Source organism: Vitis riparia, chromosome 15 (assembly GCF_004353265.1).
Source record: "Vitis riparia cultivar Riparia Gloire de Montpellier isolate 1030 chromosome 15, EGFV_Vit.rip_1.0, whole genome shotgun sequence".
Classification (NCBI taxonomy): Eukaryota; Viridiplantae; Streptophyta; class Magnoliopsida; order Vitales; family Vitaceae; genus Vitis; species Vitis riparia.
In genome coordinates, this window is record NC_048445.1 from 11,354,618 (window position 1) to 11,422,119 (window position 67,502).

General features: G+C 34.6%; 2 protein-coding genes across 3 annotated transcripts; one reads left to right on the forward strand and one right to left on the reverse strand.

The window, feature by feature from the left end:
• The first annotated feature begins 4,494 nt into the window (after positions 1–4,494).
• Positions 4,495–10,193, forward strand: LOC117931586 (ent-kaurenoic acid oxidase 1-like). Of its 2 annotated transcripts, none has more exons than XM_034852570.1 (8): positions 4,495–4,800; positions 6,558–7,035; positions 7,716–7,979; positions 8,392–8,481; positions 8,597–8,675; positions 8,826–8,932; positions 9,027–9,148; positions 9,765–10,193. In XM_034852570.1, exons 1-8 carry the CDS (start codon positions 4,568–4,570, stop codon positions 9,868–9,870), a joined length of 1,479 nt encoding a protein of 492 aa, XP_034708461.1. In that variant the 5' UTR covers positions 4,495–4,567; the 3' UTR covers positions 9,871–10,193. The 2 variants fall into 2 exon arrangements, with proteins under 2 accessions (XP_034708461.1, XP_034708462.1); XM_034852571.1 differs by lacking the exon at positions 4,495–4,800 and adding an exon at positions 5,372–5,648.
• Positions 10,194–17,137: 6,944 nt separating this feature from the next.
• LOC117931591 lies at positions 17,138–43,179 on the reverse strand. Its single transcript, XM_034852576.1, has 4 exons — positions 42,942–43,179; positions 19,061–19,157; positions 17,707–17,761; positions 17,138–17,603 (listed from the first exon to the last, which is right to left on the reverse strand). The coding sequence occupies exons 1-4, from the start codon at positions 43,059–43,061 to the stop codon at positions 17,405–17,407; spliced, it is 471 nt and encodes a 156-aa protein (XP_034708467.1). The 5' UTR covers positions 43,062–43,179; the 3' UTR covers positions 17,138–17,404.
• Positions 43,180–67,502: the final 24,323 nt, after the last annotated feature.

Genomic DNA, 67,502 nt, shown 5'->3' on the forward strand with positions numbered 1-67,502 from the left:
CAATGATATTATGTTTATGAAGACAATGTTGCATCTATTATTCAAATTTTAAAAAAAGGACATATTAAAGGGATTGAAATAAAAACATTTCACAATATTTATGTTCTAAGATAGTCGAGAGTCATGCAACATGTCCTTTATCAAAGACAAACCAACAGTATTATATGAAGACAATGTTATATGTATTACACAAATCAAACAATAATATATTAAAGGTGATTAAACCAAACACATTTTCATTAAATTATTCTATACATGTGAGCTTTAAAAAAGTTGAGAAAATTGTTGTTCAACTAATAAGATTAAATAATAATCTAATAAACTTATTCACAAATAATTAAGGACAAAGGATAATCATACACAATATTAGAATAAGTTGATTTAAGAAACTTCAAAACTAAGCATAATCATGTCTGTAGTAGGGGAGTAGACTGACAAGGATGCCATATATTGTACAATCTTTTTCCCTTTACCCAAGTTTTATCTCACTAAATTTTACTAACAAAGTTTTCAAGAAGATCATAGGAATCAAATAACATTGAAATAATATTATAATTTTTTTTGTCCCTAAGTTTTTTGCCACCAAGTTTTACCTAATAAAGTTTCAAGGTGGCAAATTCTTCTCATGTGATCGTTGAATCATTATGTTTGGTTACCCTTATCCTATAAATAAAAGTTGTTAGATTAATAAAATTCACACAACGATTAACACCTTTTTTTTTTTCTTCTTATTTTCATTTTATTTCAAAGAAGGATTTGGTCCGGAATAGATGAAATGGGATGTACGAAGTGATAACTTATGGTTAAGAATCAAGATTAGTCCGGCTCTATGATGGGTTGGTCCTAGGCACAATAAAAGTCTCTTCTAAATATATCTCTACATTTTCTGACGTGTCACCTTTCATGTATTTAACTAGATAATGCTAGGCTGATAAAAAACAAATGAGTCGAGGAAATGCAAAAATTTTGACGTGGGAAGAAAGTAAGAAAGGACTTATAAAGGAAATTATAAATAACATAAAAATAATAATAAAATAATAAGATCTAGGATGTTCGACTTCCAGATTTTAATTTTCACGAAAATACTATTAAAATAATTTATTAAAAAAAAAAAGAAAAAAAAGATTCATGATGCTGGAAGCTGAAAGAGGCACCTGCAGAAGTTTCTGCAGAGGTAAGCAGGAAAGGTGAAGAAGGAATTCAAAGAAAAGAGGAATAATATAGAATAAGATGGGGGCGAAAAGAGGCCAAGAGGGTGAAAACAGAAGTTGAAAAAAAATAATGGAGTACATTGGCATGGGTCTTAATTACTGTCTTTGGCAGCATCCCTCCCTTTTTTTTTTCTTTTTTCTTTTTATTCATTTGTCTCACCACCACATAATCTCATTTTTCTGTGCACCGGCCGGCACCTTGAGGTCCAATACCTAAAGATATGAAGTCTACTAAATATAAATGCACTTGAAGTCTAATACCTGAAAAGGTAAAACTTATTGGATGCAAATGAGTTCTTCCATGAAAGCAAAAATCATAATAACTCAATCATATATACGATTGATAGTCCTAAAAGACTTGATATATACTTTACAATACAGCTATAATACATTTATATGGACCCATAGTTATATTATAATCCTTGATTAAAATGCCTAATTAAAGCAAATACTTATATGAAGGAGTAAAATATTTGAAACAATGATTGAAAATCTTGTATCATATTCTAGATCAAAACATGATAACAATATACTTAATCAAATTATATTCTTGTATGGAATAATGTGGAAATTGTAATTGTTGTGATCTTGTTGGAACTCCAAAAAAACTCAAAAGGACAACTAATTAACTAAAGAAGAATTTTGAAATAAAGATTTGACCTACGGATCAAACATTTTTCAAATGAGATATTACTCTATCAATCAACACATATAGAGAAAGTGTTGAAATACTTTCATTAAGATAAATCACGTCCACTTAATTCCCCTTACGGTTGTTTGTTCATTTGAAGTAAATAATGATTTACTTCTTCTTAAATAAGAAAATAAAGAATTACTTAATCCAAAAATACAATACCTTAATCTCATTGGTGCACTAATGTGTGTCTTGCAAATTGTATATGACCAAAAATAGCATTCTCTATTAATTTTTAAGTAAGATAGTTTTTCTCTAACTCGAACACATTGAAACAAGATCAAACATATACTGTGATATTTTTTTGAAACAATTAAAATGAACTTGTTCATAAACAAGATATATATTTACTTGTGGTAGAGTTGTGATCTAAGCAAATAATAATATTTACCTCCTCAAATCATTCAAAAAAAATTGTGATTCATAAAACAAGTCATGAATGGATATAGTTAAAATCTATGTTCCAATACATTTAGAGGTCATATCACTTATTCTTTGATCACTTATCCTTTATCTAAGACGTGTGTCGGTGATATTATGTATATGAAGACAATGTTGCATCTATTATACAAATTAAAAAAAATGATATATTATAGGCGATTGAAATAAAAACATTTCACAATATTTATATTCTAAGATAGTCGAGAGTCATGCAACATGTCATTTATCAAAGACAAATCAATAGTACTATATGAAGACAATGTTATATGTATTACACAAATCAAACAATAATATATTAAAGGTGATTAAACCAAACACATTTTCATTAAATTATTCTATATATGTGAGTTTTAAAAAGTTGAGAAAATTATTGTTCGACTAATAAGATTAAATAATAATCTAATAAACTTATTCACAAATAATTAAGGATAAAGGATAATCATACACAATATTAGAATAAGTTGATTTAAGGAACTTCAAAACTAAGCATACTCATGCCCGTAGGAGGGGAGTAGACTAACGAGGATGTCATACATTGTACAATCTTTTTCCCTTTACCCAAGTTTTATCCCACTAAATTTTACTAACAAAGTTTTCAACAAGATAATCATAGGAATCAAATAACATTGAAATAATATTATAATTTTTCTCGTCCCTATGTTTTTTGCCACCAAGTTTTACCTAATAAAGTTTCAAGGTGGCAAATTCTTTTCATGTGACGATCGTGCAATCATTATGTTTGGTTACCCTTATCCTATAAATAAAAGTTGTTAGATTAATAAAATTCACACAACAATTAATATTTTTTTTTCTCCTTATTTTCATTTTATTTCAAAGAAGGAAGTGATTGTTGAAGTCAAGAGAGAATTATTGAGAAACAATGACTTAACTTTTTCATTGATTAAGAATGAATATATATATATATACAAACCTAAAACACAAAAATATGAAACAATTTATTCAAAACACAAAAATAGGAAATAATCCTAAAATTAGCCCAAAACATAAAAATAAGAAATTATAACTAATTAGAAGAATTTAAAAATAAAAAGAAAATTTATTGTAATGAATTCCAGATAACTTATGGTTAAGAATCAAGATTAGTCCGGCTCTATGATGGGTTGGTCCTAGGCACAATAAAAGTATCTTCTAAATATATCTCTACATTTTCTGACGTGTCACCTTTCATGTATTTAACTAGATAATGCTAGGCTGATAAAAACCAAATGAGTCGAGGAAATGTTAGAACAAGAAGGCGCTGCAAAATTTTTGACGTGGGAAGAAAAAGTAAGAAAGGACTTGTAAAGGAAATTATAAATAACATAAAAATAATAATAAAATAATAAGATCTAGGATGTTCGACTTCCAGATTTTAATTTTCAAGAAAATACTATTAAAATAATTTATTAAAAAAAGAAAAGAAAATTCATGATGCTGCAAGCTGAAAGAGGCAACTGCAGAAGTTTCTGCAGAGGTAAGCAGGAAAGGTGAAGAAGGAATTCAAAGAAAAGAGGAATAATATAGAATAAGATGGGGGCGAAAAGGGGCCAAGAGGGTGAAAACAGAAGTTGAAAAAAATAATGGAGTACTTTGGAAAGCACCCATCGGCATGGGTCTTAATTACTGTCTTTGGCAGCATCCCTCCCTTTTTTTTTTTATTCATTTTTCTCACCACCACAATAATCTCATTTTTCTGTGCACCGGCCGGCACCCTTTTGGCCTTTGTTTCCATCACCCCCCTTGTTTGCCACCTTAGAAAATTATTTCTTTGTTAAAAAAATTATCTGCTTTATCATTTTTGTTAACGTTAATTAAGACAAATGATAAGACAACGGGAAGTGTTACAATATGGATGCATAAAAAGATGTCCAATGTTGACATGGATAGATGGAATGAAGATAACCCACATCGACTAAACCAATGATTAACCCAAAAAACTAATAATTAAATAGAAAGGTGGTGACATGACATTTCAAATAATGAAGATTAATATAAATTTCTTTTTCAGTGGGGTACAAGTGGAGGGTACTTAGGCCCAGAGAGGAGGAGTAGGGTGACAGCAGGTGAGGGTAGCAGTTGTCGCCAAATAGTAGTTAAATATTCCATAACAGGAATGGCTGTCGTGGGGGTGATACTCATTGAAGAAATTTTTAAGCTCATCAAGGAAGGAAGAGGAGGAGGAGGAGGAGGAGGAGGAGGAGAGTAAGGGGAGTGAGCTTCAATGGAGTTGGGTATGATCTGGGTGGCCTTTGGGGCCATTTTGGGAGGTGTTTTGGGTGTGAAATGGGTTTTGAGGAGAGCAAATTCATGGGTTTATGAAGTTAAGCTGGGAGAGAAGAGGTATTCTCTTCCACCAGGTGATCTTGGTTGGCCTTTCATTGGTAATATGTGGTCTTTTCTCAGAGCTTTCAAGTCCACTGATCCTGATTCTTTCATCTCCAGCTTTATCACCAGGTGATCACCCTCTTCCTCTCTATACACATATCCACTGCGTTCTCTTCCTCTCTTTACCATTCAAGGACATACTACCATCTAATGGTCTTGTAGGATATGGGTTTTCTTTCTTTAATTTTTGTCTGCTTTTTTTTCTCCCCCTAAATGCATACAGTAGTTTTGAATTTTGGTGTATAAAGATAATAATTTTTAAGAGTTGGCTTTTTTTTTTTTTTTCTATTTTAAATTGGTTATTTTGTTACCTTTCTTGGTGGTAGTGATTATACTTTTTGTTATACTTTCTACTTTTTAGTGGACTTTTTGTATGTTGATGTTTGGTGTGAGTCACTAAATTTTTTTACAATAATTTCTTTATTTGTTTATTGGGTATTCTAGAAGTTGTGAGGATGATCCATGATTTTTTAATGGAAAATGACAAGATTTTGTTGTTATTGGGGTGTTAAGATGCCGATTAGAAAGATGCTGTCCTTTTCTTGTCTGAAGGAATTGGAGATGCTATATGTTTGCTTCCTTCGTCTTCTTCTTCCTCGCTTTTATTATTATTATTATTATTTATTTATTTATTTTGTTTGTTTGTTTGGGCATGGCTTGCTTAACAACTCCTATTGATATAAATTCCTTTTTTTTCTGGTAATAATCCATTGTTTCCAGTTAGAGTTAATTTTACAAAATCTAGAATAGATTTTGATTCCTAAACCATCCAAAAATTCATAAAAAGTCAAGGATTTGTATTTTGGGGATTATGATTTCTAGGACTCCATCTGCCTAACTTAACATTAATCTCCATGTTCTGCTCTGTTCCTGCAATTCTTGAAACTCTTCAATCTTCCCTAATGGATTTTGTGGGGGTAAGCTTGACTTCGAAGAAATCGAGATATTCAAAAGCCTTGATGCATGAAATATTTGAATATTGAGTCTGTCAGCAATGTTTTTCATGGTTAAAATCAATTTTTCTTTGGTTAATTTAGGGGGTGACTCTGCTACTTGAAATCATATCTTAGAGCTAGTTCATGTATGGTTGATACTTTGGTTATTCATTATCAAATAGGATGAAACATTTTTGGGTAGAAGAAAACCATATGAAAGGTGCCCTGAAGAGAGATAGGTTGGAAGATTATGTTTGGTTCCTAGGATTTGAGGGGATCAAACTCATTTTTCATGTTTAACTCTTTTATATAAAGATTAAATAATTTGAAAATATATGAATTTATAAGTATTTTCCAAAATAAAACCAAACATGAAAATATCATTTCCATTAGTATTTGTTTTTTTTTCCTTTCCTTCATATTTTCTAGGAACCAAACATAGCGTAGTAGAACTTATACCTGATGTGGAGCAAGGAAGCAGTTTGCAGACAGCTCAGGTCTGCCTTAGCAAGCATGGAGGTCATAGCCACTTGTCTGCCAAGGCTATTTCACTAAGGTCCTGGTATTCTTGTGAAGTCAGATCGATGCAGAGCCCATTCTGCTCTGCCTCAATGAATACATGAACTTAATATATCATTAGCTTTGATGATTGGATCTTCAAAATTCTAAGAAGGATATTTTATCATCTTAGTGTTCCGAAGTTCTCTGATCATGTTCAACCCTTGGTTATAAGGTCATGGTCTAAGGGCATGCATTGCACAATATGCTTCTATTATTTGTTCCCCATCCAGACCTTTGTCTCTCTGTTTCATGAGGTAAAGGTGGATTGTAGTTTAAGAGAAACATTTCGAATTTAAAATAAATGATTGTGGCTGTTCATTTTTAATCCAGATTTGGACAAACTGGTATGTACAAGGCGTTAATGTTTGGGAACCCTAGCATCATTGTTACTATACCTGAAGCATGCAGAAGAGTCTTAACAGACGATCAAAATTTCAAGCCGGGCTGGCCTACATCCACCATGGAACTGATTGGAAGGAAATCATTTATTGGCATTACTAGTGAGGAGCACAAACGGCTCCGCCGGTTAACAGCAACTCCAGTCAATGGGCATGAAGCATTGTCCATTTACATGCAATATATTGAAGACAACGTTATATCTGCCTTGAACAAATGGGCTGAGATGGGAGAATTTGAATTCTTAACTGCACTCCGAAAGCTTACTTTTAAGATAATTATGTACATATTTCTTAGCTCAGAGAGCGAGCATGTAATGGAAGCTCTGGAGAGGGAATATACTTCACTCAACTATGGAGTTAGGTCCATGGCAATCAATCTCCCGGGTTTTGCTTACCATAAAGCACTCAAGGTAACCCTTAATATTTACTTTTACTTTAGTTTTAGATTCAAACTAAAAACAATATTACTTTCATTGATGCATTTTCCGAGTTTTTTCTTTATTGGTAATTTCTGCTGATAAAATTTACCATGCACACATGGTCACAACTTGATATCATTTAGCTAATTATATGGTTTTATGCCATTCAACAGGGATGAAACCTTCTGATCTTAAAGCCTTGGTAACCCCTAAACCTGATTATTATGGGGACGAAATAACTAGTAATATTAAGATACTAAAACTGATTGTTCTAGGATATTAACCTGAAACTAGCACATTTACTAATTTGATTGACCTAAAATGGATCAGATGGGCATTCAGGCTTCTTGTCCAGAATTTTGAAGCTGTCGAGGGATGGGTAAAAATGTTAAGCTCTTGGTTATCCCTTATGCTTAAGCTTCTTTCACAAGTTAAAAATGTACATAGAGTTATACTGTCCTTCACAGGCGACCTCAACTTGCAGTAGACCTCTAGGAATCAGAATTCGGCAAGTTCTCCATTTTCTTACTGTAATATGTTCAAAATTATGAAGTAAAAAGTAAACAAGTCTTTTCAAAGATATGGCTAAAATGGGAATGTGTCCAGACTTGGTAATTTTTTCTGAATATTTATTCAATTATTGTTTATCATATGGTTTGTCTTGATTTCAGGCTCGGAAAAATCTTGTGAACATTTTTCAATCTATAGTGAATGAGCGAAGGGATAGGAAGAAAGGGAATTCTCAAACAACGAAAAAAGACATGATGGATGCTCTGCTGGACATCGAAGATGAGAATGGAAGAAAATTGAGCGATGAGGAAATCATAGATGTTCTTGTAATGTACTTGAATGCCGGTCATGAATCTTCTGCTCACGTCACGATGTGGGCTACTGTCAAGCTACAAGAAAACCCTGAATTTTTCCAAAGAGCCAAGGCAGAGTATGAATTTGGATAATAAGGCCCATGAATCCATCTAGTATTTTATTTTCCTTGATATGATTGAAAATTTGGTGACTCAAGCCTGTTGATTGACCTGATCTTGGTGCAACTATATAGGAGATCTTTGCTTATGTTACCAGACTATCTGGAAATTTAATAATCAGCCATTAATTTTGTTTGATTGTTAAGAAGAGAAATAAAGAAAACCGAGACTGCTAAAGTAGCAATTCCAACCATAAATGCTTTGTATGTAACCAAACATCTGCGAAGCTCTTTAACATTGAGAAGGAGCTAATCTGACAGGTCCTTACTCTGATTACTACTTGTTTGATACAATAGAACATGAGCCTTAATTCTCTTTGATTTTTCTGAAATATGCTTTCTGATTGCATTTGACCACATTATAGGCAGAGCAAGAGGAGATCATAAGGAAGAGACCACCTAACCAGAAGAGATTGACGCTCAAGGAAATTCGAGAAATGGAGTATCTTCCCAAGGTGATCGATGCATCTTTGATATCAAAATTTGCAGCCACTTGGCTTCCACTGAGTTAGCTTGGTGTTTAGAATGTGACTAAACTGCATTTTTCTTTGTGGGGGAAAAAAATTGAAGGTGATCGATGAAACGCTTCGTTGGATTACATTCTCATTTGTGGTATTCCGAGAGGCAAAAGCAGACATTAATATATGTGGTCAGTTTATGTCATGGATTTTCATCTCTCATAATTCTAGTCATGCATGAGCTCTGGTTGTGTAACTTCTAATGTGTTAACTGAGCTCTGTTATGATGTTTAGACACTCAAAAGAAAAAAACTCATCAGATGAAATCGGTTCTTTTGCAGGTTATACTATTCCCAAGGGATGGAAGGTTCTGGTTTGGTTTAGATCCCTTCACTTTGACCCTGAAACATATCCAGACCCAAAGGAGTTTAATCCTTGCAGATGGGATGTAAGTTGAAAAGCACTTGCATTTTTTTTCATTCCTACCTTAAATTGTTTGAATGAATGGTTTAATATGCTAATATTCTCGACATTGTGTATAGGATTATACAGCAAAACCGGGAACTTTCCTTCCCTTTGGATTAGGCAGCAGGCTGTGCCCTGGCAATGATCTTGCCAAGCTTGAAATTTCTGTTTTCCTACACCACTTTCTCCTTAATTATCAGTAAGTTATCATCTGTCTCTTCAATTTTCTATTCAGTACTATCATATACAAGTTTATGGATGGTTACTTAAAATCACCGAGAAGTAGAAATATTCATTATGAGAAAAAAAAAATGAAAAATGAAAATGCAAATAAAGATTTGTTTTGTCCAAAGTGCTATAACAAATCATCAGGATATTAAATTAGAACATTTGAAGCGCATAATATTCAAAATCCAAAAGCTTTGATTTTATTAGGCCACATTTGGGATGACTTTCTTCATGGCTTTTGAATTGCTCATAAAAGCTCTTTTCATTCAAGTCAGTAGAAAGATGCTTTCAGGGAAAAGGCTTTTAGATTTCTTTTTGGTAGAATTGTTGAGAATGAGATACTTTGCAATCTCTCCTTCTCATGGAGCTATTTGACAAAGCACTTCATTAGAATTGACAACTGCCAAATGGGCTCTAAAGTACCTGAAATTTGGTAATGCTTTTTGTTTGAAAACATATAGGCCTGAGCTGGCTGGTGTAGGAGGTTAAATGTTAAACCAAAACCCTAAACTTCTGATAGTTGTTACTTCGTTATTAGCAGGTCCAAAATTCCATTCTTATTTACTTTTGGTAATTGGGTTTTTCAGGCTGGAACGGCTGAATCCTGGGTGCCCGCGCATGTACTTACCACACTCAAGGCCCAGAGACAATTGCTTGGGAATAGTCCGAAAAGTAGCAGCTGAATCAGAATAATTGAGGAAGAAAAAAATGGCTCCACACCAGCCCAGGCAGGTTCTTCTTCCTTGACAAGAAGGCATAGAATAGCATCAAATATGTCATTGGCGGAGTGTGTTCCTCAATGGCCAGGGAGATTTCGTTGTAAGGTAATACTAGTTATTACTAATCGGATGAGGTTTCCTTGTTTTTGTATATTAATGCTACAGAAGGGTGAAACTTTTGTATAAAGTAGGATAAAGAGTTTGGTAAGCCATTATCAAACTTTTCATAGATGAATATGTTTGTTTACTCTGTGTTTGTAATAATTCTAGGTAAGTTTGGTTGGTTTTTTATGCCTATTTTTTGTAGTTGTGCTAGCCGAAGTTTCGATACAAAAAACATAAAAATCAAACAATTCACATAAAAAAGATATATGAAGTTCTAATGTGGTTCTGCTAATCATGTCTTCATCCATGGATAAAATTTTTTTTTACTAAAATATAGATAATATTATAAAAATTAGATAGAACCACTGGATTCCAATTATATCACATATTTTTTCATTTTTTCCTCCTACATCATGAATTACGAGCCTCTTGTTCCATCGGGTTTTGTACCTGTTCTCACAATTATATTTACCACATAGTCTTCATAAGATCATCATCTCATAAGAGTAATAGTCATGTATTTAGAGATGTTTAATAAATCAATTTATTGATTTAATATGATTTAATAACTTAATTTAAGATATCAATATATTAAGTTTTTATTTAGGAACATAATTTAACATTGTAACTTAAGGCCAAAAATGATTTTGATGAATCAATTTAATGACTTAGTATAACATAATAACTTGAAGTCATTAAATATTAAGTTTTATCAAATGCCCAATTAAGGAGAATCAATAAAAAATCGTCTAGTAACTCACATACAAGGCATTAAAATGAGAGAAATAGTTGGCATTAAGAATCAAGAAAGAGATATTGATTCACTTTATAAGAAGTGAGAATGAGAGTTAAAAATTCATTCCCATCGAAGAAACTAAAATTCTTCAAGAATAATTGAAATTGTATTCTACCACTTGTTGGATACAAAAAGCTTGTTGGGGAAGGACCTCTTCAAGAATGTTCACACAACTTTTAAGTAATAACAAGAGCTATGGAATGGCCTTTTTAGTTGCAAGGCTAGGGTTTTATAGAGTCAATGGGTCAATAGATAGAGTAAGCTTTTCTACATTTCATTGACTTTTCTTTACAAGATGCCAAGGGTAGTTGGTCTCTTCTTTAAAGGATTTGGGTCCATTAATTGGTGAGCCCTCAAGATATGCCTTTTGTAAGGTCCTCATTTGTGAGTGAGGTAAATCTTGGTAGCTTCAATGTCCCCTTAGCCTTGATCTCTATTATCATTAGAAAAGTTTAGGGCTTTTTAGCTACTTTAGGTTGTGTGCCAATAATGGTGTTGGGAGTAATTTTCTACACTAACCGATGATGACATATTCATTTTGTTTTTTCTTTCCCAAAGCAATTACTTCTTGTGCTTGTCCATATCTGATCTTTAAAGTAGTTTATTGTCTTGTCACTAGCCTTCTTTAGCCTTCTGATTTGTACTTGGTTATCTTTTGCTTCACATAGGTGCTAAGTACTTATATGATAAAGATGCCAAAAGAGTTAAGTCGGTGCTAAGGTGGTTCCAAGCTACCAAATTGTAGTCGAAATTGTTTGGGAAGTACATTATGTAGTTGTCATGGGCTTGGCTAGTGATGATGCAACTCTTTTGACATGATGAGGTCAAGTCTTCGAAGGATCACAAGATTCCTTTGGTATTTGATGTGAGCTTATATGTGGAATGCTTAGGTCTTGATTATCTTGGGAATAGTAATACAAAAAAGTCTTTTGCGCTTGATACCATACTTTTACCATAGGTTTGATGTTTGTTGATTAGGCTCGAGTATCTTTCACCTTTTTCTCCTACTTGCAAGCGATGAGGATTGCCAAAGATCAACTTACCATGTTTGAGGATCAGGTCATGGCTAGCACCATGATTAGAGTAGCTTATGAATCTCTCAAGGTGGTAGTCGGGGGGAATCAAATGGTGATGCAAATCTTCTTACCTCACCTATAGGTATGAGGTTGATGTGCTTTCATATCAAGAGTTTTGATATAAACAATGTTGAGCCTTCTGAGGGTAAGGGTAAAGAGCATGACTTTCTTGTGCTTTCCATGGCTCTTTTGCCGAAGTCTCCATGATGATAGTGGTGTCTACCCTATTTTATGCCCACTGCGATGGGATTTTTCTTGTACTAGGTTGGTGTAACTTGTTTTTGGACAACACTTGAAAATTCGAATTTACATTATGTTTTTTTATTTGTCAATATTTCATGTGGTAATTATGTATGTTTAATAAGGTTTGGAAAACAATTGTGTGATGCTACAAGCTTATGGGATGTTGCATGCTCGTGTCCCTTTCCTTTAGCTAGAGGGAGGGGTTGAATTGTGATTGAGACCTCTTTGTAGAGGTGGGTTGTCCTTTGGGTAGGACTTCGCATGTTTTGTAAGAACAATCACAATTCTTTGTTTATAGACCAAGTAGGTTCTAAGGGAACCATCTTCTAGTGTTGGGGCTTAAATGCTAAGCCCATTTCAAGACCTTACCCAGAGGTTTCATGCCTAGTTTTTCCTAATCTCAAAATTGACAAACATAGGGATTTTATTTTACCAAGAGTTCATAAGTAATACTCAAGATAGATAGCTGGGAGTGTAGTAGTTTAAGCATAGTACCTTTTTAGGTGGGCTTGATTCCAAGTTTTGCGAGCTTTGCTACTATCAAGTTTAGATCGGAAACACACCTCCTATGAGGTCATTTTGAATACTTAACTCAATCCTTATAAGAATCTTGACCTTTTGGTAGTAAGTTCATTCTTATTGTTGTTGATAGAACGATATCATGACTAATGCTTCTTTGCTTTTAGTTGAGTAAGCCCATGAGATAGTTGAAGATTCTTTGACCTGTTTGGGGAGGAGATCTATCCATGACTAGCATCTTCACATGGGGATTTGATTATACTCATTGTAAGCACTCGATAAAGATTATGCTCCATGTTATGATATTGAGTCCATAAATTTGTCCATCTTTAGTAAATAAGGGCCTACCTTGGGATAGGCTTTAGTATGGTTGATGTAGTTATCACTCAACCCCTACTCCTTGTTTCTTCTTGGTATTGCCACTATGTTGGCAAGCCAAGTCAGGCGAAACGTACAGAGAGTAAATTTTCTACTTCTTACTATAGGAATTGATTTTTCAATAGTGCAGACCTCTGTTGTTTTTTTCGCTTTGGAGTGTAATGGTTACAAACATTGAGTCAATGACAGAATATCTTAGGGTTTGCTTCGTCTTGCCCTAGGGTTGTCAAGCAAAAACATCAATATTGTTCCTAAAGCATTGGTGGTGGCTTTTTTACAGTTCGACACTAACGACGATTTTCAAGTTGGTCGTTCTTTCCTCTTGATTGTCGACCATGATTCTCAGAGGTATGATGTTCATTCTTTTGCTCAAGTGGAGGATCATTTACGTTTGTCCAACGACATTGTCGAGCTATTAGCCAATCTCCAATGATGTCCAATACCTATTTCCTAGTTCACGTTTTTTACGGTAAGGGGAAGCTACCACACCCACAAAATGTACCAAAGGTTGCTGAAAAATGTTGTTGTAAGGAGAGTGAGACTTTTTCACTAGTGGGCTTTAGTTTAGACTAGTCTAACTTTTACTTCAGGTTGAGTTGATATAAAGCATAGGAAGATTCTGCATAAGAGCCTATAGTTCGGATCGGATTAGAGTCCTAACCTCTTCAGTTGTCAAAAACAATCGTTGTAGAGTATGTTGGGTGAACTTCCTGCATCAACAAGTATCTACCAAACCTAGTGTACCCTGAATTGAAGAGTTATTGCCAATAGGTTACTATAAGGTAAGGAAACGTGTGTCGAGGCATTATCAAAGAATTCAATATTTATGGCAAGCTTTATGTGGTGCCTCACGCATTCTTCTTTTAGTCACATTGTGATCAAGTTGATTTGATCACTACTTAAGTGTTCCCTTAGCCTTGGTTCATTAGGCAAGTTATCCTTTGCTAATGAACTGAGTAGTGAACTTCTTGTAGGTAGGGCTTTTTTAAAGGCCTCCACCATCGTTCTTTGATCATTGCTTTCTACTTGCATTATTTCTAATACGAACCGATAAACAAATTTTCTCAAAGACTCCTAAAGTGTTTACCTTGCATTGAAGAGATAGTTCACACTTTTCCTTGGTCGAGGGTTGTAGGCATACTGTTTTAGGAATAGTTCATAGAGTTAGCGGAACTATGTATTGACTATCCGAGCAATTAGTAGAACCATCTGAGAGTAGGTCATCATAAGTTGATAGGAAAAACTCGGAAAAGTAGTCCTTCACAGTTGTCTTCTACCATCATGAGTTAGTTTATTTCTTTATATATATATAGGTAAACGCATAGAAAATTTTCATATATAAAAAATAGAAAAGGGCGCCCAAAGGCCAACCCAAATCATACAAGAAGAATACAAAGGCGCCTAAAGGCAAGAACAAAAAAAAAAAGAGATACAAAAAATCCCACCAGCCCTTATATAGAACCTAACCAATAAAAAAAGTTGATTAAAGGTAAAAACCCTTTATTTATAAACGACTTAGTCCAAGACTAAAAATTACATACAAATTTTTTTTTCACCATTTAAATCAAAAGCTCCTCATTTTCAAAAGCAATCTTGTTTTTTCCAAACCAACCAAAAGAGACATAAGGGAGTTGTCATCCAAACCTTTATATGCTTCTCACCCACAAAGCAACCAAGCCAACTAAGGAGAGTCTCTCTAATAAAAAAAGAGAGGACCCATATCACACCAAAAAGAGTAAATAATAACTCCCACAAAACCCTAACCTTAATGTAATAGATTAGAATATGATCAATGGATTCTTCTTCAACACAACAAAGGAAACGTCGGTTGGTTATGGACCACACCTTCCTTTTTAATTGATCCAAGGTTAAAACCTTACCCACGAAACTTCCCAAGCAAAAAAGTCCACCTGGGTAGGAACACAAGAGCTCCAAATAATGCTCCTCAGAAACGGAACTGCACTTCTAAGCTCAAGAGCACTATAAAGGACTTAATAAAAAATTTCTCGTCCTTAGTCTCTTTCCATAGCACCTTATCCTCCATATTAACTAACCTTTTTCCTTGTATTGTCAAAAGGAACCTCTCCACCACCTCCACCTCCCAAAGGTAAAGATGTTCGATTGGGTTTTCCATACCATCATGCAGGTTGGACCTTATGGCCACATAGTGAATAGGTAGCTCTTTTTGAAGTAAATGGGGAGTTGTAGGTGATGCACATGCTCGATCCCAATGCTTCGATGGCTCTAGGGTTGAGTTGCTTACAATTTTAATTGATGGACCTTAGTGGATAGTTCTTCATACTTACATCCCAACTTTGTTTGACTCTTAGTTTGGTCATTTAGGGCCAACTAATAATGGGATTGTGGTGTCTTGTAATGTTATTCTTTGAGAGTCCTTCATGTTGCATCTAGTCTGACAGGCTTTTAAGCCTTAAGATGAGCTTCCTATGGAGTTGATGTATATACCTTTATTAAGTCCTGAGTTGGAAGTAATGTTCTTGAGCTTAGAAGTGCAATACCGTTTCTTTATAGTGCCCTATATAAGTAATGTAACTCTTTTATGAGTCATTAACCATGAATTGGAAGTAATGTAGATAGGTAACACACAAATCCCAAGTTGATTGTTGTAAAATTCTAACGTTGTACTTCACCATTAGAGATTTGATTGTGCATTAACCTTCATGGTGGAAAGTTGCAGTATCGGTCATTGACATCAGAGGGTCTCAGGTCATATCAGACTCATTATCTCATATCGATATTGGATGATAGGCAAAATATGTTATATTAAGAACTACAAATTTTTTAAGAAGATTGTTAAAATTATCACAAAAATAAATATAATCACATGGACTAAAAAAATTAATAAATATATAAAGAGAACATTATTCCTATAGTGATACAAGCATACCGAAATATATTTAAAACTTTTTTATTTCTCACCTAAGATAAAACTAGTAAAAAATTATTTTTATAATATATATTTGTTTAAATTCAATATTTTGAAAATTTTTAAAATGACCATGAATCACCTTTAAAAATGTAAATATCATTTTTCCTATCAAATATATTCTAAATAAAACCATTAGAAATTTTTTTTAAAAAAAACAAGATTAATTTTATTTTCATTTAAATAAATATATGTTTTAACACTTTTATCCATTAATTTAGAATTTTTATATTAATATTTATTTCACATAAATCTAAATATTTATAATCATTTTTTGATAATTCCAAATTTTAGATAATCCCAAACCCAATCAAAAACCCCCTCCATCTTTCTTCCATTTCAATCAAAAAAACCTCTCTCTCTCTCTCTCTTGTTTATCTGCAACACACCCAAAATAACTCTTTCATGTCTCATTTCTCTACAACAGCCAACATACCCATTTTTACAAAATACCCATTTCATCTTCTATCCACAATACCGTTCAACTCTTAGACAACTTCTCAAGACATTTTTTTTCACATAACCATTTCTCTGTAACATCATTTCTCTAAAAACTACTCTTTTCACCTCTTTACGATAGCTTCTCGCATCATATTGAGGTTTGTAGGCATTAAATCGGTGAAAAATACTCATACAAGGATGCAAAAGCTTAAGTTTGAAGGATGAAAATGCAAATTGGTTTGGAACTTTCCTTTCAAAGTTCTTCATTTCCTGATTTTTTTTATTTTCTTTACCGATTTTGAATTGGGTATCAATCTGATAATGGCCTTAGCCGAGGTAGATACAACTTGGCCAAGTCATGCCAGTCTCGTCCGAGATTAAGAGGTTGTCATTATATGCTAGTCTGAGATTCCTAATTTATTATTTGAATGATCTTATCACGAGGTAGACTTATTCTACAGTTTGTCTTACCTTGAAATAGTTCCTACGTTATAAGTCAATAAACAGGTTCAATTGTTTAGTTCGCATGCAATTAGTGTAATCTATAATGTTTCCAAAGTAGATAGTAGAAAAAGATTTAGGTTTGAGTTCTTTACACATTAAAACAGCCTCCCTTGTACAGTAATTATTTTTTCTTTTTTTTATAAATCAATAATGGCAAAGAGGTTGCTGAGAATACAGTTATGGTACATTAACATATTAGACTACATTGCAAGGACAATGAAAAGGCTTCTGATAAGTAGAAAATCAAAATAATTATAAGCCAATAACCATTATCATTTCCAACAAGCAAACACAAGATTTCACCCTGATCATGGCTCCTTGAACAAAAACAGAAAATCCACAAGAAAATGCCATTCTAGGGAGAGGCTTAACCATTCTGTGACATGCTAGTTTGTTTTTGATGATGTTAAGTTAAAAAATTTCCATTCTTCCCATGATGTACAGCTAAATTTGCTACTCAGACTATAAAATACCATTTCATGGTTTGAAATAAAATTTGTTATTTCCTTTGTTCTTCATTTATAAGTAAATCAGCTGTACTATGAGGCCTTGGGTTATCACAAACCTGGGAATTTTTGTGATCTGGGGACTGATCAGTGCCTCTCTTCATGAAATGGAAGCCCATTATGTCCCTGTACTCTCCAGTCCCAAGGCATCGGGAGCAGTAGCTGAGGCCACTTCCACCACAAGTCCTGCACCTGCAAGGAAAAACTGGGGCAGTTGATGGAGGAGCCAGGATGGTGAAACCATCACAAAAGTGTGCCTGTTTTTATAAACATGCCTAGGAGTTTGATACCTCACCATTTTGGCCATTCCCCTTTAGGAAGCATTATTAGTTGAACACAGTTTGTTCTGCCTACAGAGAGAAAAATGAGACGAGTGAAAATGCTGAATAAGTACATGAAAATATTTCATCTTTTTCACTTAATTAATATCACATAATGATCCAGTCAAACAGGAATAAAAGTTGTAACCAAGAGACAGGCAAGCAAGAATACAATGGGTGGAAAAGAATGGATCCAGGTTAGGGTCAGGAAGAGAGAGGCATAAACCCAGATTCCACCTGTAAGCCCAAATGGGATCAGAATTTTAAACATGTCACAGGCCTAGCATTCCATTCAAGTAGACATTTAATCATAGAATACAACAGGTTACAGCAAGAAAAATGGATAGGAATATTTTTTTCTAATCCCACTTTTTCTCTAATTAGTTTGCCACCATTATATGAACTGAGTCTATGGTGTTTCAAATAAAGACATATATTCAAATGCAAAATGCAGGGCCTGCTCAGACAGACGTGAAATTTTGTTAAAGAATTTACAATAATATCACCCTAGGGTTTATGAAAATGGATTTATTTCCATTGTTCTGTTATTTTTGCATAAGTGGGTGATTTATTTTCATTAGCAAAATGCTGACAAACAAAATTTAGGTCCAAGTTATTCCATCTTTATGGGCAGCCCAAACACCCTGGTAAAAAAATGATCCTGCCAAATAAAGCAGATAGTGGAATGATAGTATAGGAGGTTGCTAAGTATTATGGCTATAGACAAAATTCAGTATCCAATTATGGGCACAAAAAGTTCTCTCCATAGGAATGTGTCCATACATATCAAGTCTGCAAGGCTAATTTATGTGCTTGCACAAAATAAATTTATGGGGAAGGCTATGGCTCCAATTTCATGGAACAAGGATTACAAACTCACAATCATCAATTGAAGATCACAACAGCACATCTGGCAAGTTTATCAGGGGTTGTACCATAAACTTGAGTTCAAGTCCCAACTAGAGATCCAAAATTGCTGTTACCTCTGAATTCTAACAGTATGTGCTTTTTCCTCCACGAGCATAGCCCCAAACTGAAACCCCTAATGCCCACCCAATCACAAAAAAGCAAAATCTATAAATCAAAAATGCCATTTATAGTCATCCCGAGAGCACTAAGGGAGCCATTTGGCACTTTTCCTATATCAGAATAAAATCATAGGCCAATTGTTGAAAGATGTAAAGAAGTAGTTCAGAATTTCGAAGGGGGAATACAAGACAGGATCTGGCTCCCAGGGAACCAACATGCAGATTTAGAACACTAGGGTAATCCATATTATCCATATTAAGCGCATGTAGGGGTACATAATAGAGAGAGAGAGTGAAGAACCTCTTCCTTGACAATGGTGGCAATCAACTCTTCCACTCCCTTTGCAGACTTCACAAGGTGAATCTGGCATTCTTCTTTGTGTTTTCCGAACATTTGACTGCAACAAACAAGTGATGTTCAACAGATTACTAGGAGACATCAATGGCAAAATCCAAACCCCTTCCAGCTTTTCCTTCATTTAGTAAAATCCGGATTCAAGAAAATAAAATGATCAAGAAAACAGAATCACATAAATTAACATGCAGAATACAAGTCTAAATTAGCGGATAAACTACCTATTTTTCTTCCCCAAAAATTCAAAGTTTCCCTACGTCTGTCTCAAGGAAACATTAGCTCTGTCCATATGTATAACCAAACTGAATTTAATGGCTCAATGTAAACCAACTCAACCCGTCATGTAAACCTATCAACTATGTCCTATTGACACTTCTAAAGCACAACCATGCCTATATCAGACACAATACCCATCCCATGACAAATCACGGAGATAAGAATTTCCTAATTATCTAAATAATTGCCTCTTAATTCACAAAGATAAATACCAAACTTACAGTATCATATTTGGTTGAAGAAAAACTTGATTTATGCAAAATTTATAATGCAAGGCCATCCCTGATTTGCCACCCATAACTTACAAGAAAAATAGTAATTTTTTATTTGGCCACAATTTACCAATTATAACACATGGCGTTTGTGATTTGTCAATATATCAAAATGGTTCAGACATGTAGCAAATTCTGAATGGTTCATATTTTACACATTCCACACATGGATTGCCTACAATTAAAACCTCCACAATGCAAAGTGCATGTTGGAACACATTTGAGTAACAGGAGAATGGACCACCTTACAGCTTCCCAATTTTCTTAAAGAAAACACCAAGAATTAAGCATTGAAAACTTTTTTTAATCAGAGGAGTACCAAAAACAATAGGTCATAAGAAAGAAAAACACCATCTTCCTTGACAAAATCGTTAATAAAGGGCTTTTCTAAATAAATAAATAAAGAAATAAATATAGAAAAAAATATAGAAAAAAAAAAAAAGGCTTGCTAATTTTATAAAAATTTGGTTAATTCAAAGGAGTATGAAAAATAATAAGTACTACTATACTACTAATAATAACAATCTTCAAATCCTGGATATAATAATCATAAACTCTTTAATCTCACAAATAACAATCATATTCAAACCTCAGCTATAATCAAGTATTCATAAACTCTCTAATAACACAAATAATAGAAAATTTAACAGCAGTCATTATCGACATAGTTGTCTAAATATTAACATGAAAAAAAAATAGAAAAAATAAAAGATAAAAACCTAAGAAATAAACACTTAAAAAATTAGGAATATCCAACAAGTAATGGCCTAAAATGGGCCAGGATTTCCAATGCAAAAAAGATTAATTTTCATTCAATAGGAATGTGTTAATCCTTCTATAACATAAAAAGAGTTCATTCTCAAATTTGATTTGATCATCTTCCTTGCTTACATTGTTTAATCAATGTTTCCTAATTCCTTTCCACAAGGGCACATGTCTCCATTCCATTTTGCTTCTCTACCAAGTAAGATATTTGTATGTTATTGTTGATTAACACTAAAATTCCCTGACTTAATTTTAATATCCATCCAATCAATCCAACAAGACTTTACAAACTAATTTATGATCAAAATTTTAATGAGTAGAAGGAAGTGGAATAAAAAGAATTGTTATAATCATAATTAACAATGGAACCAAACCATACTCGGATTTACTTCTCTTTTTGTAACAAACAGCGAAGCAAATATGTGCTTCAATAGTATATGGTGCTTCATGTAAAATCAGTGTTGTGCTCCATCAACTAAAGGTTGTGGACTAATGAGGATTTTTCATATGGTATTGCACCATGATTATCCTTCTCCTTTGCAAATTGCAAATGTGGGCTCCAGTTCTATCATGGACTAACAATTTCCAATTCAGCACATTGCGGTGTCAAAGCTTCAATTTATTTTACAAATCATGTTATGTAATCTCAATTGTACATCCTATCATTAAGAGCCTCCCTCCCACCTGCACTCTTTCTTGTTATGATTCTTACTAGCACTAGAGCTTATTCCACAAAGACTTACTATAGGATCTTATTGATTTTGTCCCTTCTCAAGATCCTGGTTTGCTTCAATTTTGCTATAAGAACTTCATACAGTTCAATTCCAGATATTGATTATAGACATGTATATAACTCACAACTTAGCAAAGAAGAGGAATCAACCACATAATATTGATTCCACCTTCTCGACACATTGCAAGTCTTACACATGACTTAAACAAGTCTCTATAACGGAACAACATTTCTGATACCGAGTGATGCAAACCGAAAATTAGAAGGAACACAATCAGTAAAACCACATAAAAGGACATTGGCCAAATAAAAACAAGGAATAATCACACCAAGAAGGGGTATGAGTGGTTTGAAGTCTACTAATCACATGATTTACAATCATACTGACATAGCACAATTAGCACCAGAAACTGAAATGTCCAGAAGAGGAGGCTAGTTGGGAAGCTCGTTGGGGAAGAGTGCTAACTTTAGATAATCTCCAGAAGAGAGGGCAACCCTTGGCGAATAGATGTTATATGTGTAAGCAGGAGGGGCCATCTATTTGTGGAAATCCTGTATGATTTGAGGGGTGATTTTTAGGAAGATTGAGGCCCCAATTGTGGCAGATATTGTGGTGATTTGTATGATTTTAATTTTTTTTTCCATATTTTGCTCTTTGTGTATATGTTAAATAGGGACTCGATTATGTAAAACACATATGATTGAATATACGATTCTCAGTTTCTTCATGGTATCAAAGCTCGGATTGCTCTAAAACCCTAATCAATCCATGGCTGCCCAAAAAGGAGATAGCCATGAGTCCAGTCAATCGGCAACCCAGGAAAGAGAGTCGGAGATAAACTCCTCCATGCATAGTTCAAAGTCGCGGTATCGGTCATTGACTCGGGAGGTCCTGAGGCACATCAGTCTCGGTATCTCAGATCGGTATCGGGTGATATGCAAAATATTCTAATTTAAGAACTCAAAATAATTTTAAAAAATTATGAAAATTATTAAAAAATTAAATACAAATAAGTAGAGTAAAAAAATTAATAAAATAAACTTCTATTATATTAAAATTATTCAAATTATAATAAAAGCATACTTTTGGGATGATTTATAATAATATTAAAAATCTTTAAAAATATTTTAATTTAATCACTTGATGATAAATGTTTCTTATTGAATTGGGTTTGCTCCCCAATGGTCACCAGTTCGAGTCCCCTCATGGCCACTGGAGATTTACCCGGTTGTTAACTTCAAGGTCCTGGGGGATTAGTCGAGGTGCGCGTAAGCTGGCCCGTACATCCACGGTTATAAAAAAAAAAAAAAAAATGTTTCTTATTGAAGATGAAAATAATAAAAAGTAAATTTTTTTTAATAAAAAATTGTTTAAATTAAATATTTTGATTTTTTTTAAATATTTTCAATTATTACAAAAATAAAACCATGATTCATCTTTAAAAAAATAAATATAATTTTTCTTATAAAATATATTCATTAATTTTAATTTTTATATAAATATTCATTTCCTATTTATTTGATATAAGTCTAATATTTATTATTTATTTTTTATCATTATAATTTTTATCAAATTATTTAAAACCTATATCCCCACCAAATACTCATAATCTAATTAAAAAATAAATACATATTATTTAAAACCTAAATCCTCATCACAGATACCCTAACCCTCCGGTTAAACACCTATCTGTATCAAAGATACCCATTTCTCTGTCGATGATAACAGCGGTGCCGAAGTTCGGCGACTCTGCTCCTCATGTCGCTTAGTTCCATCTCCGGCGGGAACTTAGGCGATCCGAACAAGCAGGCGTGCTTCTTCGACCTCACTAGCGACTCCAAGATGCAGGGTTCTAACTCTGTATTTTTCATTTTCGTGGGTTTTGATCCTCTCATCTGATCTTCTCCACAATTCCTACTCCAACTCAGGTATCGGTCCAATACCGGCCATGGTCGAGACGAATACAACTCGGCCGAGTCATACTGGTCTCGACCGAGATTTTGAACCCTGCCTCCATGGGCTCGACCAGTGCATTCAACGACTCCCCACTCCATCTTACCGTTGAAAAATTGAACGGTAAGAATTACAGAGAGTGGGCACAGGCAATCAAGCTTGTTATTAACGAAAAGGGAAAACTAGGGTTTCTTACCAGCGAGACTCGGCGACCACCTCCGACCGATGCAGCAACATCCTAGAAATGGCGGTCCGAAAATTCCTTCATCACCTCATTGATCAAGTCCATGAAGGTAGCCATTGGCAAAACATATATGTTCCTCCCAACAGCAAAGGATGCGTGGGATGCGATACGAGAAACATACTCCAATGCCGAGAATGCTTCCCAAATCTTCGAACTAAAGACACGGCTCTAGTAGATGAAGCAAGGAGATCGGGAAGTTACAGAATACTACACCGAGATGCTGGGTTTGTGGCAAGATCTCGATCTCAGTAGCGAAGAAAAATAGGAGTGCACGGGTGACAATGTGTGCCTCAAGAAGAAGATGGAGAACGAGAGAGTCTTCGAGTTTCTAGCAGGGCTGAACAACGAGCTTGATGACGTTAGGAGCAGAGTTCTCAGTCATCGGCCGCCGCCTTCCATCCGATAGGTCTTCTCTAAGGTGCGACGTGAGGAGAGTAAAAGGAAAGTGATGTTGCGGGAACATCTCACTTCTGGGTCGGAGGCTTCAGCACTTGTAACCCGTTGGCCTCACGCTGGATTTGGCCCACAACAATCTAAGAGGACTTATTGTGAGCATTATAAGAAAATGGGCCACACCAAAGACACTTGTTGGACTTTACATGGCAAGCCCGCGGATTGGAAGCCTAGACAGCCCAATAAAGCCCATAGTCATCAGGCCTCCACTGAAACTTGAGCAGACAAAACACTCACAGAAAATCATCAGTTAGCTTCTAGTGTGGGGTTTAATTCCGACCAGCTTGCGAAATTATATGAGTTTTTTTTCTAATTTCCAAGCCTCTAGTCAGTCTTCTACTACTATGTCCTCTAGTTCTTTAGCCCACAAAGGTACCTTTCTGACAGCACTTAGCATCGCGTCTCATATTACTCCCTGGATTATTGACTCTGGTGCATTTGATCATATGACTAATGTTCATCATTTATTTTCTACATACTCTTTTTGTGCCGGTAATTTAAAAGTAAAAATTGCAGATGGTATTTTATCCCCAGTTGTTAGCAAAGGGAGTATTCATATTTCTGAGTCTATTACTCTCAACCCTGTTCTACATGTTCCTAATTTATCTTGCAATTTGTTGTCTATTAGCCAGTTAACCAAGCAGCCTAATTGCTCAGCTAAATTCCTACCCTCTCATTGTGTTTTTTAGGACCTATCATCGGAGAAGACGATTGGCAGTGCTAAGGAACGTGAGGGGCTATATTACTTCGACGAAGCTAATGTGCGTGGACAGTGTCCTCCTATTGTTTGTAATTCTGCATCTAGTCCTAGGGAAAGTGAACTTTTGTTATGGCACAAAAGGATGGGTCATCCTAATTTTCAATACTTGCAACATTTATTTCCTTCACTATGTTCAAATAAAGCTTCATGGGATTTTCAGTGTGAAGTGTGTGAACTTGCCAAACACCATCATGCATCTTTTCCTAGATCTAAGTATAACCATCCATGCCATTTACTCTAATTCATAGTGATCTATGGGGACCCTCATGTACCCCTAATAGAACCCATAAAAAATGGTTTATTACTTTTATTGATGATCACACTCACTTGTGTTAGGTATATTTGTTGACTGATAAAACTGAGGTTCGATCAGTCTTCATGAACTTTCACTCTATGATTAAAACTTAGTTTCACACCAAAATTCAAATCCTTCGTACTGATAATGGTACTGAGTATTTCAATCACTCCTTGAGCACTTATCTACAAGAAAATGGTATTATCTATCAAAGTTCTTGCGTTGACACCCCTCAACAAAATGGGGTTGCAGAACGGAAAAATAGACATATTCTTGAAGTTGCTCGTGCCTTGTTGTTTACCTCTCACATGCCCTCACAATTTTGGGGTGACTCCATTTTGACAGCCACATACCTTATTAACCGAATGCCTAGTCGGGTCCTATCTTTTGTCACACCTCTCCAAAAATTCCAAGAGTTTTTTCTCCATTCTAGACTCAGTGCACATCTTCCACTTCATGTCTTTGGGTCCACTGTGTTTGTCCATGCTCACGCATCTAAGCGGAACAAATTGGATCCCAAAGCACTTAAATGTGTCTTTCTTGGCTACTCTTCCACACAAAAGGGCTACAAATGTTATGACCCAATTTCACAGAAGCTATATGTTAGCCTAGATGTCACATTCTTTGAGCATACTCCCTACTACTCGCTTCAAGGGAGTCTGTGAGTGAAGCTAGACCACCCTTAACCTTAGACTACCTTGATGTTGTTGTGTTCAAATCCACTCTGTGCCTTATATCTACCCCTTCGCCTAATATAGAAGGACACTTCAACTCAGGGGGGGATACGGAAATACAAACAAATAGGGAAACACTCGTCTACTTGAGGAGGCCAAAATCGAAGTCCAATGAGACACTCACCTCCGAAGCACTGAAAGAGTCAGAACCGGTGATAGTCCAACTCCTCGGGAGTCTGGCTTCAATCCTGATCAAGTAACAGATGACTTACTCATTGCTCTTAGGAAGCAACCTCGTTCATATACTTTCCATCCTATCTCGAAATTTGTGTCTTATAATGCTCTTTCTGCAAAGTGTCGTGCTTTTATGACTAACCTTGATAGAATACAAATTCCTAAAAACATTCAAGAAGCCTTGGAGATTCCAGAATGGAAAGAGGCAGTGATGGAAGAAATAAGGGCATTGAAAAAAAATGGGACTTGGGAAGTGATGACTTTGCCAAGAGGGAAGAAACCGATGGGCTGTAAATGGGTATTCACAATGAAATATAAGGCGGATGGCACAGTAGAACGATACAAAGCCCGCCTGGTTGCAAAGGGGTTCACTCAGACCTACGACATCGACTATACCGAGACATTTGCACAAGTGGCAAAGCTGAACACTATATGAGTTCTCTTGTACTTGGTAGCAAACCTAGACTGGTCACTCCATCAGTTTGATATCAAGAATGTCTTTCTAAATGGTGAGCTAGAAGAAGAAGTGTTTATGACACTACCACCAGGGTTTTGTAAGGAAGAAGAAGAAACCAGGGTATGCAAATTGAAGAAATCTCTATATGGTCTCATGCAATCTCCGAGAGCATGGTTTGATAGATTTGCAAAGGTGATTAAGAACCAAGGATACCAACAGGGACAATCGGATCATACTATGTTCTTTAAACAGTCCAACGATGGAAGGTTGACCATCCTAATCATGTATGTCAATGACATCATTCTCACTGGAGATAACACAGGAGAAGTGGAGAGGTTGAAGAAGGTCTTAACCACAAAGTTTGAGGTAAAAGATTTGGGTCAAATGCAGTATTTCCTAGGAATGGAGGTCGCCAGATTAAGGAAGGGAATTAGTATCTCCCAGAGAACGTATGTACTTGACTTGCTGGGTGAGACTGGCATGCTTGGTTACAAGCCAAGCGATACCCTTATCAAGGCAAGAAAAAGGAAGGAAAGTGACGGAAAACCTGTGGATAGAGAGAGATATCAGCGACTAGTAGGTAAACTGATCTATCTTTCTCATACTAAACCAAATATTGCTTTCGTCGTAAGCGTGGTTAGCTAGTACATGCATTCACCAAAGGAAAGTCACTTGGAAGCAGTGTATAAGATTTTTAGATATCTAAAGGGTTCTCCAGGGAGAGGACTTTTCTTTAAGAAGGGTGACAGTAAAAAAGTAGAGATCTATACAGATGCAGATTGGATGGAATCAGTAGAAGACATTAGGTCTAATACCGACTACTGTACCTATGTCTAGGGGAATCTAGTAACATGGAGAAGTAAGAAGCAGAGTGTGCCAAAAGCAATGTTGAGACTGAATTCAGAGCAGTTGCACAAGGTATGTGTGAAGGACTATGGTTGCAGAAACTATTGGGAGAACTACACATTACAGTAGAGCTCCCCATCAAACTCTATTGCAACAACAATGCCACCATTAGTATTTCTCATAATCCAGTTCAGCACGACAGGATCAAACATATAGAAGTGGATGACACTTTATAAAGGAGAAAATTGAGAAGGGGACTATTTGCATGACTTATATCCCTACAAGGGAACAATTGGCAGATATATTCACCAAGGGTTACAGAAATCATGCTTTGAAGATTTTATTTTCAAGTTGGACATGATTAATATCTATGATCCAACTTGAGGAGGAGTGTGGAAATCCCGTATGATTTGAGGGGTGATTTATAGGAAGATTGAGGCCCCAATTGTGGCAGATATTGTGGTGATTTGCATGATTTTATTTTTTTTTTTCCATATTTTGCTCTCTGTGTATATATTAAATAGGGACCCGATTAGGTAAAACACATATGATTGAATATACGATTCTCAGTTTCTTCACTATTGATCATTTATTTCTTCATTGCTCCAAAGCAAGGCTTCTATGCACCTATTGTTTTCCTTATTTAGGCCGGCTTGGGTGATCCTTTCGTCAATGAGGGTGCTGTTCTTAAGTTGGCAAGACTCCTTTGTTGGGAAGAAAAGGAAAAAGGTGTGGAACACTGCTCCTCTTTGCATATTTGGACAATTTGGAGGGAACGAAATCAAAGAACTTTTGAAAATAAGGAACAAAATGACCAATGGTTAAAACTTTTGTTCCTTTATAATCTTTCTTCTTGGGTTAGCATGTACATAATGGAAGACTCAATGCCCTTGCTTGATTTTGAAGAGTGGGTGGGGTCTTGTTGAGGGCTTGAGTGTTTTTTGTGCTCATTTTGGAGGGCTTGCTTTAGGTGCTCCTCCTTGTATATGTCTTGTATACATTGATGTACTTGGCTTCTTTTTCTAATTTTAATATACATTCCTTTACCAATCAAAAAATAAAAAAGCACCAGAGACTGAAATGCTACCTAGCAAGTTGCACTGTTAGTAGTTGAGACTTAATGACAAAATTAGACCTTAAATTTGCACTTTAGAATAAGGAAATTATGCTTAAAGGTAGATTTACATTCAGATTTATTATTTTACAACTATTAGTTAGTAAAAGTAAACCGCCTACTTTTTATGGAAGACCATTCATTATTGAAGAAAAGGTTTTCTTCACCAATTTCCTACATAAGGAAAAGAAAATCAAAGTACTCTTTCCTTGTTTCATTTATCACCAATATTATGATCCTTTTGACTCCCATTTGCATCAACTCATGTCTCTTTCAATTCACTAAAAAGCTTATCATAGATCAAAAGCAAAATATAATTAGGAGACATGTATATTTATGGACTTCCTTTTAATCTCAAAGAGACTGATGCAGTCCTACTGCAAAAAGATTTATTTTATACAGCATTGAGAATATACATTCAATTTAGATTGTTTCTTTTTGGATAATTTCTATTTTTTCTATTTCTGATTTTTTTGGGAGGGTTTCTAGGATCTTAGGCAACTGTTTTTTAAAACAATTTTTTATTCTCCAAAACAAAAAAAAAAAAAAATATATATATATATATAGATATATATATTTGACAATCAAAAAACAAAAAACATGCGTTTTCAAATAACATCTTTTAATTAAATTTCACTTGTTTTATGATGACTGTTTTAAAAAATAATTATATAAATATGGAGAATGAAGATTTTTGAGAAGTGAATTTTTATTGATTCTCATGTATTTTCTATAGAATACAACATGGTATATATACAAGAGAATGGTGCAATCAGCCACCATAAGGACCAGACTCAATCTTAACTAATTAGAGAACAAAATCTCCACTAAACAAGGAAAGGCATTAAACTAGGAACTAATAACAAAATACCTAAAATGTCCTTAACAAATCCTTAGAATTCCTCACTAACTTTAAGCTAGAATTCCACACTCCCCCTCAAGCTAGGGCATAAATATTGTACATGCACAGCTTGTGACTCAGTTCTTCAAAGTTAGTTCTTGAAAGAGCTTTAGTGAGTATGTCTGTCGTTTGGGATCTTGTAGGAGTATAGATCTTGTAGTGAGCTTTAGCGAAGGAATCTATCTCGATGTGTTTCGTCCTATCATGATGCACAAGATTCTTTGCAATGCTTATGGCAACTTGGTTGTCACAGAACATCTTAATAGGCTTCTCAGTAGATATTCCCAACTCATTCAGTAATCTCTGTATCCAAATTCCTTTGCAAATACCAAGAGCCAGAGATCTAAATTCAACTTCTACACTACTTCTTGAGACTACGGATTGTTTCTTGCTTCTCCAAGTCACAAGTTTTCCCCATACATAGGAACAATATCCAGATGTCGATCGCCTGTCTAACACATCACCTACCCAGTCTGCATCTGAGAAAACTTCAACATCTCCAGTATCATTCTTTTTGTACAATAGTCCTCTTCCTAGGGTCATCTTCAGATACCTCAAAATTCTATTCACAGTTTCCATGTGTTCGTTTGTTGTGTTGTTCATAAATTGACTCACAACACTAACAGAGAATCCAATGTCAGGTCGAGTATGTGAAAGGTAGATGAGACGTCCTATAAGTCTCTAGTATCTCCCCCTGTCGACCGGTGCACTGTCCTTCTCAGTTCCTATCTTCTTCATTGAGTCCATTGGAGTGTCTGCAGGTTTACATCCAATCATACCTGTCTCTTTTAGTAAGTCTAGAACATACTTACGTTGGGAGAAAAATATGCCTTTCTTAGATCTTGCCACCTCCATGTCGAGAAAGCATCTGAGATAGCTGAGGCTTTTGATTTCAAATTCTTTGGCTAAGTGCTTCTTCATTCCCGATAGTTCCTCTTCATAATCACCTGTTAAGATGATATCGTCAACATACACTATCAGAACTGCTATTTTCTTTTCTGAAGAGAACTTCACGAATATTTTATGATCTGCTTGACATTGAGTATATCCTTGCTTTGTAACCAACTTTGCAAACCTGTCAAACCATGCTCGAGGTGATTGTTTGAGTCCATATAGGGATTGCTTAAGCTTGCACACCCTGTTGTTGTTGAAAGAAGTTTCCAGCCCTATTGGTATCTCCATATACACTTTTTCCTCTAAGTTACCATTCAAAAAAGCATTTTTGACATCCAGTTGATGTAATGGCCAATCTTAGTTCGCTACAAGAGAAAAAAGAACTCGAATAGTGTTGAGTTTGGCCACTGGAGCAAATGTTTCTCGACGGTCTATTCCATAAGACTGAGTAAAGCCTTTGGAAACAAGGCGAGCTTTCAATCTCTCAATACTTCCATTAGCCTTATGCTTAATGGTAAAAATCCACTTACACCCGACTGGTTTCTTTCCATGAGGAATGTCAGAGATTACCCATGTGCCATTCTTCTCCAAAGCTCTGATTTCTTCGTTGACTGCCTTTCTCCACTCTGGATTCTTAAGAGCCTCTTGAATAGAATTAGCAATTTGCACACTATCAAGAATCGAAACAAAATCTTGGTAAGAGGGAGACACTCCATCATATGAAATAAATTTGCAGATAGGATGGCCTGTGCAAGTTCTAACACCCTTTCTCAAAGCAATCGGAACGTTTGAATCATCTACAAATGGTACTGGCTTCTCAAGATCAGTAGTTCCCTTACCTGAGTGAATTTGAGTAGGACTTGGAATCAATTGAGATTCTTGGTCATATGTGAGAAGAGTTGGTTGCTCTATTGTTCTCTTGGGCCTTTTCCTCCTAATGTAGATACGAAACTCATTATTTGTAGTTTGTGGTGATTTAAAGTAATTATGGACCGGAATTTGAGGTAAGGTAGTTGGACGATGACTCTCAGGTTCAGGTTGTTCAAGCACTAAAATTTGAACTAGAATGTGATTAATGACCTCTGGTTGTTGGCTGACAATTGGCTAAGAAGTAAGAGGAGGTAATGGTACAGTGTCCCCAAGATCAAGTGTCTCCCAAAACTAAAATGCTTTCATGTTCTCCCCTTGCATGTCAGTTTTGTGGTAGTAAGCTTGATGTTCAAAAAATGTCACATCCATAGAGTTGTATACCCTTTTGGTGATGGGAGAATAGCACTTATAACCCTTTTGGTGTGAAGAGTACCCTATAAAGATACATTTGATGGATTTAGGGTCTATTTTTCTACGGTGTTGCTGATGTATATGGACAAATGCTGAACACCCGAATATTTTTGGATCTAATGAAGAGATGATTTTTGTATGTGGAAAGATCTGGAGAAGGGATTGACAAGGGGTTTTAAATTTAAGAATTCTGGATGGCATTCTATTGATGAGATACGTGGTTGTAAGTACTGCCTCTCCCCAAAAATGTTTAGGAATGTGAGTGGAAAACATGAGGGACCTAGCTACCTCTAACAAATGTTGGTTTTTTCTTTCTGCAATCCCGTTTTGTTGAGGGGTGTCAACACAAGAACTTAGGTGGACTATTCCTTGACTCATGAGGTAACTACCCAAAACAAACTTGAAGTACTCTTTGGCATTATTAGTTTTTAAAACTTGGATTTTGGTATGGAATTGAGTTTGGATCATGGGATTGAAATTTTTAAAATTTTGGCCAACTTCAGATTTTTCTTTCATAAGGAATACCCAGGTCAATCTAGTGTGATCATCAACAAACAAGACAAACCACCGTGCTCCTGTTATAGTGTTTTTTCTTGAGGGACCCCACACATCACTATGAATCATGGAAAATGGGTGAGATGGTGTATATGAAAGACTGGGGTAACCACTACGAGTATGTTTTGAGTTGGCAGATTTCACAACTGAAAAATTTTGGACTTTTATTGATGAATAAAAATGGAAACAATTTTTCAAGATACATAAAATTTGGATGACCAAGACGATAATGCCATAACATGACCTTATTTTCTTTATTGACACAAGAATCTAAAATTGACTGACTCTTAAACGACACACAACTTTCATTGAGTTTGTCTTCTAAGAGGAGTATCGCCCTTGAGAACATAGAGTACAGAGCACATCTCAGCACTGCCAATCATCCTCCCCAAATCCAATTCCTGAAATTTACACAAGTTTGAGAAAAATTTAGCTGAGCAATGAAGATCACGAGTTAATTTGCTGATTAAGAGCAAATTACAGTCCAAATTAGGGACATGGAGAACAAAGTTTAGATTCAAGTCGTTTGTAACCCTGATTGAACCTATTCCAGCAACTTTGGATAGAGATCCATCAGCAATTCGAACTGTATAGGTTGTACTCATGAAATATGGTTCCATCTTCCATCATGTGATCTGATGCTCCAGAGTCAATAATCCATGGATTCGAGTGTTGTTTATTTACTATAAAGGCATTTGAAAAATTACCTTTTTGTGCCAACATGCCTGTAGCAGAGGCTGAGTTATTGGACTGAGATAGAGAGTTTTGACTCATGAGTTGTTGAAGCATCTCAAGTTGCTCTTTGGTGGAAGGACTGGTCTTGGTTGAGGTTGGCTTGTCTTCTAAGACAACAATACTATGGGCACTGCCTTCTCTGTCATTGAATGGTTTGGATGGCTTCCAAGCAGCTGGTTTGCCATGAATCTTCCAACAATTTTCTCTGGAATGTCCCAGTTTTCGACAGCGGTCACACCAAGGTCTCCCCTTTTTCTTTCGATTTTCGCTATTGGTGTTTGATGGAGGTCCTCGTGCTGCAAGGGCAGATCCTTCGATTGATAGGGCAGAATTCTGAGATCCCATCATAACCTTTTTTCTGCTTTCCTCACGGCAAACTTCTGAGAATGCCTCTCTAATACTTGGAAGAGGTTTGGTCCCCATCACTCTCCCCCTAACCTCATCCAAATTCTTGTTGAGGCCAAGGAGAAACTTGAATGTTCGCTTCTACTCCATGATTTTCCGGTACAGTGCAGTGTCTTCAGGGCACTTCCAGGTGTGAATTTCAAACATGTCTAGGTACTGCCAATGACGAGAAAGAATGTTGAAGTATTGGGTAACAGAGACATCTCCCTACCGAAGGTCGTGTAAGGTGGCTTCAATCTCAAATATTTCTGAAGTGTTTTCAGAATTTGAGTATGTCTCCCTTGCTGCATCCCATATTTCTTTGGCAGTTCCATAGAGGAGAAAATTCTCTCCTATGTTGGTATTTATCGAATTAATCAACCAAGACATCACCATGTGATTCTTGGTCTTCCACACTCTTAATTTGGGATTGGTCTTCTCAGGGATAGCTACTTCACTGGTGAGATATTCATCCTTGCCCTTTCCACAGACATACATCATCACTAACTGAGACCACTGGAGAAAATTATGCCCGTCGAGTTTGTGGCCTGTGATGAGCAGAGATGGGTTCTCGGCTCCTCCATGGTTGTTCATCATTGGCATCATTTATGCATTGGAGGTCACTTTAGATGTTGAGATTTGTCTCTCAGTAGCCATGATGAATTTTATGATGTGGGAAATTACGGTTTTAGAGGGAAAGCTTTGATACCATGAAGATTTCTGAGAAGTGAATTTTTATTGATTCTCATGTATTTTCTATAGAATACAACATGGTATATATACAAGAGAATGGTGCAATCAACCACCATAAGGACCGGACTCAATCTTAACTAATTAGAGAACAAAATCTCCACTAAACAAGGAAAGGCATTAAACTAGGAACTAATAACAAAATACCTAAAATGGCCTTAACAAATCCTTAGAATTCCTCACTAACTTTAAGCTAGAATTCCATAGAGAATGATTAAAAAATAAGTACTATAGATAAAAGTTATTCTTAAAACATATTTAAAAACATAGAAAACAGGTTAAGAACATTGCAAATTCTAGATGCAGCTTTGATTGCAAATGAGGTTGTGGATTCTAGGTTGAAAAACAACCAAGGGGGGGTGTTGTGCAAGTTGGATATAGAGAAGGCATATGATCATGTCAGCTGGAAGTTCTTGTTGGCAGTGCTTAAAAAAATGGGCTTTGGGGAGAGATGGATTAAGTGGATTGAGTGGTGAATCTCTACTGTGAGATTCTCTGTTCTTATAAATGGCTCTCCCTCCGGTTTTTTCCAAAGTTCAAGGGGTTTGAGACAAGGAGACCCTCTCTCCCCTTATCTGTTTGTGATAGCTATGGAGGTGTTTAGTTGCTTATTGAGAAGGGCTATTAGTGAGGGCTTTTTATCAGGGTGGAGGGTGAGAGGCAGGGGAGGTGAGGGGATTCTAATCTCACACTTGCTATTTGCGGATGACACTTAGGTGTTTTGTGAGGAGTCTCATGATCAGTTGACGTATCTAAGCTGGCTTCTCATGTGGTTTGACGCTTGCTCAGGGTTGAGAGTTAATTTGGAAAAGAGCGAGCTTATCCCGATGGGGAGGGTGCATGATATAGAGGATTTGGCCTGGAGTTGGGTTGTAAAGTGGGTGGTCTGCCTTCCTGTTATTTGGGTTTGCCTTTGGGGGCACCCTTCAAATCAGAGGTGGTTTGGGATGGAGTTGAAGAGAAGTTTCGAAAAAGGCTTGCAATGTGGAAGAGACAGTATATATCAAAAGAAGGAAGACTCACCCTAATTCGGAGCACTCTCTCTAGCATGCCTATTTACTTCATGTCTCTCTTTTATTTGCTTAGAAAAGTAAGGTTGAGGTTGGAGAAGTTTCAGAGGGATTTTCTGTGGGGTGGAGGAGCTCTGGTGCAGAAGCCACATCTTGTTAGGTGAAACTTGGTTTGTTTAGAAAGAAAGAAAGGTGGTCTGGGTGTGAGAAATTTAGTCTTGATGAATAAAGCTCTCTTGAGTAAGTGGAATTGGCGCTTTGCTAGTGAAAGTGAGGCTTTGTGGAAGCAAGTTATCAGTCAAAAATATGGTGTAGCGGAGGGGGGATGGTGTACTCGGGCCGTAAGCGGGAGGTATGGTGTCGAGCTTTGGAAAACAATTAGAAAGGAGTGGTTGTGTATGAATAGCAGTTTAGCCTACCGCGTGGGTTGTGGCAGGAGAGTGAGTTTCTGGAAAGACAAGTGGTGTGGAGATGTGCCTCTTTGCGAGTCTTTCCCTTCATTATTTGCCATCTCCTTGGCTAAAGACGCTTGGGTATCGGATGTTTGGAACCCAGACGGTGTAAGGGATGGTTGGACCCCTCTTTTTTCAAGGGCGTTTAATGATTGGGAGATTAGGATGGTGGAGAGTTTTATGCTTAAAATCCAAGCCTTTAGGGTGCAGAGGGAGGACGAGGATAAAGTGGTGTGGACAGCATCTAAGAGTGGAGTTTTCTCAGTCAAGTCGCTTTATTCTATTCTGTAGCCCGGAGTTTCTTCTTTGTTCCCTTGTGGTAGTATTTAGAGGGCGAGCGTGCCTCCTAAGGTAGCTTTCTTTGCTTGGGAGGCTTCTTGGGGTAAAATCTTAACTTTGGAGCAACTCCAGAGGAGGGGGTACTCTTTGGCAAATAGGTGTTTTCTATGCCTTTATGAAGTAGAAACGGTGGATCACCTTTTACTTCATTGTGTAAAGACGCAGGCCTTGTGGAATCTCCTTTTCTCCCTTTTTGGTGTGGCTTGGGTTCTCTCGGGTTCAATTAAGGAAACTCTCCTTGGGTGGCATGGTGCATTTGTAGGGAAGACCCATAAAAAAACTCGGCAAATGGCCCCCTTATGTATGTTTTGGTTAGTCTGGAAGGAAATAAATTTGCTAGCTTTTGGGAATGAGGAGCTTTCGCTTCAAAGGCTAAAATATTTTTTTGTATGTAATCTTTGGTCTTAGGTTAGGGCGTTTATAGTTTTGAGCCCTTCTTCTCTTGTTAGCTTTTTTGAGTGGTTAGGCTCTAAGTAAGGGTAGGAGTTGTTGTTTATATCCTCCTCCTTTGGTTTCAAGCCTTTGGGCTGCTTTTGTATACTCCTTGTATACTTAGAGGGCACTTTTTGGTATTTCCTCTTTTCATTTAATATTATTCTCTTTATCTATCAAAAAAAAAAAATTCCCAAATGGACTTTTATTTTACAAAACATCAAAGAACAATTTTCAAAAATTGTTTTCTCATGTTTGTGTTCATGCAACATAGCTACGATGATGGGAATTGATTTGTTTCTCCACCAACTACTCTCATACTAGTTACGGCTCAACCATACAGGTTGATTATATCAATGTATCTAATGGATAACCTTTTTTCTAAAGGCTAAGAAATGATCAACAAATATGAAATGTCCCACCTTTTCATTGAACCTTTTCCATCACCTATGTAAATAGCTTCAACAGTCAATTTACCTCATGCACAAAACTGAACTGGTTTTCTGATAAACTTGTTCTATGTCTTAGCATTTGCTCAGTTTCTTTCTCCTAAAATCCCAATGTATGACTTATAAATATGATTTTTGGTTGAGGAAGGGGGTTGTTGTTGGGGTTCTTTTCTTTTTGTGCTATTAGGCGCTTTTTGTATACATTCTGTATACTTTGGAGCGTCCTTGTGGCGTTTTTACTTTTTAATGCATTTGGTTTTAATTATCAAAAAATTAAATAAATATGATTTCTTGGTACTTCGTGCAACTTTAGATAACTTCATTGTTCTTATATGTAGTTGCCGTTAAACAACCAATTTTCCTAAAAGCTTAAACTTGTAGGATTTGGGTCATCTACAATGTATAGCAAGCTATTTAACACTCTCTCTTACTTGCAACTCCATACCTGTAGATGGAGAGACATAGGCCCGTAGACAAATAACCACAATTGGCCTCTTTTAAGCTCAATAAATCGAGGAAATAAATATGCGGCGAGGCCCAAACCCATAACCTCGCCAAACGATGTTTTGATATCATGTTAGACAACAATTTTCCTAAAAGCTTAAACTTGCAAAATTTAGGTTCACAATGTATATCATGCTCTTTAACAAATTACAAAAGTATATTTTTTCCACTTGTCTGATGCCATAATATTGTCAAATAAGTTGGTGAACCACAAAAGCATATTATCTCTAGCCCTGTTAAGCCTAAGCCTACCACATTTTCAACCAGATAAAACTTTTAACAGTGTAATATCAATCCTTAACTTAAAGAGTTTAGTTTTCCAAAAAAAAAAAAAAATACATTATGCACACACAAGAGTTTGGGTACAGAATTGGGTTTTGGTGACCCATCCTGCCCTGAAAAAAGTAACTCTAAATCTAATTATAAATTTAGGGCTTAGACCCATAGCTTGGGGTTCTTAGGAAATAACATTGTAGGCAGACCCTTTTGCAACCCTTGACCATCTCACAACAACACAACATGATAAAGTGCACTCAGTTTCAACAAATTTGCATTGTGGATCAGAAGTCCTAGATTCTGTTAAATGCTTTGTTTTTGGTTTACTGGAATGGTAAATGACATCAATTGTAAAATGAAACCAACACCAACAAGTAGCACTCTCACATCAAAAATTCATATAGAAGATGAGGACCCTTCGCCGAGAGCGCTTTTTGTGTTCTCTAACAACTTTTACAACCTGAGTAAGATTGAAAATTAGATTTAAGACACATGCTTTGTTTTCCATTTGTGAAGTAATAAAATTCAAAATTTTCAAATACAGCCTGATGAGCCTTTGCTTCACCCTATGAAAATTAAGTTGTCTGATGCCACACAGTACAACTGAAGCTCCCAATAGGTTTGGAGAGGAGATTCATTTATGCCATGGAAGGGTCTAAAATGAGGCATTAATTCTGAACCTACTTCATTGACATGACTAATATGACCCTAAAAAGGTGGCATAAACAGCAATATCATGCTCCTAAGAATTTTGTTGCAAGCTTTCCTAAGGAAAGATAGATGTTCCGAAACATTATTTGTCACACACATATAAGTGTTTTGTGCTGATAGGCCAATAATAGAATGATATATCACATGATAATTTGTTGCTTCAAAACAAAATGTGGCAATGGCTAAGTGACAGATGGGAAGATGGAAAATATTGTGTGACATTAAGATAAATCAGAAATGAATTCTTAACAAGGGGCATTCAGGAAACCCCAAGCCATCTAGAACTTGGTATGGTTTTCTCAATTAAGGTGATGTAACATCATCACAACTAAAGGTGGGATGATTTGAGAATCAAGGCTCGACAACTGGAACAAAGGCTAGTGAAATCAGTTGTGTATTTCATCCCATGGTAAGATGAGAATGTCCTTTAGTAGTTGAATATTCTAAGGTTCTGTACTTTTAATTCAAAATCTAAATCAATCTCCATTTATTGAAGTCCTATTCATGCAATAATTCCAAAACACAAGCAACTGAGCAACTAAAGATTAGACCAAACATGTGTTGACATGGAAACCACATATAACAAGCTATTTGGGGGGAAACCACAAGAAAAATACTGATTGAAACCAATCCACTATAATGATCAAGTAGTCTATTAAATCCAACCTAGACCTGCAAATCTCAATCTTCTTGAATCCTTCCTCCATGCAGCGCATCTGTGCAGCACCACAAATTCTCCTAGTTTGACTTCTAATAGATCCAGCAGGCAATCTAGAAGTCTGCCTGATATAATGACTCCTCACAAATCTCAATTGATGAAAACAGTATAGGTTTGAGGCATCTAGTATTTTAAAAAGTGAGAGAATGAATACTTTATGAAAATGACTTGCCTTTGAAAAAATATTCTCTAATATTTTTGGAATTTTTATGCAGAGAAAGAGATAAAAAGTCCTACACATAGAGAAAGTTGATCTCCAGGCTAATTCATCTCCAAACAAAGTTTGAAACAAAATAAGCCCCTTCGCTAATATGGCCAAATTTGCACTCTTAATTGATCAAAATGCAAATTACCACCTTGATGAATCAAACCACTCCTTGGATTGATCAATAGCTAAGCTACTCATCCATTAGCCCTATTTTGCCGAAAAGGGCGAAAAAGTATAATGTTAAACAATTCTAAAAAAATGCAAAATCAATTTTGATTTTCATAAATCAAAAGCATAGTCTCTAGGTCATTCACCATCCTTAAGGCATGTGCTCGAATACAAATTTGTATCAATCTTCTTTCTTCAACCACAAGCTCTTCAAGCTATTGATGAAGTAGTACACACTTTACAACTCTATTTGAATCAAATAGCTAGCATTAAAATTTCCATGGCACAAAATCCTGCCAATTAGCAACTTGACCAATCAAGGTGAAAATTTGCACTATAATCCATCAAGGGGCACACTCAACAAGTCAGGAGTGCAAATCAAGCATATTAATAAAGTGGTTTATTTCAATTCCAACTAAAATCAGCGAAATTTACTTCAAAAGTCTTCTGCATTTATATATTAAGGATTTAAAGAAACAACTCAGGTAACTTTTATCTAATGCCAAAGTTTCAAAAACCTTTGGAGAACCTTTTTCTAAATATCAATCTTTTTTTGAATCATTTATTATCTGATCTTTGAAAATACCAAAACTTTCATACCTTTACCTGGTCTCATCAAATTAGATGAGACACACCAGAAGTCAATGGATTGGGTAAACTTCTAGGTTACTCATTAGATTTACTAGAACCAAACTAGGAGAACTTGAGGATCACATGGATGAATAGCATGGTGTAAGAATTCATGAAGATCGAGTGTCCTGAACCTATGTTGGATGCAGTGGACAACTTTATCATTGTTCCCATCTTGCTTCATTTCTAGTGGTTAGCTTAGCATTGGATCTGTCCCAAAGTCTTCCACCCATAAGACAAACAATAAATCCAGCTTAATTACTCTATTGTTATCTCCAATCATATCCCTAGTAGTGGGGATGGGCCTAGAGACGGAGTTGAGTATCAATTACAACTATATGCTTACATTAAAATGTTGATCAAACCAGTTTTCCAAAGATTAAATCCTACTCATATAAGAGTTTCCCATCAGACAATTGAACCAAATTAGTATTTGGAAAAGTAAATTAGAAACAACACAGGTTATTTTACATGGAAACCTCAAATACACATTCAAAGGGAAAACCATAGGAGTATTGTTGCATGAAAACCATCCACTAATGTGAAACAGGAGCACAATAATACCAAATAATGTCCTTCACTTTCAAGCCCAGGTTCATAACTATTGTTTTTCATGAATCCTAACTCTTTCCAATCATGAGACCCTCATGTTGTCACATAAAGATGCCATGTATGGTCTCTAGCAGGAAGCTTTCATTCAATGGAGTTTTAGTGAAAAAATGATCTCCTCCTGAACATTCATCATAAGCAATAGCACAACAAGGAAGAAGGGTTATAGCTCTCTAGAAAGAGCTTTAACCCCAACAAGAAGTCATGTGACTATGAATCGCAAACCCATAAGTATTGTCTACTTCATTAAATTGAGAAAAGTTGCTTAGAGAATTTTCTCTCAAAATTGAGTGCTACATGAAATATCATTGTCATTGATTTTTAAAATTCAAAAAACCCTTAAAAATTTTATCCTTCGTCATTGTTAGGTTGTGGCTTATGAGGAGTGTTCGACTCATGGGATCTAGGGGGATTCCAAATGCTTAGGGGAGCAATTCTTCCTATTGAACATTTATTATCAAGTAAAGATTCATGTTAAATACCACAAATAAAGTTCACATGTGCACAAGGGAAGAACAAGAATTTGGGAAAAACAATTATGTGGAAATAGGACTAGACAAGAGGGACATAGTTCAGTACCCCTGTATCCTATTTCCCATTTAGTGCATTGTTTTTTATTTTTGGTATTCCATGGTTCTCCCCCACAATCAAGTGTATTTGGGGTTTCCCATACAAAAACTCCAATCTCATCTATGATTTAATTTTCCAAGTATTGGTTTGATTAATGTCTAAGGGAAATATCTTGCATGAGTAGGAATTAATCTTTAGGGAAATTGGTTTATTCATAATGAAACTTAAAATAACCTAATCTTAATTGTCACTCAACAACAAACCAAAAACTCCCTCCCTCAATCTATCTGTACCACCAAGAATACAAATGTCCTCCACAAGCTTGAAAAGGTTGGACAAAAATCCTTCTTTGAGCCACCCTAGGTACAGCAAGAGACCAAGATATCATGTCTTTTAAGGAAAAACAAAAAACATTTAAAAAAAAAACTATTTTTTTTTATAGATAAAAAAATATGTATATAAAGAAAAGAGGAGACACCAAAAGCAATGCCCTCAGAGTATACAGGGAGTATACAAAAGAAGCCAAAAGGCTCAAACCATAGGGGGAGAGATAGAAACAAAAACATCACCTGCCCTTACTTAAAGCCTAACCAATCAATGAAGCTTACAAGCGAAAAAGGGCTCAAATCTATAAACACCCTAACCCAAGACCAAAGGTTACATACAAAAGAATTTTTCAATCTTTGGAGTGAAAGCTCCTCATTACCAAACGCTAACATATTCCTTTCCTTCCATATTATCCAAAATAAACATGAGGGGGTCATTTGTCAAGCCTTTTTACGAGCTTTACCCACAAAAGCCCCATGCCACCCAAGAAGAGTTTCTTTCACTGAACAAGAAAGAATCCAAGCCACACCAACGAGGGAGAAGAGAAGATTCCAAAGAACCCGAGTCTTTGCACAATGAAGAGGAAGGTGATCCACTATCTCTACTTCAGAAAGGCATAGAAAACACCTATTAGCCAAAAAGTGCCCCCTTCTTTGAAGTTGGTCCAAAGTTAAGACTTTCCTCCAAGAAGCCTCCCAAGCAAAGAAAGTCACCTTAGGAGGCACACTCGCCCTCCAAATACTACCACTAGGGAACAAAGGAGAATCTCTAGGCTCCAAGATAGAATAAAGAGACTTGACCGAAAAGGTATCACATCTTGAAGCTGTCCAAATTACTCTATCTTCCACCTCCCAATCACTCTATGTAAAAAATAAAAAAATAAAATAAACAAAATAAATAAAAAAATAAAAAAAACTATTTAATTGAATTGAAATTCAGTTATGGAAAAATCTGGGTCAAGGAAAAATTATTTTAGGTCACGCACACTAATAATCACCAAACTAGTACCCCATCAACCAAGCCAAAAACCTCATGCATCATGTGTGAGGTACTCTGCCAGTCTACCTGAGGCACATTCTGCCTAGTTGCCTAGAAGTTGGGATATTCAGACTCTGTAAGTCCGACAGCGAGAATAAAAGCTCAACAGACGTGTAAATATGGTATCACTGCCTTTATCAGTTTAAGTTTATCATAGGTTCTGCAGGATCCCATGAATTTTAAAGTAACACCAATAGAGTACCAAACTACCTGTGTATTAGATTTTCTACAACATAGTAGATGAAGCTAAATCAACAAGGGGTTTCCCCAATAGCTGAGGTGGGTTATCCTAATAGGGCCACAAAGAAAGCACCAACCAAATAACGATTAGAAAATAACAAATATGTCAGACTTGAGTTTCCTAACAAGATAGTACTTTGTAGATCCCAAAGTGTTCAGGGAGAAACCCCAGTTTGGTTGTTGGAAAAGGGAAAAGAAAAATCAAACAGCTACACCAAATAATCTTATTATTCTTAACCTATTGTTAGTCTTTTTCCTTTTTTTTTTCCCCTGCTTCCAATGGTCCTAAAAAATCAATATCAAAATAAAATATAAAATTCAAAGTTGAGAAGTTCTTTATTTTCCTTCATTTTCCTAGAAACCAAACAAAATTCAAGCCTAATATTCATAACGAGCAAAGCACCTCCTATGCTCCATTTATCGTAATAGTAATACCAAAGTAGTACCAGACAAAACCTACTTCAAATCCCAGCTGTTAAACTTGTTTCATTCGCTTTTTTCTTTGTTGGCTTTCTTGGTTTTCTCGGCAACTAAACAGGATGTAAGAGAAGGGAAATTAGGAAACACACCTCAGTTCTGACCACCCAAGATGGCTTTGAGATAGATAAATGGGGCAAAGAGTTTGAACTCCGGTGAGGAACGCCGTCGCATCGGACAGCCGATACCAGACTGAGAGTTCTTAGTGCCATATGGGTGAATCTGCAACGTCCACTCCAACTTCGCTGCCGTTGAAACCGAGAACCTCACAAAATGTGATTACGGGGAATCTATGACACTTCAATAATAATATTTTTACGCTTCTGAAAAATAGAATATGAAAATGCTATCAATGATAGTTTTTCATCTTTTGCCTCCGATGCTTTCCCAAATAGAATTTAAATTGTTGTTTTTTAAGGTTATTGTTTCCGAAAAGTTTTAATCCACTAATATAAAAATATATATAAAAAAGAATAATCCAAAGTTTTTTAAATAATATTGTCTTAATCTATTTAAAATTAATTTGAAATACATGTATTTTTTAATCAATCATATAATCATTCCTTGAAAGGCCCTTTTTACTTTCCATAAAATACCTATTTTTCTTGTGATGTCATTAACACCAATTGACAACTAAAATCTTCCACGTAAAATATTTATCTTCCTTTTAGATATGTTTATTATTATTATTATTATTATTATTATTATTATTTGGTATTTTTTCCCTTAAAAACAAACACTCTTAGAAAAAGTTGAAACCTTTTTTTTTTCCTCCATGAACAAAAACATTTCATAGCAAAAGTAAAGTAGTTTGAAGAGTGTGGACATTAGAAATAGTGAAACCCTAATGGACTATAGATGAGTTTGGGTTTTGATGACAGTAAAGTTTAGGATTTTTTTTTTTTCATTAAGGCAAATTGAGGTTAATTTCAAATATTCTAGTTATTTGGACATTTTCTTTGTTTTTGACTTCACCCTCAATTCAAGAGATAGAGATAAAAATAAAAATAGAAGGTAATATATTATTGTTTAAAAAAAATCATGTAAAATTCTTGATGTGATCATTGGTAACCAAGAATATCTGACAAAAAAAAAAAAAAAATTGAATCCTAGCATGCTCTGTAACTTTCTCATTTGTTTATAACCCTAATAATTTATAGTCACTCTAGCAATTTGTGCAAATTGTTTCTAATTCTTGTTTTGTATTTGCACTTTTTCTATGTTGACATTTTCTCATGGTTAATAAAAAATAAAAACTAAGATATTTAGAGTCATCGTATAATTCTATATTGATGAAAAATGAAGGTAAGATCATAACTAATACTATTACTAATAATAATAATAAACATACAAGAAGACAAATATTTATGTGAATGAATTTAGTTGTCAATTAGTATTGATGACATGACAAGTAAAAGGGATATTTTAAGAAATAATTATAGTACATGTATTTCAAATTATTTTTAAATTGACGAAGATAATACTAATTTTAAAAAATTTGGATTCTTTTTTCCATATATTTTCAAGAGTCAAATTCACTTTTCCTTTGTTTTTTTTTATACTATTTATTTTGGGGGTACTATCCGCATTTGACTCCAATAATAAAATGACATGTGTAAAGAACATGTAATTAAAAAATTATTATTTAATGAACTATCTAACATTTATGGAAAATTCTACTGTCAGTACTTTACCAAAAAAAAAATTTAAGCCATTGGATGTCCAAGATTACATCATGGTCACCCATTTTAAATTTGAAAAAAAAATCCATTTAATCGATTAAGGGAAGAACCAGTTGTGACCTTCCACTTTTTTATCCTTTTACCTCTTCTTCCTCCATTCTTAACAATTTTGAATTTATATAAAATAAATATGAGATAAAAATCAAAATGACACTGATATAAAATTTGTAAAACATATTTATTAAAAAAAATTCATCACATACCATAATTACATTGTTTTATTTTTAACAAATTATTAAACATTTAAATTCAACATAAAAATGAATGTGGTAATATTTTAATATAAAATGGGTATTTGCATTAAAATTCAATATTTTGATAATCATATGTAAAGCTTAAGTAATTGGACCCATTCAAATATTTTTCGCACTTACCAAATTTTACATTTTTTGGATATGAGGTTTTTAAATTAAAATTACAATAAAATAAATTACTAATACTCTTTTGAGTTAGTGATGATAGTATTTTCAAAAATAAATTTGTAATTTCAAAAAATTAAAAACTAAAGTCGATATGAAAAATGTGATGAAGGTACAAAGCATGTATTTATCACATTCTTCGTACCCTTCTCACATTTTTCGTACCCTAAATTATTTACATTTTTTAATTTCAGATTTACTTTTTAACTCGAAATGACAACAATTTAATAATATTATTTTGAGTTATTGTTAATAGATTATTTTTAAAAATGGTAATTTGAAAAACTAAAAATTGAAAAAGGGTACAAAAAATGATACTTTATATTCTTCGTACCCTTTACACATTGTCCTACCCTCGAAATTTTACCATTTTTCAAATTTTTCGATTTTTTTCACTTAGAAGTGCAATAATATTGTTTATTGATAATAATTAAGCTTATAAATAATGAAAATTATCTTCAAAAAAAAATTAAAATTTAAAACATTAAATAATTGTAAAGGGTACGAACAATGTAAGGAATCTTTACATTCTTCCTCATATTTTTCATACCCCTTAAAATTTTACAATTTCAAGAATTGCAATAATATCATTTATTGATAGTAGTTAATCTTATAAACGATATAAATTATCCTTAGAAAAATTAAAATTTTAAAAATTTAAAATACTAAATAATTTTTGAAGGTACAAAGAATAAGAAGAAAATGTATGAACAATGTGAGGTCCTCATCAATCTTATAGACTTCTAAGTAACATAGTGAATATCAAACTCAATCTAGAGTACTAACCATCTCATCAATCTACCAGGTAAAGCGAGCCTATCAAACAAATATCTCAATACTCTTTCATGTAATGTCTTAGTCTCCTAATAGCCCATACCAATGCCAAGCATAGACACTTTATCAAAACATATCTCATCTCATACTCTAGCACCCTCTTATTCAAATAATAAATGACTCATTCTTTGCCCAAATCATCAAGCTAAGCTAGCATGAATCCCAAAGCTATCCATGAGATGAACAAATACAAAATGAAAAGTCGACCTAAAATAGGGGTGCTAGATCTGGAGAAGACAACAAATACTCTCTAGTCCTCTAAAAGGCACGTTGGCAATGATCATTCCAAACAATAGGGTGGTTCTTCCTCAAGAGTTGGAAGATGTGCTCACAAATGTTTATCAATCGAGCTATGAATCTGTTGATGTACTGTAGTCTGATGAGAAATCCTCTAATCTCCTTCTCTGTTCTTGGTGTAGAGATCTCAAGAATAACTCTAATTTTTTTCGGGTTTGCCTCTATGACTTTCTCACTAACCATATATCTCAATAATTTCCCAGAAGTCACTCCAAAGGTGCACTTCTTGGGATTCAGTGTCAACCTAAATTGTCCGATCCTCTTAAAGAATCTCTCCAGGGCTGCTAGATGATCCGCTCTATCCTAGGATTTCACTATTATGTCATCCACATAAACCTCAATGTCTCGGTGCATCATGTCACAAAAAAGAGTGGTTGTCACTCTCTGATATGTAACTCTTATGTTCTTCAACCCAAATCGCATCACCCTATAATAGTACGTGCCTAACTCTATGATGAAAGCAGTTTTCTCCATGTTCTTTGGAGCCATCAAGATCTAGTTATACCCTGAAAACCCATCCATGAAGGACAACTATGAATGACCGATTGTGTTACCGACCAACATATCAATGTGAGGTAAGAGAAAGTCGTCCTTAGGCTTAGCCTTATTAAGATCTTTAAAATCCATATAAACTCTAACTTTGTTGTTCTTCTTAGGAACATGGACGACATTGGCTAACCACTCAGGATACTCCACTACTAATATAAATCCAACACTGAGTTGCTTCTAGATCTCCTCTTTTACCTTCAAACTCTACTAAGGGTGTAATTGCCTCAACCTCTGCTTAACTAGTTTAGCATGTGGCAGAAGTGGTAATTGATGCTAAACAATAGAAGAATGAAGGCTTAGCATGTCCTCATAAGACCATGCAAAGACATCTAAGTAAGTCCTGAGTAGCTACACAAGTCTATCTCTCTCATCAATTAACGGACTCAATCCAATCTTTAGCTCTCTTGGCTGATTTGATGTGCCAAAAATCAACAGTCTTAGTGTCTCTTATGGTAGGTAAGACCCTCTGATCTATGGGAATGGAATCAGGAGCTGAAAGAGAACCCTCATATGAATCATATGGTATGGACTCATCATCTAAATCACATACATGGGATGTAAATGAGCAAGTGCATGTACGGTAACATCATCATGAGAAGTAGGCAAATACTCAAAAATACTCATGTCTATATATGAAGAATCAGTAGGTACGTCATCAACATGGCAAATAAATCCTAAAAATACATCAAAAGAATGGGGTGAGCTCACAAAGTCGGACACTACCACCATTGGGCTAGTAGTGCCCTAAAGTACAACATCATCATTAAGAGAAACATCTACATCAAATAAATCTGAAATGGGTCCAATCTAGACAATGTCGGAAATCCCAATAGTAGATGTCTCAGATGTGGTAGTTGGAGTAGAAGAATCCAGTTGAATGGTATCAACTGTCTGGCTCAGACTCATCATAACTATATCTTCCTAGTAGTCATTTGGTAAGTCAACTCCATCAGATATGTCTACATGCTAAAGCAATGGCTCTTGGCTACCTATCTCCTTAGGAAAATAAAATGACATCATGATGGCACAATTTGGGGACAGAGGAGCCACCAATACTAAGGTGAAAGTACTAGGAGATCTATCTATCAACTAAAGTTGCTGGAAACGTTCCTCAATTTGTTGATCACCATCAAATCCACCAATAATACCCTCCAATGTCAAAGACATCTCAGAAGCTTTCACAAAATAATCTGTCATAGCTATCGTGTATGGTTGAAGTGGGTAATCAAATGGTATGTGAAGTAACTGGGCTCTAAGCCTTTGTCTGTGTAGATATGCTATGTATCGATAGTCTGCATTTGTAAGTGTATATCCCAAGACAAATGGTGTATCATGACTCAAAGTAGCTATAAACTCATTGATACCATGTTATCATCGTCCCAATCCCAAACCAGGAAGATAAAACATGTCTCTCATCATACTCAAGACAATAGTGCCGCTATGGCGATCAAAAGGCAAAAGTGCATGATCTCTATGAGACTCCTCAACAGTCACAATCTGAACCTCATCAAATGTGAAACTAGTAAAAAACAAGTCATTCTCACTATGATTGATTTCTAAAACTGGCTCAGATAATAAAGGAATATCTCCACTAGACTGTATGGTAATGACTTTATCCTCATGTATGAACCTCACCTTTTGATGAAAGGAAGATGGTATGGCTCCGACTCGGTGAATCCAGGGTCTACCTAATAATAGGTTAAAAGATGTAGGCATCCTTAAAACCTGAAATACTGTGGAGAATACAATTGTACCAATCTATAGCTCAAGTGTCATTATGCCAAGGTCCTCTCTCCGTGTGCTATCATAAGCTTTGACAGACTGTGTAGATGACTCAAAATTTGATGGCCCAAACCCAAGTGTCACAGTAGTAGCCAAAGGACTCACATTTAAGGCAAAGCCATTGTCCAATAGGATAGATGGAACTCGATGCCCTAAGCAACCAACATTGATATATAAAGGCAAGGTATGATCTAGGACTCCAAAAGGTAAGTCATTAGTAGAGAATACAATGCATGTAGCTCTATCAGCAGTTAACATGTGAATCAAACTGTTTGGAAATATAACAGACTCAACTCTAATCTGACTCAAAGCCCTAATCATTACGTTTCTATGAGCAGTACAGGAAGCTAGCAAACTCCAGATAGAGATGCGAGCCTGTGTACTCTATAACTGCCTCATGATCTCATCATCCTCTCGTATCATGACATCTCTAGACCCTGTACCCTCAAATGGTCTAACCTCTACTAATGGAGGTTCACTCACTCTCCTACTACAAGTGACTATGTGAACATCTCAATCAACAATCTCATTAGTATCCTTGGGCATCAAAACAAAAGAAACCAAAGCACCGTGGCTGGCAACTAAGTCATGAACTAGGGTCAACTAAAATGGAAGTCTATCTGAGATCAAACTGAAAGGTATGATAGACGATGTACCCAAAGTAACTCTATCAATCTCTAATCTCACATCTAGTACTATGGGCTCTAGTGTATGATCCTCCCAACTCATCATGTGAATAAAGTCATCTCCATCAAGATCAATAAAGTGGACATCTCCGGTTGGTAGTGGTACTGCATGAGTGGAATGAGTCAGTAATAGGTTCGCATGACACTTGGTTGCCCCAAGTTCACTAAACCCCGATCTATCAAATCATGTATGGCGTGTCTCAAAGCTGTGCACCTATCTATGTTATGCCTTGGACTCTAATGGTATAGACAATGAAGATCCAATTTATAGTTCGAGAGAATCAGCTAAGGTACTGGGCATGGAGCTAGTGCTATCAATAATCCAACATCAACAAACTTTATAAAAGCCTGACTGAATGGAATCCTTAGCTGGGAAAACTGTCTTTGTGGTCTAAGAGCAAAAGTAACAAAAGTTCGAGATGCTTGGGGCTTAGAGTATGCGACAGGTGGCCTATCCATAGCTTGAGCAGCATAGCAAGGCTGAGGGAGAGCGGAATACATATAAGTCTGATCATAAGCCTGTTGAGGAATCAACGACCTATACTGATGCTCAAAATATGACGTGTAAGGGAAATGAGCCTTGAAATTCAATGGAAATGCCTACTGATGTCTAGGTTGTCTCAATATAAAAGTGGATATAACACCCACATTTGAATGTTGACCTCTTAATGGCTTCTTCCCTTTATGATCAGTATGGGAAGACTCTAGCCATAACCCTCGAGAAATACACTCCTCAACATCATAAAGAGCTTGAACTAAAGATCTAAAATCTGCATGTGTAGACCCTATCAAATGTCTGGTAAACCTAGGCTGTAAACTACTCATGATCATGCAAATCTAATATCTCTCTAAAGGATGATCAACAATCAATGCTACATTTTCCCTCTAGTAGGAGATAGACGAAGTCACTAACTCATCTGGCATTTGCCTCAGGGCCTCCAACTCTCTCCTAGAGATATCAACAACAGTGTTGAAAGTGAACTATCTTAAGAACTCTTGAGCCAAGTCATCATAGGTCCTACTATGAAAAACATCTAATGAAGCAAACCACCTTTGGGCAGCACCACTCAGGGGCATAGTGAACAACATAATCATCTGGCTCTCATCCAACCCATGAGTCCTCATGACAATACTATAAAGTCTCAAATGAATACGAGGACAACCTATTCCAGTATATCTATCAATATCTGGCATCCTAAACTTGGTCGGGAAGCTGGCCATTGGCGATCCATCAAAGTCATCCCACGTAACCCCTCCGTCCGAAACTCTCATTTGTCTCAGCCACTACTCAAGGTCTGATTGACTTATAGGGAGATGTGGCGATGGCGGTGGCACATGATCAAACTAAGTATCCTCCTGAATCTATGTCTGTCGAATTTGCTGCCTATCTATCTTCTACTCGAGGCTCACAATAACCTCTTGGATAGAAGCCATAATTAAGGCAAGCTCATCAACCATAATTACTTGTGAGTTCATATCTCCCTGATCTCCTGTGCGAACAAGTCTACTGTCAACTCTAACCCGCGTCAATGGACCTAGACTAGAAAGGATGACTACTCCTACAAGGTGTACAAAGACTAGATAAGGCACGACTCAAGAGGAAAACACATATTGCACTAAGGAACAATAACCAAGCATGACATATCCAAGCTTCTTATTGTAACTCAAACTCATACAAGTCTCTAATTATTCCCAATAGGAAGCTAAGTGGAGGAAGTATCAGATCTTTAATGTGATTACAATGACCTTTGAAGCCCCTTAAATGCACCCACATGTAGGATTTAGGATTCCTAATAAAAAAGTCTAAGTTTATCTTGTAAGGACAAGGAAGTGGGTTAAGGGAATCCCTAGCAAAGGCGATCGTACTCTTTGGAGGCACGCAACCCTCTGCACGCCTCCAAAAAGATGGAGTGCTTCCATGTAAGGTGATCATTAATTCCACACATGCACTTCCTCACATCCTAGGGGGGTTTCCTATTAGTAAAAGTTTTACATCTCTCAACATTTAGGGTTAATCTAAGTGTACATTAGAATAATGTAGGTGCATCTGAAAAGCCTATGTGACTAAAATAGTAAAGGAAACAAACCGGCCACACGAGTATCCATAATTTCTAGTTCTAGGCCATATAGGTCTTTAATGATCAGACTCTTGTTGGCATTAATATGCTTAACTCCATAGCGCTCCCAAACATCAATATAACCCATCACTGGACCCTACTTCTAGTCTCTAGCTTGGTCGAAAGCATACATGAATTAACAAGTCCCATATATAATACAAGATATAGGGAAACAAAACCGACCAAGACTAAAGAATCAGAGTTAAGGGGATACAAGTGTGTCCCACACAAACATGCAACAAACAATCACACAAGAGAAGAATAGTCGTGCAACAATCAGTCATGCAATATAAGTATAAATCATCCATCACTATATTCAAATTAAACAAAGACAAAATAATCTAATAAAACATACAACTAGATCAACCATCATGCTAAAATATAATAATCATGTGATGAGAATACAATCAATCATGTTAAGAAAAACATAATAGACAAGAGAAGCAATCATAAATAAACATCATCATCTAATAGGCATCTATCATAGATATTTATAGTATCAAAAAATCTTCAATGTGTCATTAATCACTCAATCATACAAAGGCACAAAGAAGGGGTATCCATTAATTGACCAATTAAACCCCACATTTACTTCAACTTTAGTTCAAGCTTGACCCTCTACTATCCCTAATGGAGTCGCCACTTTGTGATCCCACATTTTTACATGTGTTCCTACTCGATGGCGAAACTCGCTTTTTGTTTGTGAAAAACTAATTTTTTTAAATAATGGAGTCACCACTTACTTTTGTTTTATTTTTTAAAGGGGAAAAAAAATAAGAAAGAAAAACCCTAAATGTGACTCTTGAAAGAAAAGACAGGTCTGTGAAAATCAATTTGGGTTTGGGGGTCAGGTTACTTATTAGGAAGGTACGACAAAGAATTGTGGCACCCCTCTAAGCCCTAAAAACTAGGTCTCTACTAAGTAAGTTGAGATAATTGCGAGAATTAATTGATTAATTCATGGATACCATGAACTAAATGAACACATCAACATAATTCATATTAATAAAGAAAGGCGTACCTAATTTACATTCCAAGCGCTTGTAAAAAACATAAAAGTTAAATAACAAGCAATAACATCACATTGCATTCTAAGCAGTCATATAATCCATAAAAAGTTGAATTTAATGTCATACAATTTCAACACAACCAACAAATACTAATAGACAATGTTCAATCACAAGCTTTAATTTAAATAAATGGTGAAGAAAATGTTTGCGTACTTGGTTTGGCATTTTAAAGCACTTTCATAAAAATGAGATTAATTTACAAGTAATAATAATGAGTTCAAAAAGGAATCAAAAACTAAACTTATATATAATCGATGTCAAATTTATTCACAAGTGGGTTTCTTTATAGAAAAAAATCAACAAATGATCAAAATAGAGGACTTTACAAAATAAATTATTACTACTCAAAACATGTTATTTTGTAGCTTGTAATTAGCTCTTTTAAACACCCTTGAGTATTAATTATTACTCTTTAACTCAATTGGCATGTTAAGGACCCTCACAATCGTTTCTAATCAAATTGTGTTAAGTTTTGGTGTTTTTGATAGCTTTTTGCTCACCAAAGCAATTTAAGAATGAGGGAGAGTTGTATATAGTTCATGGCAAAGCTTTTGGAAGCTCAAATTCATGAAGAAACCAAGCTTTTGAGCCTCATATTCCTTTGCCTTAGTCGTTCAAAGTATGCAAGGAAAAAGCAATGGAGAGAGGAAAACAGAGTAAGGAAAACAGAGAACAGCAGTTGCAGTCTTCCTTCACACTTTTGGAGCACTTCCCGAAGTCCATTTTCTACATGCTATATACCATTTCAAATCTCAGGAAGTCAAGAATCCAACGCTTCAAACCGTGTACGATTTGGAGCTGAAATGAGGAAGATATGGCCTTCGGAAGACAACTGCATCAAGTTGAGGGACAATTTCGCACCTTGCAAAATTGGAACTTCAACGTGCGAAATTTAAAGTGGATGGCAGCTGTGTAGTCGCAGTGAAGCCCAGCATTCGAAGTTGATTTTGAAACTTGTGAACTTGGATCTCAACGTGCGAAAGTGGATTCTAAGTTGCGAAATCAACTTGCGAAATTTTCGCAAATCACCATGCAACGTGCGAAACTGGGATATTTGTGCCGACTCTTTTTCTTCTGATATTTTTGTGTCTAAATTTCCATTTTCTCCTTGTATTCAGCCACTCATGTAATTCCTTAGCTAGGAAGTATCCAAGGAAGAGTAAATTACCTTCCTATATAAACTCTCTTGTAAACACTAAAAAAGTGGACTCTCGGGGAGCTTTTTCCAGGATACCAACTTATGTATATTTTACACTTAGTGAAACACAGAGATCTCTTTTGCTTTCTTTTTCTCTCTACTATTTTCTTTTTCTTGGAAGCCAAACAACCTCTAAGGATGTTTTCCCAGAGGATGAGAGGCTAAACTTTTGGTTTCTTGGAGTGAAGGAAGCTAGGTGAAAAGTCCATATGCAAAGGTAGAAAACTCTCGTGCATTAAATACAGGTAGTTGGAGTTCATAAATGGCTTTTAAATGTAAAGTTTTGCTTTAAATCCCTTAGAATCACTTTGAATAGCCAATACATGGTAAGCTTTAGGTCTCTATGGATACTTATTGCTAGATCCACATTAGACCATTAGTTATCATGTACGAGCCATTGGAAAGTGGCTCAAGGTGAAGACCCTTAATGTCTAAAGCCATTAATGGAACTTGACTACCACTTCTATTGACTTTTTATGGATTAAATCTTCATTGTTAAACCTATACCGGTTCGGGAAACAACCATCCTTTATGTTGTTGTCCCCAATGCGAGAAGAAAAATCCGGAATTTCCCACTTTGCATCCTGAACTTGATCCTAGCAACCTCTAGCTCCGGGAGACTTTCTTTCTTTCATTTCTACCTAGTTCTATATTAGTTTAGTTCTAAACACCACTTTCAAAACAAATGTTATTTTCTTTTAAATTTTAAGTTTATGACAAAGGAAATCATCAGACTCAATTTCTAATCTAGAGTCTATCACTGGTAGAGTGAAAACCCATCCTTGAGTTCGACCCTAGAGCTGCTATACTATAGTAGCTTTGCTACGCCAGTATAAGGTCATAGGATTTATAACTATTTTTTATTAAAATACTCAATTGGGCATGAATCAATAAATCTAAAAAAATATATCTAGAAATGAAATTTCACCATGAAATTTTTCAGAGAATATCTCCTATATGTCTAGTTTATCATCCAAGTGATCAAATTAATTAACTAGTCCTTATTTAATAATAGATTTCGTAATGATGTTAATAGGTCCAGAACATGACATTTTTTTTAAAGTATTCAAAAATTTATTTTTTTATAATTAGCTTAGAGATGTCCTAAAATCATACAAAAATTCATACAACTAGCCTAATATGTATATTTTGAATGAAAAATAATAGCAAGACAATATCACATTCATAACATATTTAAAAATAAGTAAACATCTTTCAACTCTAGAAAAACACCTATGCAATGGGTGCAAGAAGAAAAATCACATCTCTCATTCCCGAAATCATTTCTTAATATTTTATGTGTCAAATATTAAATTAGAGAAGTCCAAAATTAAGGAAAAAATATTGAAAGANAGTATGGGAAGACTCTAGCCATAACCCTCGAGAAATACACTCCTCAACATCATAAAGAGCTTGAACTAAAGATCTAAAATCTGCATGTGTAGACCCTATCAAATGTCTGGTAAACCTAGGCTGTAAACTACTCATGATCATGCAAATCTAATATCTCTCTAAAGGATGATCAACAATCAATGCTACATTTTCCCTCTAGTAGGAGATAGACGAAGTCACTAACTCATCTGGCATTTGCCTCAGGGCCTCCAACTCTCTCCTAAAGATATCAACAACAGTGTTGAAAGTGAACTATATCAAGAACTCTTGAGCCAAGTCATCATAGGTCCTACTATGAAAAACATCTAATGAAGCAAACCACCTTTGGGCAGCACCACTCAGGGGCATAGTGAACAACATAATCATCTGGCTCTCATCCAACCCATGAGTCCTCATGACAATACTTTAAAGTCTCAAATGAATACGGGGACAACCTATTCCAGTATATCTATCAATATCTGGCATCCTAAACTTGGTCGGGAAGCTGGCCATTGGCGATCCATCAAAGTCATCCCACGTAACCCCTCCGTCCGAAACTCTCATTTGTCTCAGCCACTACTCAAGGTCTGATTGACTTATGGGAGATGTGGCAATGGCGGTGGCACAGGATCAAACTAAGTATCCTCTTGAATCTATGTCTGTCGAATTTGTTGCCTATCTATCTTCTACTCGAGGCTCACAATAACCTCTTGGATAGAAGCCATAATTGAGGCAAGCTCATCAACCATAATTACTTGTGAGTTCATATCTCCCTGATCTCCTGTGCGAACAAGTCTACTGTCAACTCTAACCCGCGTCAATGGACCTAGACTAGAAAGGATGACTACTCCTACAAGGTGTACAAAGACTAGATAAGGCACGACTCAAGAGGAAAACACATATTGCACTAAGGAACAATAACCAAGCATGACATATCCAAGCTTCTTATTCTAACTCAAACTCATACAAGTCTCTAATTATTCCCAACAGGAAGCTAAGTGGAGGAAGTATCAGATCTTTAATGTGATTACAATGACCTCTGAAGCCCCTTAAATGCACCCACATGTAGGATTTAGGATTCCTAATAAAAAAGTCTAAGTTTATCTTATAGGGACAAGGAGGTGGGTTAAGGGAATCCCCGGCAAAGGCGATCGTACTCTTTGGAGGCACGCAACCCTCTGCACGCCTCCAAAAAGATGGAGTGCTTCCATGTAAGGTGATCATTAATTCCACACATGCACTTCCTCACATCCTAGGGGGGTTTCCTATTAGTAAAAGTTTTACATCTCTCAACATTTAGGGTTAATCTAAGTGTACATTAGAATAATGTAGGTGCATCTGAAAAGCCTATGTGACTAAAATAGTAAAGAAAACAAACCGGCCACACGAGTATCCATAATTTCTAGTTCTAAGCCATATAGGTCTTTAATGATCAGACTCTTGTTGGCATTAATATGCTTAACTCCATAGCGCTCCCAAACATCAATATAACCCATCACTGGACCCTACTTCTAGTCTCTAGCTTGGTCGAAAGCATACATGAATTAACAAGTCCCATATATAATACAAGATATAGGGAAACAAACCGACCAAGACTAAAGAATCAGAGTTAAGGGGATACAAGTGTGTCCCACACAAACATGCAACAAACAATCACACAAGAGAAGAATAGTCGTGCAACAATCAGTCATGCAATATAAGTATAAATCATCCATCACTATATTCAAATTAAACAAAGACAAGATAATCTAATAGAACATACAACTAGATCAACCATCATGCTAAAATATAATAATCATGTGATGAGAATACAATCAATCATGTTAAGAAAAACATAATAGACAAGAGAAGCAATCATAAATAAACATCATCATCTAATATGCATCTATCATAGATATTTATAGTATCAAAAAATCTTCAATGTGTCATTAATCACTCAATCATACAAAGGCACAAAGAAGGGGTATCCATTAATTGACCAATTAAACCCCACATTTACTTCAACTTTAGTTCAAGCTTGACCCTCTACTATCCCTAATGGAGTCGCCACTTTGTGATCCCACATTTTTACATGTGTTCCTACTCGATGGCGAAACTCGCTTTTTGTTTGTGAAAAACTAATTTTTTTAAATAATGGAGTCACCACTTACTTTTGTTTTATTTTTTAAAAGGGAAAAAAAATAAGAAAGAAAAACCCTAAATGTGACTCTTGAAAGAAAAAACAGGTTTGTGAAAATCAATTTGGGTTTGGGGGTCAGGTTACTTATTAGGAAGGTACGACAAAGAATCGTGGCACCCCTCTAAGCCCTAAAAATTAGGTCTCTACTAAGTAAGTTGAGATAATTGCGAGAATTAATTGATTAATTCATGGATACCATGAACTAAATGAACACATCAACATAATTCATATTATTAAAGAAAGGCGTACCTAATTTACATTCCAAGCGCTTGTAAAAAACATAAAAGTTAAATAACAAGCAATAACATCACATTGCATTCTAAGCAGTCATATAATCCATAAAAAGTTGAATTTAATGTCATACATTTCAACACAACCAACAAATACTAATAGACAATGTTCAATCACAAGCTTTAATTTAAATAAATGGTGAAGAAAATGTTTGCGTACTTGGTTTGGCATTTTAAAGCACTTTCATAAAATGAGATTAATTTACAAGTAATAATAATGAGTTCAAAAAGGAATCAAAAACTAAACTTATATATAATCGATGTCAAATTTATTCATAAGTGGGTTTCTTTATAGAAAAAAATCAACAAATGATCAAAATAGAGGACTTTACAAAATAAATTATTACTACTCAAAACATGTTATTTTGTAGCTTGTAATTAGCTCTTTTAAACACCCTTGAGTATTAATTATTACTCTTTAACTCAATTGGCATGTTAAGGACCCTTGCAATCGTTTCTAATCAAATTGTGTTAAGTTTTGGTGTTTTTGATAGCTTTTTGCTCACCAAAGCAATTTAAGAATGAGGGAGAGTTGTATATAGTTCATGGCAAAGCTTTTGGAAGCACAAATTCATGAAGAAACCAAGCTTTTGATCCTCATATTCCTTTGCCTTAGTCGTTCAAAGTATGCAAGGAAAAAGCAATGGAGAGAGGAAAACAGAGTAAGGAAAACAGAGAACAACTGCATTTTCTACATGCTATATACCATTTCAAATCTTAGGAAGTCAAGAATCCAACGCTTCAAACCGTGTACGATTTGGAGCTGAAATGAGGAAGATATGGCCTTCGGAAGACAACTGCATCAAGCTGAGGGACAATTTCGCACCTTGCGAAATTGGAACTTCAACGTGCGAAATTTAAAGTGGATGGCAGCTGTGTAGTCGCGGTGAAGCCCAGCATTCGAAGTTGATTTTGAAACTTTTGAACTTGGATCTCAACGTGCGAAAGTGGATTCTAAGTTGCGAAATCAACTTGCGAAATTTTCGCAAATCACCATGCAAAGTGCGAAACTGGGATATTTGTACCGACTCTTTTTCTTCTAATATTTTTGTGTCTAAATTTCCATTTTCTCCTTGTATTCAGCCACTCATGTAATTCCTTAGCTAGGAAGTATCCAAGGAAGGGTAAATTACCTTCCTATATAAACTCTCTTGTAAACACTAAAAAAGTGGACTCTCGGGGAGCTTTTTCCAGGAGACCAACTTATGTATATTTTACACTTAGTGAAATACAGAGATCTCTTTTGCTTTCTTTTCTCTCTACTATTTTCTTTTCTTGGAAGCCAAACAACCTCTAAGGATGTTTTCCCAGAGGATGAGAGGCTAAACTTTTGGTTTCTTGGAGTGAAGGAAGCTAGGTGAAAAGTCCATATGCAAAGGTAGAAAACTCTCGTGCATTAAATACAGGTAGTTGGAGTTCATAAATGGCTTTTAAATCTAAAGTTTTGCTTTAAATCCCTTAGAATCACTTTGAATAGCCAATACATGGTAAGCTTTAGGTCTCTATGGATACTTATTGCTAGATCCACATCAGACCATTAGTTATCATGTACGAGCCATTGGAAAGTGGCTCAAGGTGAAGACCCTTAGTGTCTAAAGCCATTAATGGAACTTGACTACCACTTCTATTGACTTTTTATGGATTAAATCTTCATTGTTAAACCTATACCGGTTCGGGAAACAACCATCCTTTATGTTGTTGTCCCCAATGCGAGAAGAAAAATCCGGAATTTCCCACTTTGCATCCTGAACTTGATCCTAGCAACCTCTAGCTCCGGGAGACTTTCTTTCTTTCATTTCTACCTAGTTCTATATTAGTTTAGTTCTAAACACCACTTTCAAAACAAATGTTATTTTCTTTTAAATTTTAAGTTTATGACAAAGGAAATCATCATACTCAATTTCTAATCTAGAGTCTATCACTGGTAGAGTGAAAACCCATCCTTGAGTTCGACCCTAGAGCTGCTATACTATAGTAGCTTTGCTACGCTAGTATAAGGTCATAGGATTTATAACTATTTTTTATTAAAATACTCAATTGGGCATGAATCAATAAATCTAAAAAAAATATATCTAGAAATGAAATTTCACCATGAAATTTTTCAGAGAATATCTCCTATATGTCTAGTTTATCATCCAAATGATCAAATTAATTAACTAGTCCTTATTTAATAATAGATTTCGTAATGATGTTAATAGGTCCAGAACATGACATTTTTTTTAAAGTATTCAAAAATTTATTTTTTTATAATTAGCTTAGAGATGTCCTAAAATCATACAAAAATTCATACAACTAGCCTAATATGTATATTTTGAATGAAAAATAATAGCAAGACAATATCACATTCATAACATATTTAAAAATAAGTAAACATCTTTCAACTCTAGAAAAACACCTATGCAATGGGTGCAAGAAGAAAAATCACATCTCTCATTCCAAAAATCATTTCTTAATATTTTATGTGTCAAATATTAAATTAGAGAAGTCCAAAATTAAGGAAAAAATATTGAAAGAAATTAAAGAGGTCTTTTAGTAATTTACTTTTGTAAAACAAGACTGAGTGGTGAAAACAAAGTGAAAACTGAATCTTCTAAAAGATTGATTTATATCTTCTAATTGGAAAATTATTTTTAACTTTAAAAATCCAAAAATAAAATTCAAGAAGTTCACAGCATCATGGAATAATTGAGAAAATTTTAAAGAGTTTCTAAATGGTTGGATTCTAATTTACAATTTCAAATATACAGTGAGCTATTAATAGCATAAACAAAAAAAAAAAACTTATTTTTGGAAAATTTTGTATGTAGGGATCTATTAAACCCGTTTTAATTTCCATGAATTCATCCCTAAAGACTCCATGGATTGAAGCTATGGATTTTAATTCATGCATATTCCAAACCAAAATTCATTTCAAAACTTTTGAAAGTTGCATACCGAATAAAAGAGGTAGCATTGCCTTTTAGAAAATTGGAATTTCATACTTAAATGGACTAAGGTGAATTTAAAATATAAATTTAAGGATTTACTTTGCTATGAAAGAGATATAAAAATGATTTTATAAAAATATTAATTCATATATATTTTTAAACTTGGATCATAAAGGAAAATTGTGAGTATGTGTGTGTGAAATTACATGAAAAAAAGAATTAAGTCAAATCACATTTTCATGAATCAACATTAAAAGAATTTATCCAAAGCCAATTATCATGTAATTCTCCAATGGCTTATATTGATAAAAAAGAAATTTTGAAAAAAAAAAAAAACTTAATCTCAATCATAATTCATCAGGCAATCCACATTTAATCACTTAATTTCCTAAATATCAAATTCTAACAACACTTATGTGTGGCCCAAATTGTCCACACCCAATCTAAAATAACATGTATTCAAAAAATTATAAAGTGAGAAGAGACCTAAATAAAGAAGAAAATGCAAAGTATAAATTTACTGATAAAAAAAATAATTTACTTACATCCAACTAAAATGCAAACTAAACATAAAATATCCATTTCACCATTACATGAACAAAACACTAATTTTCTCAATAACCTTCATATTATTAATTCAAAATTCATATAGGCACTTACAGTAAGATCATTGAAATTTTCTATTTGATATAAGCATGTCCACTAACTTCATTAGTACATTTTCATGGCTGGTTTGTACAATCCTCAAATCTACTATTCATTTTTCAATTTTTTTCTTTTATTTATTTAACATATGCATATCATTAAGATTTTGTTCCTATGTTTTATTTTTTTCATTCAATAGATCACACTCTATTACTTTTAGCATGCATTTTCATTAAAATAATAATAATAATCTCCCTATTCTATTTTCTATTGAATTACAATAAGCATACGTAAAAAAATCAGTCACGATATCTCATTTTCTATTGGATTTCCAACACCCATTTCCATTAAAAAAAAAAAAAAAATCAATCTCTACATCTCATTTTCCACCACATTCCAACATGCATTTCCATATCAAAAAATTCAATCAATATATTCCATTTCAATTGAATTTCAAAACGCCTTTTCCATAAAATAAAATAATAATAAAAACTAAAAAATCGACTTCTGCATTTTAATTTTCATTGAATTTCAACATTTATACACAACCACATTAAATCTCTATCTACTTTAAATGAAAGAAAAAACATAAACTGTTTTCAGGATCACAATCAACTATATTAATTTAATCCATATATATCTCATTAAAGAAAATTCCCAATTGAAGACCATTAACAATGATTCCCTAAAACTAGTTGATCATATGCATCATCCACTACACTGATTTTTAATTCTTACATTTAAAACTTAAGTCCTTAAAGAATCTCACGGCAAACATGATTGCATACTATAAGATGTTCACATGCTAATTTCAAACTAAAAAAAAGTCAAGGATAACTAACACGTGTGTCGATTACAAAGATGGAGAAAAACTGATGCACATATAATATGAATGATATATAGGAGTTGGTATGATGAATATCATTTTGTGATGGCCCTTTCTGATCAATGGTGATGAAGCGTACCGAAACTTTGAAGGTCTTGTACTACCGATCTAGAGATGAAGACATTGATAATGAGATTCAAGAAAGGTTCAAAATAACTAGTGATAGTCTACTGGTCTAATCCAGATGTTAACGAGGCATTTCCATGGAGATCTTTGCTTCAAAACTACAAGTGTGTTGGTATGATATAGGTGCAATGCCGGTGGAAACGAGCTATGGAGATGAATTATTGTTGGCGTAAGAATGATGGTCTATAAGTATGATGATTATGATTGTAGTTCATCTATAAATGATCACCCTCTAATGATGGCGATGATGATAAATGTGGATCTCCTGCGTGGTGGAAATGGCAAGTTTCGATGGCGGTGGTGACTTGTAGCAGCGTCAATCTCCGATGGCAAAAATGGCAAGCTTTAATGGTGTGGTGACTTGCAGTGGCGTCGATCTCCAATGACTATGATGATAAACTCTAATGGTCATAAACTATGTCGATAGGGACAATCTAGTGTTGCAGAAGATGAAGTCAACTCCTCTAAGAATACCAAAAAAGCTCCTCCATCGGTGATCTCTGTTGGAATTTAAGGGTATGGAAACAAATAACTAACCCAAAAGACACAAAGAACATAATTAATAAAAAGAAAAACTTATCGGTTGAGGCGTGACAAGCACTGTCCTTGAAATAGATCCACCATCCTCGAAGACTAACTCGGTGCACTAGGGTACCAATGGTCTACCTCCAAGATTCAATAGCCAAATATCACATTGGGTGCACTTTGAAAGCGAGATGTGTACAAGTCGAGTTTTTTAATAAATTCTTCCAAATAGATGTATGAAAATACTCCCTAAAAACTCTCTGAAAAATTGGTATTTTATGTAGAGAGGGGTGACCTGCTTTTATAGGTCACTAACATAGTCCCAATAGAAATTTACTTGTAATTAGAAGATGACACAAAGTGGAAGGTGATTCTACTTATAAAAGGAATGAGACTCCACTAACACAATCCCAATAGGACTCTTCCCAAAAATATAACACTAATAGAATAAAATAACATATAATAAAATAAAAAATAATTCCCAATAGGACACTTCCAAAAAATATAAGATTAATAGAATAGAATAAAATAAAATAAAATAAATTAAAAATAATTCCCAAAAATAAAAATAGAAATTATTTACACTCTTCCTACAATCTCTCTCATCTCTCAACCTTAAAAGTCTTTCGAACTCTTGTTGTCCTCCTTACCGGTGTGCTATGTATGCTCATTCAATCAAAAATATTCCTCTTCTGGAGGCTTCCCTCTCTTCAAAAACTACCTCACAGAATGCATGGCAATTGAAAAAACTGACTAGCAAGCTTCCTTGCATGACCTATGGTGATGCTTCTTCACATAAGACTTCTCCTGAATGTAAAACCAAAATCGTTTCCTCTTTTCTCAGCCAAACGAGGCCTTACAAAACCAACTTTCTCGCCCCTTTTATATCTACCCAGTTTAAAATATTTTATATTCATATAACTTAAAGACATATAATAAAGATAAAACTAAAACAACAAAAAGCGAAATAATCAAAATAAATACAAAACAAGCATGACCATACATGGCTTTCATGGTACATATCTCGGGTCCAAACACAACAAGAAAACAAATCCACAATAGTAAGTTATCTAGACTTCAAGCTTGACGAGGCATGATGAGCAATCACTGGTGGTGTCATATGAACATCTTCTTCGTCGAAAAGCCCGACATTCTTCTTCATGGCAACCAGGGTTCAAAAAATCGGCCGAGTCCAATACGACTCGACCGAGTTGTATCCGCCTCGACGCCGACTATAACGAGTTTGATACTAGATACTTAGACTCGGCCTTGAATCGGTTGGACTCGGATGACCCGACCGATATTCCGAGTTAACTCGAAAAAAAAAAAAAAAAACAATCAACAAATTCCCTACAAAAGAAACCCATCGCAACAAGAATCAATGTTTCAGAGAAATTAGAGATTCCTCTACAAAAGAAGACCCATGAAAATTTGAAACAAACCCGTGACCCTTTCAAAAGCCTTTAAAAAGAGCCTCGGTTGAAGAATAACTTGCCTAGCCCTAAATCCACCATTGCTGGAGTGTAGAATCTTTGTCTTTGGTGCGGTGCCTGGTGGGAAGGTAGCAGATCGTAGTTGTATGGTAGCAGTGGGAAGGTCCGATAGTCTGAGAGGCTGTAAATCATGGTCTTCGTGGTGTGTTAGGGAAGAAGATACCAAGGCTACGTCTTCGTGATGTTAGGGAAGAAGATAGAGGGTAAGAGTTTCAAACCAACGGGTAATAACTAATAAAAGCAGCTATATAGTTGTGCTTAATGAAGCATATGAGTATATATATACTCTCTGTATATGGTTTAACACTTTATTGTTGCTATATATAATCTATCATTCTTTTTCAAATATTAGATGGTTATAACATTTTTGGTTTAGGTGCCAATTCATTTGATTGACTTTCATCTATCACATAAATGTGAAAACATAAATGAATATCTTTAATATTTTAAAATTATTATCACCATTAAATTATACATTTTATCAATTTCTCAATACTCTTAATAAAACCAGTCATCATTTTTTATTTTATACAATGACAAATGACATTAAATTCCTTATTTATTTATTAAAATTCATCTTAGCCTAGTTGGGTGATTGACCATCCTTGAGATGTGATCTATTAGTCTTTGGTTGAATGGTTTTTTATTTTTGTTTTATATTCTTCAACTATGGTATAATCTAATTTTGAATTTATGTATATAAATTATAAACTAAATAAGACATAATTAGTAATTTTAAATTATTTCATGAATTTTTTTAATTTTTAAAAATAATTTTGAATTCAAAAAACCAATCTAATTAATTACATATAAAATCAAAACATTTTATAATATTATGTTCATAATTCAATTCTAAATGAGTACATGGAATGAAAATTTTGACTCATTTTTAAAAAGTTAAACTTTATTAATTATTCCATTTAAATAAAATATTATTAAAAATTATTACTTTAAATATTTATTATTAATTTTTAACCCAAAAAATGAGGAAGATGTTAATATTTTTATGTTTCTAACATATACTAAAATAGTATTTTTTTTATTAAAATAAAATAAAATAAACCTATGATTTTATTATAATATCATATATAAGTAAAAAATTATAACTACTCGTGTGTAATAGATTCTAAACCTTCGTTTAGGTTATATTTGATTCCCAAAAAATTGTTAAGAAAATTTATTTATTTTTTCACTATTTTTATCATAAGAAAATATAAAAGAGAATCAACTACAATTAAAAATTAGCTAAACATTTATATATTTTTAAATTATATAATCTTTATATAGAAAAATAAATAAATAAAATGAATTAAAAGAACCATAAAAAATAATTTATTAACCTTAAATTTGTTTAGTTTTCTTTTCTTTTTCCTCTAATATTCATAAACCAAATATAGCATTAGTAAATGACTCATTTAATTAAAAAGGCTATTGAAAACCCAATTTTGTAAATCTAACCCTTCATTATTTTTTTGGCATCATTTAAAAAAAAACACTCTCATTTTTTTCTTATAAAAATAATTATTTCTTTTAAAGCATTCATGTAAATACTTAAAATAATCAAGGGTATATATATATATATAAATGAGTTACTCTTCAAATATATTTTCATCATTTTTAACTAATTAGGTTTTAATAAATTGAGTTACTCTTACAATATAGGGATTATATAAAATTTTGTATAATGCTACAAAATATAATGTACAAGAAATTGTATTGAATACTTTAAAAATATCACTCAATTTTATATTAGTATAAATAAATTTACATTATATTAGTGACAAAAAATTTCCCTATTACTCAATTACATTAGAAAATTAATAATTTTTTTTTCAAATAATCATAAATGATTTAATAATACGGAATGAAGGGTATACATTTACATGGTAAATTACATTTATATTTGAATCAATCTTACTTCATTATATCATGTAGATTTTTTATTTTATAATATTCTACAATTAAATTACAATAGGAAATCAATAATTATCAAAACAATAAATTAATTGACTAAATTATTTTTGTATGGTATAGAAATATAAAGTACATTTATATGGTAAACTTTATATGGTATAGATATTGTATTTTTAATTTATGTTTTTATCTTATAATATTGCAAAATTAAATTACATTAGAAAATTAATAATTATTTAATTTTTTTTCAAATAATCATAAATGATTTAATAATACGGAATGAAATGTATGCATTTACACGGTCAATTACATTTATATTTGAATCAATCTTACTTCATTATATCATGTAGATTTTTTATTTTATAATATTCTATAATTAAATTACAATAGGAAATCAATAATTATCAAAACAAACTTTTTTAAAAGAATTTTTTTTATAAAAATATTCATTTATTTAACTATTATTTATTTTAATTAAAAAAACATATAAATAAGTGGAAAACAAAATATGATGAACTTAGGTGAGATTGTGTTTATTGCTTTTTTAGTACAATTTATTTTTATATGGTAACAATATGAAACATATAAGTGAGTGGGAAATTGAATTTTATAATTCTTATATCAATGTGTTTATATATATTTAATTTGAAAAGTAAGTTGTTTTCCTTTTATACATGGTTAGGTTAAAATTTCAAAATGGCTTCAAAACATGATATTGGTTGGGAGCATGCAGAACCTATTGGTAGTAGTAGAAGAACCACAAAGTGTAAATATTGTGGGAAAGTTATACATGACGGTATAACAAGATTAAAGCAACACATCGCACATATATCTGGACAAGTGGAAGGATGTCCACGTGTACCGGTAGAAGTGTCACATAGTGTTAGACAACATATGTCTGATACTTCAAAAGAAAAAGCATAGTTAAAGAAAAAAAAAAAAAGAACGACTTTTGAATTCCTTAAATAGAGAAAATTTCTATGAAACTGATGAAGGTGATTCTGATGATGAAATTGAGGAAGTTGCTATGGATGATTTTAAAAGAAGACAAATGAAACAAGCAATGAAAGAAAGTTGTCGAATTTTTGAAGAATGTGGACAAGAGCATCAAAAGGGTAGTAGTTCCTCACAACCTTCTAATGCTAGGATTAAGCGTGGACTGACACGTAGCTTCGGTGTAAGAGAATGAGCTAGCATACCTCCAAAAGGAATTAATCCCTACATGTTCCCATCAAAGCAGAAATCAATAAAAAGCTTGTTTTCTACTGAAGGCATGAAGAAAGCAGGTAAAGCTATTTCTAAATTCTTTCTCTTTAATGCAATACCCTTTAATGCAGTTGACAGTGGACCCTACTATCAATCAATGATTGATACCATAGCAAAAGCAGGTCCAGGCGTCAAGGGTCCCACAGAATACCAAATTGGAAATACATATTTGGAAGATGATGTGCAAGAACTTGAGGTATATATAACAACATTGAAGGCTAAATGACCTATATATGGGTGCACAATCATGTGTGATGGTTGGAGTTCTAGGACTAGAAAGCCTATCATCAATTTCATGATTTATTGTGATAGAAGTATGATATACCATTCTTCAGTT

Excerpts from the sequence above, each read along its gene's own strand:
- LOC117931586 (XM_034852570.1), top strand. The coding sequence starts at position 4,568 with ATGGAGTTGGGTATGATCTGGGTGGCCTTTGGGGCCATTTTGGGAGGT. Across the intron at positions 8,676-8,825 it reads AGCAGACATTAATATATGTG|GTTATACTATTCCCAAGGGA; the intron begins GTCAGTTTATGT and ends GTTCTTTTGCAG. Across the intron at positions 9,149-9,764 it reads CACTTTCTCCTTAATTATCA|GCTGGAACGGCTGAATCCTG; the intron begins GTAAGTTATCAT and ends TGGGTTTTTCAG.
- LOC117931591 (XM_034852576.1), bottom strand. The coding sequence starts at position 43,061 with ATGGCACTAAGAACTCTCAGTCTGGTATCGGCTGTCCGATGCGACGGC. Across the intron at positions 17,762-19,060 it reads CCACCATTGTCAAGGAAGAG|GCAGAACAAACTGTGTTCAA; the intron begins GTTCTTCACTCT and ends TTCTCTCTGTAG. Across the intron at positions 17,604-17,706 it reads AAAGGGGAATGGCCAAAATG|GTGCAGGACTTGTGGTGGAA; the intron begins GTGAGGTATCAA and ends TTTTCCTTGCAG.